General features: G+C 44.9%; 3 protein-coding genes across 4 annotated transcripts; 2 read left to right on the forward strand and 1 right to left on the reverse strand.

The window, feature by feature from the left end:
• Positions 1-14,334: 14,334 nt before the first annotated feature.
• Positions 14,335-17,681, forward strand: LOC123452186 (cadmium/zinc-transporting ATPase HMA3-like). 2 transcript variants are annotated; one of them, XM_045128790.1, is made up of 6 exons: positions 14,335-14,753; positions 14,876-15,231; positions 15,336-15,591; positions 15,667-16,132; positions 16,211-16,416; positions 16,519-17,681. In XM_045128790.1, exons 1-6 carry the CDS (start codon positions 14,504-14,506, stop codon positions 17,499-17,501), a joined length of 2,517 nt encoding a protein of 838 aa, XP_044984725.1. In that variant the 5' UTR covers positions 14,335-14,503; the 3' UTR covers positions 17,502-17,681. The 2 variants fall into 2 exon arrangements, with proteins under 2 accessions (XP_044984725.1, XP_044984726.1); XM_045128791.1 differs by having other exon boundaries at positions 14,336-14,753; positions 16,522-17,681.
• A 13,637-nt stretch (positions 17,682-31,318) lies between these two features.
• Positions 31,319-33,835, forward strand: LOC123452187. The gene is made up of 7 exons (XM_045128792.1): positions 31,319-31,465; positions 31,964-32,293; positions 32,385-32,504; positions 32,598-32,756; positions 33,118-33,290; positions 33,366-33,471; positions 33,545-33,835. Exons 2-7 carry the CDS (start codon positions 32,051-32,053, stop codon positions 33,572-33,574), a joined length of 831 nt encoding a protein of 276 aa, XP_044984727.1. The 5' UTR covers positions 31,319-31,465; positions 31,964-32,050; the 3' UTR covers positions 33,575-33,835.
• Positions 33,836-34,530: 695 nt separating this feature from the next.
• Positions 34,531-40,265, reverse strand: LOC123452188 (transmembrane emp24 domain-containing protein p24beta3-like). Its single transcript, XM_045128793.1, has 4 exons — positions 39,861-40,265; positions 37,714-37,900; positions 37,336-37,443; positions 34,531-34,908 (listed from the first exon to the last, which is right to left on the reverse strand). Exons 1-4 carry the CDS (start codon positions 40,071-40,073, stop codon positions 34,775-34,777), a joined length of 642 nt encoding a protein of 213 aa, XP_044984728.1. The 5' UTR covers positions 40,074-40,265; the 3' UTR covers positions 34,531-34,774.
• Between the last annotated feature and the right edge of the window lie 31,824 nt (positions 40,266-72,089).

Consider the following 72,089-nt stretch of genomic DNA (forward strand, 5'->3'; position numbering starts at 1 on the left):
GAATGCTTTGTGTGTATCAAACGTCGCAACGTAACTGGGTGACTATAAAGATGCTCTACAGGTATTTCCGAAGGTGTTCGTTGAGTTAGTATGGATCGAGACTAGGGATTTGTCACTCCGTGTGACGGAGAGGTATCTCGGGGCCCACTCGGTAATACAACATCACACACAAGCCTTGCAAGCAATGTAACTTAATGTAAGTTCCGGGATCTTGTATTACGGAACGAGTAAAGAGACTTGCCGGTAAACGAGATTGAAATAGGTATGCGGATACTGACGATCGAATCTCGGGCAAGTAACATACCGAAGGACAAAGGGAATGACATACGGGATTATATGAATCCTTGGCACTGAGGTTCAAACGATAAGATCTTCGTAGAATATGTAGGATCCAATATGGGCATCCAGGTCCCGCTATTGGATATTGACCGAGGAGTCTCTCGGGTCATGTCTACATAGTTCTCGAACCCGCAGGGTCTGCACACTTAAGGTTCGACGTTGTTTTATGCGTATTTGAGTTATATGGTTGGTTACCGAATGTTGTTCGGAGTCCCGGATGAGATCACGGACGTCACGAGGGTTTCCGGAATGGTCCGGAAACAAAGATTGATATATAGGATGACCTCATTTGGTTACCGGAAGGTTTTCGTGCATTACCGGAAAAGTTTCGGGCTCATCGGTAGTGTACCGGGAGTGCCGGGAGGGGTGCCGGGGACCATCGGGAGGGGTTTCACGCCCCAAGGGGTCTCATGGGCTATGGGAAGAGATAAACCAGCCCCTAGTGGGCTGGAATAAGTCCCACTAAGGCCCATAAGGTTTGAGAAAGAAAAAACACAAGGTGGAAAGAGTTTCCAAGTGGGAAGGTGGAATCCTACTCCAAGTAGGATTGGAGTAGGACTCCTCCACCTCCAATTTCGGCCAAACCTTTAGGTTTTGAGGCTGCCTCCTCCCCTCCCTCCCACCTATATATACGGAGGTTTTAGGGCTGATTTGAGACGACTTTTCCACGGCAGCCCGACCACATACCTCCACGGTTTTTCCTCTAGATCGCGTTTCTGCGGAGCTCGGGCGGAGCCCTGCTGAGACAAGGTCATCACCAACCTCTGGAGCGCCGTCACGCTGCCGGAGAACTCTTCTACCTCTCTGTCTCTCTTGCTGGATCAAGAAGGCCGAGATCATCGTCGAGCTGTACGTGTGCTGAACGCGGAGGTGCCGTCCGTTCGGTACTAGATCGTGGGACTGATCGCGGGATTGTTCGCGGGGCGGATCGAGGGACGTGAGGACGTTCCACTACATCAACCGCGTTCACTAACGCTTCTGCTGTACGATCTACAAGGGTACGTAGATCACTCATCCCCTCTCGTAGATGGACATCACCATGATAAGTCTTCGTGCGCGTAGGAAATTTTTTGTTTCCCATGCGACGTTCCCCAACAAATGATAGTAATGGTATCTGGGGAAATGGTCATCTTGCCTGAGATCCCGCTTGGAAGAAGAATGCCTCCGTGAAGCAGACGAACCGACGTAGTCGAACGGGTCCTCACAATCCGGCACGCTGCGGAACACTATCGAGACGAAGCAAACCGGAAACACAATCAACACACGGAATTCACCACACGATGCACAACACCAATGATGCATGAGGAGCTGAATACATGCAAGACACGGCAAGGCAATTCACACAATCAAACACTACACGTTAAGTGAAGTTCAATATGCAACGAGTTGCATATTGACGAAACTCCGCGCTTAATTATTTAGTTCTATCCCGATTAGATACACGGCAATATTAAATGTGGTTAAACATGGCAAGAGGTGAAGCGTAATTAATCTACCTATCTAGGCATTTTAAATGAGGTCGGAAATGACATATAGCACCTCCGAAACGACCTCACATGTTAATTTACAATTCTGTCCAGATCTGAACTAACACATTTAATTAGTTGTTAAACAGCAAAACAAATAGGTTCACGTGATTCTACGCGTCATTTCAAGCAATCTACACACAGAGAACCTCTCCAACGGAGTTACGTATCAAAAGTTAAAAGCACCGCAAGATATGATGGCATGAATGCAATATGTGTGCAACGATGGTCACGAGCACCTCAAAACATACAACCAGCAAGATAAAATGAAACTACACGAGATTCTAAACAAGTTTCATGTAGGACACGATCAAATCGGAGCTACGGATCAAAAGATATGAGCAAAACAAGAAATCACTACAATCTGCCAAAATCAGCCACATAGCATTTTCTACGCCCCACAACTACGGGCTACACAACTCCGATAAACTCAAGCAAGGCATGACACGAAAGAGGGCAAGAAACACTACTACAAACAACTAACAACTAGCATGGCATCAAGGATCACTAGGAAAAGAAGTCACAAAATGGCATCCCACACACTATTTCAGACTTAGTGAAAATTACACCTCATGAAAGTGCAGTTTTCGATCCGAAGCTATATTGACAGCAGCAAAACCATAAGCTACAGGACTCCAAATGGCATGAAAATTCACAGCATTCTAGAGAAACACAAGGTTTACAACTAACTCCATTGGACCAACCTCAAAAAAGCTACAGAACAAAAGATAGAAGCAAGACAAGACAGCAACAAAATATAACAGATTCCAGACTTAGAAATATTTCAGCACCTTCAAATCAGCACTATTTCTAGCAACTTGAGAGCAAGAAAACCACACCTAAACATGCATTTCTATTGTAACCAAAAATACCAGGGGCTAGAGAAAACATCCAAGATCAACTCTCTAGTTGACAACTTAATCAAACGAAGCACGGAATAAATCCTACAAAATAAACAAGAGGGCAACACGGCAAAATATCGCACGAACTAACTTACTCGAAAGCTAAAACTAATTGCACAGAAAAATCACATGGATTTTTCTACCCCGAAAACATATAAAATATGTGGGGTTGCACAACAAAATATTACCACACGTAAATGCAGGAAAATAACCTATATACGGGAAAATAAACTAGCGGCAAATCCCTACACGTAAGAATACAAATGACTGCTCTAATATACATGGAAAAATGGTTCCTAAAACATGGGCATTTATACTACGGCATTCGGGCAAACCGGACACGCGCGAAAAATAAACTACGGGCAAAAACATTATAGGCAGCACACGATTCTAGGCATACAGCGCGTTAAACGACGTCAAATAATTATGCAAGTTGTAAATTCGTAATCTACGCGTAATTCTACATGAAATACATGTGCCACACGTCGCGATCCGACTTACGGAATAAAAATTACGGACGTTCTAATATTACGATATTTCCTGAATACACTAATTCGAAAACTAAATAAAATAAAAAAATCTACTGGGCCGAAACTACAGCAGTTGCATGAGCGCAACATAACCAAAAGGCGCTCGGGGCGAGGAATAGGTAGCTCACCTCGCTCTGGGCCGGCCGGGCCGAAGCGGAGCTGGAGGCGCTGGGCCTTGGGAGCCACCCCACGTAGGCTGCAGCAGCTGGGCCGAGGCTCGGCCTGGGGAGGCAGCTAGGGAGGCCGTAATGCTCCTGGGCCAAAGGGGTGGCCCATGCGGCTGGGCGAGGCCAGCGGCTCGGCCTGGGCTGGCGCTTCCCTGCCGCGGGCGGCGCTCGAGCGGGAGGTCGCGGGAGCTGGCGCCTGGCGGAGTCCACGGGGCCTCCCTTCCCGATCCGATCGAGACCGGTTGTAGGCGGCGACGCGGGGCCTGGAGAGGCGGCTGCAGGAGCGGGAATGGGTCACCGGAGGCGGTCCTGACCCCGGGGAGGACCGGATCTGGAGCGGGTCGCACCGGAGACCGGCGACGGAGGCGGCGCTCGCGATGGGAGCTGCTGGAGGAGGCCGCGACGGGAGCAGGGAGACGCTCGAGCGGCTCGGGACGAGGCGGTCTCGCGAGATGGGCTCGGCGGGCCGGTCGCGGGCTCGGCGGGCCCGATGGCGCTGAGGAGGTTGAGGGGAGGAGAGAGAAGAGAGAGAGAGGATTAGGGTTAGGGGGAGGCACGAAAATTGATGCAGGGGATGGGGTGGCTGTCTAAAATATATGCGGGGGTCTATTTATAGACATATGGGGGGCTAGGTTAGCCGGAATTCCGTTCCGGATCCGACCGTGCGGTCGGATTCAGACGATTCCGAATGCGGGAACGGTTACGAGGCCGTGTAGAGTGGATATCTGGAGACGAGAGGAAAAACAGGCGGCGCGTCAACGAGTTTTAAAACACCGACACACGTCCGACGGTAGACCGAATAGTGTGTCGCTACGATCGACCGTTCGGGTACCACACGGACTCCGGTCGCGACGAAATTCGACACGCGGCCTAGCTAAAAGAAATCACGACCGTATGCCAAGTTTCACCCCGATCAGAGAAAGTTTTACGCACACTTTTAAAACAGGGTTTCAACGATGCCGCGGGCGCGTGCGAGTGCGGTCGGGCTCAGAATGGACACCGACGAGAACCGGCAACTACTAATGGATGCATGTTTTGAAAACTGGCGGCAACGGAGATGCCGATGCAATGCAGATGGTGCGAATGATGCGACAAATTAAAATACCCACATGACGGAAACGGAAAGGAAAGGGGAATCTTCTGGAACGTCGGCATTGGGCTGTCACACAACCCAAGCTATTTGAGATTTGAGCAAGTTTTGAGGATTCCCCGTGATCTTGTTACTCTTGGAGGTTGGAGACTCCTAGGAGGTAGGAGTTCTTCGGAGAGGAATCAATCCATGTGATTACCCCCCGGAAAAGTTTGTGAGGGTTTGGAAGCCACCTCAAAGGCTTACCACTAGTGGTTGAGAAACGCCTTCGTGGTGTTATCTCAAAGGGAGAATAGGGTGAGCCTTCGTGGCGTTGGTCTGCCTTTGTGGTAACATCCACCACTCTAACGGTGATTAGCTTCCCTCCAAGGAAGTGAACATCGGAATACATCTTCGTCTCAGTGACCTTGGTTATCCTTAACCCTAACTCCTTACTTGTGGTTTACTTGTGTTACTTGAGCATACATACATTGCATATTGTTTGTGCTCATTATATTGTGTTGGCTATCTCTTTGTACAAGACTAATCGTTCAAGCATACCCTCTATATCCACACATTCACACTTGCAACTTTTGACATATCGTGTGCTATAGTGTGATCTAGTATCTTGTGTCGTTCACCTACTTGTCGTGTGATATAGCTCAAGTAAGTTTGTGTAACTTGCTTGTGCTTGTTAATAACTGTATTGTGTCCATCTTGGTAGATCGTGTTGTTGATACACGTTGCGGTGCCTATTGCATTTAGGATTTGTGCTTGAAAAGTATCCTCTTAGTTTATTTCCGCATTAGGTTTAAGCCAAATCCAAAGAAGTTTTTAAATAGCCTATTCACCCCCCTCTAGGCGTCATCGTGGTCTTTTCAGTGGGTCAACGCGCAACCAAGCACGCGAGCGAAAAATCGTGCCAAAAAGGACCTCGAGTGAACCACTTACTATGGAATTAAGACCTAAACGTGTATTTTTAAAGAAGTAGGACTAAAATGGCACTGCCGAGGAACTTTTAAAACCACCACTGTATTTTTCTCGCCAAACGGTTTGTCCCTCCGTCGACGTGGCATGTGTCATGCGTGTAGGTCAGCGAGTGCTCGTGAAAAAATGACCTTGGGTGAATCACTTACTATAGAATTAAGTCCTAAAGGTGCATTTTGGAAGAATTAGGACTAAAGTGACACCCCGATGAAACTTTGAGGACCTGTAGTGCATTTAAGTCTTTTTGAAATATGTCTAGAAAGGGCAAGATATAGAGAAAATAAAAAGGTAAAAGAAAAACTGAAAACTCTAGGCAGCAGCACGCCACAAGTATACGGATAAGCATCCGATATGGCTCCCGAAAAGCATGCTATATACGAACCCCTGTGTGCCTTGGCTAACTAGGACATCGGCAATACAAGGGAGCTATGCCTCCGAGAAATATGACCATAAGGGTTGCGATGGGTTGGGGAGGGGTGTTAAATTTGTTTACTTAGAAAATGTGTAAATGGAAAATTTTCATTCATTGATAAATTCAGTTTTCTTCTTCTTGCTTCTAACAATCAGTTATGTGTCGTTAGAATTCGCTAACAATCCAAAACATTCAACTCCTTGATAGCCCTAGCCATAAGAAATAACAATATGTGAACCAATAATTAGGAAGCACAAGTTATCCAAACTTCTCAAATGTTTATGCACGCGCCATTATTATATTACAGGAAACATGAGAATTGATCATTTTATAACAAACAACAAAGAATATGTACTGCATAAAGGGCTAAACTCAATAAGTTACAACTTATAGAAGCTAGCAGAGAATTATTCACCCATTGAGAAATATGGTCTTGTGTAGGACATACCTCGAATGTGTTTAAGTATGATGATTTGTGCACAATATACATGGTTCCGATATAATGGAATTACATTTAACACCACATCGAGAAGGTTGCAATTCGAATATATCAGATGCTTTTTTTGATCGAATAAACAGAAAAGTGGAACCGACACACTGATCAAGTTATGCAATAAACATTTTTTCGGGTCCCGCAACAACTAGGGGGCGAAATGCAGTCGAGTTTTGGACCTTGGTTATTTGTTTTGAAGTCTCAACAAAATATTTGCCCTCGTACAATTATCTCCTACCATCACTTGCACTAAGAAGTGAGTTTACATCCACGTGGTATTGGAGCGAGCACCATCTTCATTTTCTAGAACCAGGAAGATCAACCCCATTATAAATTTGCATTACAATCAATAAACCATGAACTTATAGTCTTGCACTGGAAACAAGGTTGCACACCATGTTCAAGATATACTGTATTTATGTTCAATATGAGGACCAATTGAAGGATAACTAGTACTAATCAACTCATGACACGTAGGCACCTATCCTAGTGAGACCAAATAAATATATTCCATCACAATTGTCATCATATATAGTTCTCCAAGATTTTCCCTTGCTCTTTCTTGAACCACTCAAGATGCATAAACCATATGCACTATGAGCTTAATTTAATTTCTTGATTCAACATACCAACATGTTTCCAGTTTACTCTACACGAATCATCAGGTTGCTTTTGTTATCAAATCATTTGCAATAAATATTGAATATACAAGTTGATACCTTCTTCAACAGTTGTAGCCATGAAATTTTAAGGTCACACCAGAAGGTGCCTAACATGTGCAAATATAGATATAACCTCGAAGTAAACAAACAATTGCCCTACCAGTTACAAACACATAGGTGATCTAAACTCTTCCTAACTTCTCCAATGTTTAGACATGTGCCATAATTCAATTTCCTCAATATTACAATAAATACGAGGGTTGATCATTTTACAACAGAGAATAAAGAATGGATAGTACATAAAGGGCTAAACCCATCAAGTTACAACGTATAGAAGCTGCCAAAGCAATACTCACCTATTGTACAATATGGTGTTGCGTAGAACAAACCTCCATTGGGTTTGACTATCATGATTTCTGCACACCCTACGGGGTTGTGATATAATCGAATTATATTTAACACCACATGGAGAAGGGTGTCACTCCAATCTTTTCGAAGCTTTTTTGGCTAAATAAGTAAATAAAAGTGGGACTAGCACACTGAGCAAGTTGTGCGAAAAAATACTACTTTTCCCGTTCTGCAACTACTTGGGGCGAAATGGGGTTTACCGGGAAGCCATGGTCAAGTGTTGGACCTTGGTATGCAATTTTGACTCGCTCTTAGATAGGGAAGTAAACCTTTTCGATGTTAAATAAGGAAACAAAATTTAAGATAGTGTTAAATAAGGAATTATTTCTAAGAACAAACAATATGTGAACCAACAATTACAAAATGCAAGTGATCAAACTATTCTTAAGTTCTCCAACATATATGGACATGCCATAATCCAGTTGTCCAATATTACAAAAGAACACCAAGGTTGATCAATTTACAAAAAATAAACAAAATAATAGCTAGTACGGAAATGGATAAACTCGCCAAGTTAAAATTAATAGAAGCTGCAAAATTATTACTCACTCATTGTGACATATGGTGTTGTCTAGGACAAACCTGTGAGAAGTTTGAATATTTTGCTTATGCATTATCGACAGATTTATGTTACACTTGAATTACACGTAAGACCACATGGAGAAGGTTTGAACCTCAACTTGTATGATGCATTTACGGCCAAATAAACAAAAAAATTGTGGCGCCAACATAATGAGCAAACATGTCCAAAAAACAATTCTTTTTTCTAGTTCTGCAACAACTTGGGGGTGAAATGGGGTTCTACCAAGTAACCATGGTCGAGTTTTCAACCTTGGTTACTAGTTCTCATGTCCCAACTAAACATTATTATCCTTGTAAGTTTGTCACCTACGGTTAATTTCACTACAAAATGAGTTTACCTACGTGCGGTATTGGTACCGCCACCATGTGCAGTTTTCTAGACATAAGAAAAATTGACCACAATATTAATCTCCATTATAAACAATAGACAATCAATTCGTAGTCTTGTACTGGAAACAAGGTTTCACACGATGTTCATGATATGTTGCACATTATGTTCAACACAAGGACCTATCAAAGGAGAATTAGTACTAATCAAACCATGATAGGCATGGATCTGTCATGACAAGACCAAATAAATAGGCAATCACGTTTTCCATCACTAATCTAATATAGTTATCAAAGCTTTTTTACTCGCTCTTGTGTTGAACCATTCAAGATGCATATCCGATATTGAGGATCAACTTGAATTAATTGTTGGAAATATGCCCTAGAGGCAATAATAAATTAGTTATTATTATATTTCTTTGTTCATGATAATCGTTTATTATCCATGCTATAATTGTATTGATTGGAAACACAATACTTGTGTGGATACATAGACAAAACACTGTCCCTAGTAAGCCTCTAGTTGACTAGCTCGTTGATCAAAGATGGCCAAGGTTTCCTCGCCATAGGCAAGTGTTGTTACTTGATAACGGGATCACATCATTAGGAGAATCATGTGATGGACTAGACCCAAACTAATAGACGTAGCATGTTGATCGTGTCATTTTGTTGCTACTGTTTTCTGCGTGTCAAGTATTTGTTCCTATGACCATGAGATCATATAACTCACTGACACCGGAGGAATGCTTTGTGTGTATCAAACGTCACAACGTAACTGGGTGACTATAAAGATGCTCTACACGTATCTCCGAAGGTGTTAGTTGAGTTAGTATGGATCGAGACTGGGATTTGTCACTCCGTGTGACGGAGAGGTATCTCGGGGCCACTCGGTAATACAACATCACACACAAGCCTTGCAAGCAATGTGACTTAGTGTAAGTTGCGGGATCTTGTATTACGGAACGAGTAAAGAGACTTGCCGGTAAACGAGATTGAAATAGGTATGCGGATACTGACGATCGAATCTCGGGCAAGTAACATACCGAAGGACAAAGGGAATGACATACGGGATTATATGAATCCTTGGCACTGAGGTTCAAACGATAAGATCTTCGTAGAATATGTAGGATCCAATATGGGCATCCAGGTCCCGCTATTGGATATTGACCGAGGAGTCTCTCGGGTCATGTCTACATAGTTCTCGAACCGCAGGGTCTGCACACTTAAGGTTCGACGTTGTTTTATGCGTATTTGAGTTATATGGTTGGTTACCGAATGTTGTTCGGAGTCCCGGATGAGATCACGGACGTCACGAGGGTTTCTGGAATGGTCCGGAAATGAAGATTGATATATAGGATGACCTCATTTGATTATCGGAAGGTTTTCGGAGTTACCGGGAATGTACCGGGAATGACAAATGGGTTCCGGGTGTTCACCGGGGGGCAACCCACCCCGGGGAAGCCCATAGGCCTTGGGGGTGGCGCACCAGCCCTTAGTGGTCTGGTGGGACAGCCCAAGAAGGCCCTATGCGCCATAGGAAGAAAATCAAAGAGAAAAGGGAAAAAAGAGGAGGTGGGAAAGGGGGAAGGACTCCTCCTTCCAAACCTAGTTGGACTCGGTTTGGAAGGGGAGGGTTGCCTCCCTTGGCTCGGCCGACCCCCTTGGGAGTCCTTGGACCACAAGGCAAGGCTCCCCCTCCTCCCCCTATATATACGGAGGTTTTAGGGCTGATTTGAGACAACTTTGCCACGGCAGCCCGACCACATATCTCCACGGTTTCACCTCTAGATCACGTTTCTGCGGAGCTCGGGCGGAGACCTGCTGAGATAAGATCACCACCAACCTCCGGAGCGCCGTCACGCTGCCGGAGAACTCATCTACCTCTCCGTCTCTCTTGCTGGATCAAGAAGGCCGAGATCATCGTCGAGCTGTACGTGTGCTGAACGCGGAGGTGCCGTCTGTTCGGCACTAGATCGTGGGACTGATCGCGGGACGGTTCGCGGGGCGGATCGAGGGACGTGAGGACGTTCCACTACATCAACCGCGTTCACTAACGCTTCTGCTGTACGGTCTACAAGGGTACGTAGATCACACATCCCCTCTCGTAGATGGACATCACCATGATAGGTCTTCGTGCGCGTAGGAAATTTTTTGTTTCCCATGCGACGTTCCCCAACATTAATCCCTTGATTTAAGACAACGACATGTTTCCAAGAGCTTCTCGACATGCATCATTGGTTTCTTTTGTCATCATACTTCATGTCATAAATATTACAGATCCAAGACGATACCTCCACCAATAGTTCCAACCATAAAAATTTTGAGGGCCCACCCCAAGGTGCCCCACATGCCCATATATGTAGATACCTACAACAACCTCACACATCACTTAGCTATAGTCACCATAGGAACATTCAATAGTCCTACCTATAGACCTATCTAGAAGAACACAAATATGTAAACCAATAAGTAAAAAACACGAGCGATCCAAAATGTTCTTAAGTTCTCCAACATTTATGCACGTGCCACAATTAAAGTTGTTCAATGTTACAAGAAACATGTGGGATGATCGTTGTACAACAAATAACAACGAATAGGTAGTACGAAAAGGGATAAACTCATAAAGTAATGAGTTATAGAAGTTGCCAAAGCATTACTCTCTCATTGTGAAATATGGTGTTGTGAAGGACAAATCTTAGATGGGTCTCACTATCATGATTTATGCATAATATACAGAGTTGGATTATATGGAAATTACACTTAACACCACATGGTGAAGCTTAAGGTTGGAACTCAAACTTGTTCTATGATTTTCCAACCAAATGAATAGAAAAGTGGGACTGGCACACTCATAACCTTTCCTATCACCACTCAAGATGCATGTCTCATATTCAGGATAAACTGAATTTCATCCTTCCATTTATGATCAATATGTTTCCAAGAGTTTCTCCCCATGCATCATCACAATGCTTTTGTTATCACGCCACTAGCATTAAATATTGCAGATCCAAGACGATACCTTCTCTAACAGTTCTGACCATGATGTTTTCTAGGGAACCCTAGAAGGTGCCCAGCAGACCCACATATAGATACCCACAACAATTTCATAGTTTATGTAGTTATAACCTCCAAAGGAACATTCAACAATTCTACCGGTCGCCTTGCCACAAGAAAAAACCACATAACACAAGTGATCCAAACTACTCTTAAGTCCTCCAACATTGATGCAAGTACCATAACTCAAGTTGTCGTTTTGAAGCACTCAAGATGCATAATCCATATTCAGGATAAGCTTAATTTCATCCCTTCCTTTAAGAGATCGAAATTTTTTCAAGAGTTTCTCCACATGCATCATCATGCCGCTTTTGTTATCACACAACTTACACTAAATATGACAACTCCAAGCCGATACCTCTATTTTACTTCCATGATGGAAAAATAGATGATGAATTCTTCGGATAAATCTATGCATCCTCTTCGGTCGTTGCACCAAGCATCATCGATGTTCAGAGGTATGATCTTGGACCAAGGAATGATTTCATTAAACAAGCAAAAAGGGAATGTCCAAGTTGTGTGTTGGCAAAAATTTCCCGTTACCACGGGAGGCATCGTTAAAAGATCAATTATATACACTTATATTATTATCTGGCATGTGTTTTTAGTGAAGAAAAATATCAGAACTAGTTAAAATTTCTTAGAATCACGAAAACATGGGCTCTCATTAGGTTAATATTATTTCTTGATGGGAAATTCACATGCCAGATTGTAGTTTCAAAAATGATTCTTTACCTTGTGACTATAAAATCTACAACATATTTTTTTATTATGGCTAGCATACGCAACACGCAAGGAACGATGGTGGGGCACATCTGATCTAGTCCCGTCATTATCTCCAAACTGAATAAGAGCAAACATAATTACCTTTTAATAAGATAGTCTAGAATATCATAACAAAACAAAAGAAGTAATGTGAATTAAAATGCTCGTGCGGTTAGTGTTAAATAAAACATAACATTTTTTAGTAGCCAGAGAGAGAGAAATACCCTAACGAATTATGTGGAAATACGGGATCTCCCACAACAAGCAATCTTGACCCCCTCACTTTGAATTAGCAGATACCCCCCTCCCCCCCCCCCCCCCCCCGGTTCACAAATTCTTTGAAAGCTTCATTTTGTGGGAGCTTATGGTAACTCAATGCGGATCATCAAACCAACATCAGATGGATGATTCAAACACTTTTGGCCATCAAACAAGGGTCACCTAACTTGTCTGAACCTGTTTGGACGTCCGAAACCTCCCAAACCGGCAACAAAAAGGGTGGAGCTTTGGAGGATTCCAAATGCCTACCACACCAAACTCCGACAACATGTTTCATCCAAAAAAACTCTCCTGCCGCATCAGCTCTAGCTTGACAACATTTAATCCGGCAGACCGGTCTCCAACACGGCAACCATGAAGCCTATTAGGGATTTAAAGCCATTTGATCTCCTCCTCTACAACCTCTAGCCGCAGAGTCGTCATCTTCTTCCACACATACATCGGTCCCCGCACACCTCCATACCTCTAACCACCATGATGAGCAAGAAGTCCGACACTGAAACATGGTCGCCAACATGTGACCTCTTATCTAGGGGCAGCTCCGTGAACCGGGTGTCGCTCTGGGTATCGGTTGCCGAGGCAGACTAGGTACCACTCTCGAAGCAGGGGGTTACAGATGTTTGAGGAGGAGGAAGCACATGAGGAGGGCTTCCCTCATCGCTAAGGTGGAGGAGGAGGATCGTCGTTATGCACTAGAGACCATTAGAAGGATCACGTCCTGATGAGTACCCGGATTGGAATCCAAAACACACTTTATAAGTGGCGAATCCAAGGGGGGTGCTTCAATAGGCTTGAGCCTCTCCCCAAATTGAAAAACAAAATTTACAAGTATTCATCATAAAAAACTTAACATTATCTGAACTAAAAAAACTGAAAGTAAGTGTTTTTTTCTTCACATCGTTAACATTGAGCCTTCTCTTTATTTCTTTCAAGATTCATCCCTGCACTCTATTATGTGGGATATCCACTGTGGCTACATATTAGATCCAGCATAAGAGGTAGAAGAGACCTTGTGGACGCAACTCATATCGGCAGCCACATGTTTCAAATCGAACGACGACAGGTTAGCGTGGTGCCGATGGTCTTGGAGGCCACGCCTATGTATCCATCATTTTAGTTAAGACTAGTTTGAACTTAGGATGAACTGGTTTACAGTCATCGGTTTGTAATGTACCATATCATGTTTAAATTTCATCTGTTTCGCTTCATTGTTTCATATTTGTGCGTGGTCCATTTCAAATGAACCGGGCATTGGTGACATCCCAGGTGGGACCCCTGTGTTGGCCGGTTCACTTCGTATTGTCCAGGTTGTCATGTCACCCTGAACTCGTTTTGAGACAAAATCACTATTTTGACCTTAATCGGAAACCATAACATAAAATGAACTCTACATGAAACTATTTCACGATCTGATCCTTTTGACAATGACAGAAACCGTGGCGTTTCTTCTTCACATAGAAATGCCAAAGTGGTCCTCGTTGCTGCTCACGTAAAAACGCCGAGATAGCTCGTGTTGCGGACCATACGGAAACGCCATGGGCCTTGGCGTTACTGCCGAGGCTGCAAACACCATGAAGCTTGGCGTTGCTGCTCAAAGCAGTGGCGTTTCCATGTGGTTTGCAACGTGAGCTATCACGGTGTTTCTACGTGAGCAACGCGAACCATTTCGACGTTTTTATGTGAAGATGAAACGTCACGATTTCTGACGTTGCCAAAAGAATCACATCATGAAGTAGTTATGTAGAATTTATTTTGTGCTCCGAAAATTTGTTGCTTTGCCGGCCGGATTTAAGTTCTCCGAGGATGTGGATCACCAAATTCCAGACTTGTCGCTGCCAGTGGCCGCCGTCGCTTTCACTGACGGCAGGATTGCGTGCATCTTGTAAGTTGTAACCCAACCTCTGCTCTTCTTCCAAATCATCCCTGGTTCTGTCGTTGACTTATTGCTATCTCTCCTTTGCCTTTGTTTTTTGCTGTTCGTCCGCCGGCGTCTCCGGATCGATGACGGGCAGCGGCGAGTCGTACCCGGCGCTCGAGGCGAGCCTTCTGTCCGACGAAGCGGCGGCGTCGGCGAGGAGGAAGTGGGAGAAGACGTACCTGGACGTGCTGGGCGTGTGCTGCTCGGCGGAGGTCGCGCTCGTCGAGCGTCTGCTGGCGCCGCTCGACGGCGTGAGGGCGGTGTCCGTCGTCGTCCCCTCCCGCACCGTCGTGGTCGAGCACGACCCCTCCGCCGTCTCGCAGTCCCGTATTGGTAACCAATCAATCCGTCCCCTCTCCTGACCTTACTTACCCTGATCTGAACCCAGAATCGCCATGAAAGAAAGCTTACAAGTCGATCTCAACGTGTTTGTTGCCTTGTCCGGAACGCATCAGTGAAGGTCCTGAACGGGGCGGGCCTGGAAGCCTCGGTGCGAGCCTACGGCAGCAGCGGGGTCATCGGCCGATGGCCCAGCCCGTACATCGTCGCCTGCGGCGCCCTCCTCCTCGCATCCTCCTTCAGGTGGCTCCTGCCTCCCCTGCAGTGGCTGGCCCTGGGGGCGGCCTGCGCCGGCGCTCCCCCGATGGTTCTCCGAGGGTTCGCCGCCGCCAGCAGGCTCGCGCTGGACATCAACATTCTCATGCTTATCGCTGTTGTCGGTGCCGTCGCGCTCAAGGACTACACGGAGGCAGGCGTCATCGTCTTCCTCTTCACCACTGCAGAGTGGCTCGAGACCCTGGCCTGCACCAAGGTACTACAGTTACAGTATGAATGAATGAATGAATCCTAGGTTACTTTCCATGATCGATGGAATCAATGTGATTTTTCCTAACAGAAAGTGTGATGTGCTATCAGGCCAGCGCCGGGATGTCGTCGTTGATGAGCATGATCCCGCCGAAGGCAGTCCTCGCCGAGACGGGCGAGGTTGTCAATGTACGCGACATCGATGTCGGCGCCGTCATCGCGGTCAGAGCAGGGGAGATGGTGCCGGTGGACGGCGTGGTTGTCGACGGGCAGAGTGAGGTCGACGAAAGGAGCCTCACCGGCGAGTCGTACCCGGTGCCCAAGCAACCGCTGTCCGAGGTCTGGGCCGGCACGCTCAACTTGGACGGTAAAACTAGCCTGTTCCTTCTCTTTCTTGAAGGCGACGACGTTATTGCGGTGATCTGAGCATGTCCTCCTGCAGGTTACATCGCCGTGAGGACAAGTGCCCTCGCCGAGAACTCCACGGTGGCCAAGATGGAGAGGCTGGTGGAAGAGGCGCAGCAGAGCAAGTCCAAGACGCAGCGGCTGATCGATTCCTGCGCCAAGTACTACACGCCCGCCGTGGTGTTTCTCGGAGCAGGGGTGGCACTGCTGCCGCCGCTGGTGGGGGCGCGCGACGCGGAGCGGTGGTTCAGGCTGGCGCTGGTGCTGCTGGTGAGCGCGTGCCCGTGCGCGCTGGTGCTGTCGACGCCGGTCGCGACGTTCTGCGCGCTCCTGACGGCGGCGAGGATGGGGCTCCTCGTGAAGGGAGGGGACGTCCTCGAGTCGCTGGGCGAGATCAAGGCCGTGGCGTTCGACAAGACCGGCACCATCACCAGAGGGGAGTTCACCGTCGACATTTTCGACGTGGTCGGACACAAGGTTCAGATGAGCCAGCTTCTTTACTGGTATGTCCACCATTCCCACACCTCTGGGCATTGAAATTTTCACTGATGAAAACTTGAGACGAGAGCTTCTTCTCGCAGGATCTCAAGCATCGAGAGCAAATCCAGCCACCCAATGGCGGCTGCGCTGGTGGAGTACGCGCAGTCGAAATCCATCGAGCCGAAACCCGAATGCGTCGCTGAGTTCCGCATCCTTCCCGGCGAGGGCATCTATGGCGAGATCGACGGGAAGCGCATCTACGTCGGGAACAAGAGGGTCTTGGCAAGGGCATCCTCCTGTCAGACAGGTGAGCTGAGCAGAGCAGAGCAAACATTTTGTACCACGTGCTTGATCAATGAAGTTTGAGAAGCAAACTGATTTGACTCAACTTTGTTGCGTACTCGATCAGCAGTTCCAGAAAGAATGAATGGTCTGAAAGGCGTCTCGATCGGCTACGTGATCTGCGACGGGGACCTCGTCGGGGTGTTCTCGCTCTCCGACGACTGCCGGACCGGCGCGGCCGAAGCGATTCGAGAGCTGGCGTCCATGGGCATCAGCTCAGTGCTGCTCACGGGGGACAGCGCGGAGGCGGCCGTGCACGCGCAGGAGCGGCTGGGAGGAGCCTTGGAGGAGCTCCACTCCGAGCTCTTCCCGGAGGACAAGGTCCGGCTGGTGAGTGCGGTGAAGGCGAGGGTTGGCCCGACAATGATGGTCGGCGACGGCATGAACGACGCCCCGGCGCTGGCGATGGCGGACGTGGGCGTCTCCATGGGCATCTCCGGCTCGGCCGCGGCCATGGAGACCAGCCATGCGACGCTCATGTCTAGCGACATCCTCAGGGTCCCCGAGGCCGTCAGGCTCGGCAGGCGCGCCTGCCGGACTATCGCCGTAAACATGGTGTCCTCGGTGGCCGCCAAGGTCGCCGTCCTCGCGCTCGCGCTCGCCTGGCGCCCGGTGCTGTGGGCAGCGGTGCTCGCCGACGTGGGGACGTGCCTGCTCGTCGTGCTCAACAGCATGCTGCTGCTGGGGGAGGGGGGCGGACGCCGCGGAAAGGAGGAGGCGTGCCGCGCCACGGCTAGGTCGCTGGAGATGAGAAGGTCTCAACTCGCCGCCGTTTCACCGGACGCTGCCACTAAAAGCGTTGGAAAGACGGGCGGCGACGCATCGAAAGGCTGCCATTGTTGCCACAAGCCTATCAAGTCCCCTGAGCACTCGGTTGTCATCAACGTACGGGTAGACGAGCAACGTGAAGGGCCGACGGACGCGACATGTACGCCGGCTAAAAATGTCGAAGTCACCGGACTTGTCGACGCCTCCGTAATGCCTGCTTCATCGAGCTGCGTGTCGGGAGGAGGATGCTGCTCCCGTGAAAAAACAGGTAGGAACATGTAGCAAGGGTAGCGTGCAAGGAAATGGCTCCCGTTGGTGGTGGCGATATACGTGGAAAGTGGCAACGTACATCCACCAAACTGGTTTGAAGTGTTCAAACATTGATGTACAAAATGATGTTGAAAAAACATGTTGTACATACTGTGGTAGCCATGAATTGATTAGTTATCGAGCAGTGTAAAATATGTGTTATTAACATGAATCAATAGCTTGCTAACTATGGTAGAAAAGGCTCGATGAAAATACCGGTAAACAACCATGATTGAATACATAAATTCTACTCCCTCTGTGAACTAATATAAGAGCATTTAGATTACTACTAGCAAAAAAGCCGTGCGTTGCAACGGAAGAGAAAATAACACACGCTTTGAACGTAATATATTAGCACATTTGTGTTGTCGACGATGGCCTCAGTGCTCAGACAACGAAAACGCGTTTGAATGTACAATCACTCGGAATAAGATGAGAAATATGTTGTTTCTCCCCACGAGATTTTCCAAAGGTGTGCATGTGTGGTTAACGATGTTTTCTTTCCTCTCAATTTGGTTTTAATTTAATGAATATTTATTGCAATTCGTATGGTCGTCAGAAAGGGAGAGAAAAAAGATAGTGCATTACAGATTAAGTTTGCATCAAAAATAATATTTAACAAGTATTCGACAGCTACAAATAACATCCTATTTAGATTCTACACATTTTTTCAATCAAATTTCATATATAACATGTTAAAATCGGAGTTACGGTTTAAAAGATATGGATAATTTTGTTTTAGATAAAATATAGATTGATTAACTAAAAAGTCAGGGTTTTTTTTGTTAAAACAAAAAAACGTTTCGGCTGACTTAAATAAGGATGGCGGGTTGATTACCTGAAACATCAAGGAGTTTTCTGTAAAGTGTAAAAAAACGGTTCGGCACTAAAAGATGGACCGCGGGTTGATTATCTAAAACTATGAGGACTTTTCTGCAAAAGGACAGAAAACGGTTCGTTCTGACTTAAAGTTGGACTGCGGGTTAATTAACTGAAACTGCGAGGGCTTTTCTGCAAAATGACCGACGACGGACGACAGACGACAGAAGCGCTGCGCGCTTTATTATTAGGGGAGATAAAGCAGTGTTCTGAATGCTTTTATATTAGTTTACGGAGGAAGTACATTTTTAAAAAGTTGGTCTCGCAAAAGGAGTCCGAGTGTTGATTGTAGCCGCGGACGGGCACCAACCCCATGTTGAAATTTGAGATGTGCTTAGGGCCCATGAGACAATTTCAGAAAATCACTAAGGATCCATGTAGGTGGTGACATGACAAGGGATGATGGAAAGTTTAGTCTCATCCCGTTAGTGGAGAAGGAGTTAGACTCCTTTATAAGGGTCTTTCTTCTACATGCTATTGGAGTATGAGAAGAAAAGAGGCCCTCGCGCATTCCTCCTCCGTCGCCCGTCTCGCCACGCCATGCCATGCCTCGTCACAACGCGTCGCGGGTTGTGGAAATGGTTCGAGCTGAGCTTATACCCACATGTCTCTCCACCTGGCAGCGCCTATCGCGACTGATCGCATCCGTTCGTGTGCTTCATCTACGTCCGCGTCGTCTTCGCCATCGTCATGTCTTCACCAGCCGACAAGAAGGCAACTGAGGACTTTGCCGCCGACACTGTTGCTGCGTTTATCACGCTCCTACTTATTATTGTCGATGATTTGCGTAGATATATTTACTATCTGCCTAGTACGCGATGCTATGATCAATTATCAGTATGTGCTTAGTACACTTCATACCATGTTAGTGATTTACTCGTGGATTAATATAATCGAGAAATTTCCTATTTACTTAACAATCCAAAAACCTAATGTGCGTAGGAATTTACCTTATGGCTCACGGCTATGAACGTGTTCTGGGTAGTCGGTGTGACTCCTACAGGAACGATCACTCCTAAACAGGAGAAGGCGTTCACGCAGGCCACCGTCAGCTTTCTTGGAGCAGTTCTAAGCGTGATCGGAGACAAGCTTGTTGACGCATATTTACATGTGCGAGTTGCCAAGGACTTGTGTGAGGCGCTCGAATCTAAATTCAGGGCCACCGATGCTGGGAGCAAGATGTATGTTATGGAGCAGTTCCATGATTACAAAAATGTTGAGAACCGTCCTGTATTGGAACAAGCTCATGAGATAATATGCATTGCTAAAGAACTTGAGGTTCTTAAGTGCGATTTAGCGGGCAAATTTGTCGCGGGGTGTATAATAGCTAAGCTCCCTAATTCCTGAAGGAAGTTTGCTACCACTGTGAAACATCACAGGCGTGAGTTCTCAGTAGAGGATATCATCGGCCATCTAAGTGTTGAACATCACTCGAGAGCAAAGGAATCACATGGAAAAGCGGTTGAAGGTCCTTCTATTGCCAATATGGTACATCAAAGGAACTTCAATTCCCACAAGCCCAAGGGAAAGAATTATGTCCAACAGAATACCGACTTTAAGATGAAGGGAAAGAAGTCATTCAAGAAGAACAAGAATGGAAATGGCTGCTCCAATTGTGGTTCTGAGGAACATTGGACTAGTAAGTGCCCAAACAAGTACAAGAAGCCAGGACATGACTCAAAGTCTGCCAATATGATTGTGAGAAACAACGAAAGTAAAGTGTGTCGATTCCCACATCTAGGTTATACCTCCCAACCATGCGAATTTTAACCGGAATGATCCGTCGAACTTGGTGTTGAAGTAGACAATACCTCCAAGGTATCTATCTAGCATTATTCCAACACTCCTCAACCGACACAAAGAACTACATGAACAACTAGAGGGACAATCATGCTAGCGACATCCATGATCTTGATGAAGTCTAGAGAGAGAGAGGGAGTGAGGGAGTGAGAGAGATGTGGCACCTTGCGCACCTCGAGTCCTGGTAGACTAGGACTCCATGTCGACTTGCATCCCCCTGTTGGAATTATGCCCTAGAGGCAATAATAAATGTAAAGTTATTATTATAATTCCTGTATCAAGATAATAGTTTATTATCCATGCTATAATTGTATTGAATGAAGACTCATTTACATGTGTGGATACATAGACAAAACACCGTCCCTAGCATGCCTCTAGTTGGCTAGCCAGTTGATCGATGATAGTCAGTGTCTTCTGATTATGAACAAGGTGTTGTTGCTTGATAACTGGATCACGTCATTGGGAGAATCACGTGATGGACTAGACCCAAACTAATAGACGTAGCATGTTGATCGTGTCATTTTGTTGCTACTGTTTTCTGCGTGTCAAGTATTTATTCCTATGACCATGAGATCATATAACTCACTGACACCGGAGGAATGCTTTGTGTGTATCAAACGTCGCAACGTAACTGGGTGACTATAAAGATGCTCTACAGGTATCTCCGAAGGTGTTAGTTGGGTTAGTATGGATCAAGACTGGGATTTGTCACTCCGTATGACGGAGAGGTATCTCGGGGCCCACTCGGTAATACAACATCACACACAAGCCTTGCAAGCAATGTAACTTAGTGCAAGTTGCGGGATCTTGTATTACGGAACGAGTAAAGAGACTTACCGGTTAACGAGATTGAAATAGGTATACGGATACTGACGATCGAATCTCGGGCAAGTAACATACCGAAGGACAAAGGGAATGACATACGGGATTATACGAATCCTTGGCACTGAGGTTCAAACGATAAGATCTTCGTAGAATATGTAGGATCCGATATGGGCATCCAGGTCCCGCTATTGGATATTGGCCGAGGAGTCTCTCGGGTCATGTCTACATAGTTCTCGAACCCGCAGGGTCTGCACACTTAAGGTTCGACGTTGTTTTATGCATATTTGAGTTATATGGTTGGTTACCGAACGTTGTTCGGAGTCCCGTATGAGATCACGGACGTCACGAGGGTTTCCGGAATGGTCCGGAAACGAAGATTGATATATAGGATGACCTCATTTGATTACCGGAAGGTTTTCGGAGTTACCGGGAATGTACCGGGAATGACGAATGGGTTCCGGGAGTTCACCGGGGGGGCAACCCACCCCGGGGAAGCCCATAGGCTTTGGGGAGACACACCAGCCCTTAGTGGGCTGGTGGGACAGCCCCAAAGGGGCCTATGCGCCAAGAGAAAGAAAATCAAAGGAAAAGAAAAAAAAAGGAGGGAAGAAGTGGGAAGGGAGGGGGACTCCTCCCACCAAACCAAGTCCAACTCGGTTTGGGGGGGGAGTCCTCCCCCCCTTGGCTCGGCCGACCCCTTGGGAGTCCCTTGGACCCCAAGGCAAGGTCCCCCTCCCTCCTCCTATATATATGGGGCTTTTAGGGCAGATTTGAGACGACTTTCTCACGGCTGCCCGACCACATACCTCCATAGTTTTTCCTCTAGATCGCGTTTCTGCGGAGCTCGGGCGGAGCCCTGCTGAGACGAGATCATCACCAACCTCCGGAGCGCCGTCACGCTGCCGGAGAACTCTTCTACCTCTCCGTCTCTCTTGCTGGATCAAGAAGGCCGAGATCATCGTCGAGCTGTACGTGTGCTGAACGCGGAGGTGCCGTCCGTTCGGTACTAGATCGTGGGACTGATCGCGGGATTGTTCGCGGGGCGGATCGAGGGACGTGAGGACGTTCCACTACATCAACCGCGTTCTCTAACGCTTCTGCTGTTCGATCTACAAAGGTACGTAGATCACTCATCCCCTCTCGTAGATGGACATCACCATGATAGGTCTTCGTGCGCGTAGGAAATTTTTTGTTTCCCATGCGACGTTCCCCAACAGTGGTATCATGAGCTAGGTTCATGCGTAGATGTCTTCTCGAGTAGAACACAAAAGGTTTTGTGGGCGGTGATGTGCGTTTTGCTGCCCTCCTTAGTCTTTTCTTGATTCTGCGGTATTGTTGGATTGAAGCGGCTTGGACCGACATTACTCGTACGCTTACGAGAGACTGGTTTCATCGTTACGAGTAACCCCCTTTGCTCAAAGATGACTGGCAAGTGACGGTTTCTCCAACTTTAGTTGAATCGGATTTGACCGAGGAGGTCCTTGGATGAGGTTAAATAGCAACTCATATATCTCCGTTGTGGTGTTTACGTAAGTAAGATGCGATCCTACTAGATACCCTTGGTCACCACGTAAAACATGCAACAACAAAATTAGAGGACGTCTAACTTGTTTTTGCAGGGTATGATTGTGATGTGATATGGCCAATGATGTGATGTGATATATTGGATGTATGAGATGATCATGTTGTAATAGAAATATCGACTTGCACGTCGATGGTACGGCAACCGGCAGGAGCCATAGGGTTGTCTTTATACTAACATATGTGCTTGCAGATGCGTTTACTATTTTGCTAGGATGTAGCTTTAGTAGTAATAGCATAAGTAGCACGACAACCACGATGGCAACACATTGATGGATGATCATGGTGTGGCGCCGGTGACAAGAAGATCGTGCCGGTGCATTGGTGATGGAGATCAAGAAGCACGAGATGATGGCCATATCATGTCACTTATGAATTGCATGTGATGTTAATCCTTTTATGCACCTTATTTTGCTTAGAACGACGGTAGCATTATGAGGTGATCTCTCACTAAAATTTCAAGACGAAATTGTGTTCTCCCCGACTATGCACCGTTGCTACAGTTCGTCGTTTCGAGACACCATGTGATGATCGGGTGTGATAGACTCAACGTTCACATACAACGGGTGCAAAACAGTTGCGCACGCGGAACACTCGGGTTAAGCTTGACGAGCCTAGCATGTGCAGACATGGCCTCGGAACACATGAGACCGAAAGGTCGATCATGAATCATATAGTTGATATGATTAGCATAGGGATGCTTACCACTGAAACTATACTCAACTCACGTGATGATCGGACTTGGGATAGTGTAAGTGGATCATGAACCACTCAAATGACTAGAGAGATGTACTCTTGAGTGGGAGTTTAGCATATAATTTGATTAAGTTGAACTCTAATTATCTTGAACATAGTCTAAGTCCACTTTGAATATATTTGTGTTGTAGATCATGGCTCACGCAAGTGTCATCCTGAATTTTAATACGTTCCTAGAGAAAGCTAAGTTGAAAGATGATGGAAGCAACTTTGTAGACTGGGCTCGTAATCTTAAGCTAATCTTACAAGCTGGAAAGAAGGATTATGTCCTTAATGCTGCGCTAGGAGATGAACCACCCGCTACGGCTGATCAGGATGTTAAGAACGCTTGGTTAGCACGTAAGGAGGACTACTCAATAGTTCAATGTGCAGTCTTGTATGGCTTAGAACCGGGACTTCAACGTCGCTTTGAGCGTCATGGAGCATTTGATATGTTCCAGGAGTTGAAGTTTATCTTTCAGAAGAACGCCCGGATCGAGAGGTATGAGACCTCCGATAAATTCTATGCTTGCAAGATGGAGGAAAACTCGTCTGTCAGTGAACATGTGCTCAAAATGTCTGGGTACTCAAACCGTCTAGCTGAACTGGGGATTGAACTCCCACAAGAAGCTATCACTGACAGAATCCTTCAATCACTGCCGCCAAGCTATAAAGGCTTTGTGTTGAACTACAACATGCAAGGGATGAACAAGTCTCCCGGCGAGTTGTTTGCAATGTTGAAAGTCGCAGAGTCTGAACTCCGTAAAGAGCATCAAGTGTTGATGGTGAGCAAGACCACTAGTTTCAAGAGAAACGGCAAAGGCAAGAAGGGCAATTCGAAGAAGAGCGGCAAGCCTGTTGCCAATCCGCCGAAGAAACCCAAGGCTGGACCTAAGCCTGAAACAGAGTGCTTCTATTGCAAGGGTATGGGTCACTGGAAGCGCAATTGCCCCAAGTATCTGGCAGATAAGAAGGCGGGCAAAGAAAAATCAGGTATATTTGATATACATGTTATTGATGTGTACTTAACCGGCTCTCGTAGTAGTGCCTGGGTATTCGATACCGGTTCTGTTGCTCACATTTGCAACTCGAAGCAGGAACTGCGGAATAGACGAAGGCTGGCGAAAGACGAAGTGACGATGCGCGTAGGAAACGGTTCCAAGGTTGATGCAATCGCCGTCGGCAGAGTGTCACTTCAACTACCATCGGGATTAGTGATGAACTTAAATCATTGTTATTTAGTGCCTGCGTTGAGCATGAACATTATATCTGGATCTTGTTTATTGCGAGACGGTTACTCTTTTAAGTCTGAGAATAATGGTTGTTCTATTTCTATGAGTAACATCTTTTATGGTCATGCACCGAATGTGAGAGGATTGTTCATATTGAATCTCGATAGCGATACACATATACATAACATTGAGACCAAAAGAGTTAGAGTAAACAATGATAGCGCCATATTTTTGTGGCACTACCGCTTGGGTCATATTGGTGTAAAACGCATGAAAAAACTCCATGATGATGGACTTTTGGAGTCACTTGACTTTGATTCACTTGACACGTGCGAACCATGCCTCATGGGCAAGATGACTAAGACTCCGTTCTTCGGAACGATGGAGCGTGCAAGTGACTTGTTGGAAATCATACATACCGATGTGTGTGGTCCAATGAGCGTGGAGGCACGCGGCGGATATCGTTATTTTCTCACCTTCACTGACGATTTAAGTAGATATGGTTATGTCTACTTGATGAAGCACAAGTCTGAAACATTTGAAAAGTTCAAGCAATTTCAGAGTGAAGTGGAAAATCATCGTAACAAGAAGATCAAGTTCCTACGGTCTGATCGTGGGGGTGAATATCTGAGTTTCGAGTTTGGTGCTCACTTAAGACAATGTGGAATTGTTTCGCAGTTAACACCGCCTGGAACACCACAGCGTAATGGTGTGTCCGAACGTCGTAATCGTACTTTGTTAGAGATGGTGCGATCTATGATGTCTCTTACTGATTTGCCGTTATCATTTTGGGGTTATGCATTAGAAACAGCTGCATTCACTTTAAATAGGGCACCATCGAAATCCGTTGAGACGACACCATACGAACTGTGGTATGGCAAAAGGCCAAAGTTGTCATTTCTTAAAGTTTGGGGATGTGATACTTATGTCAAAAAGCTTCAGCCTGAAAAGCTGGAACCCAAAGCGGAAAAGTGCGTCTTCATAGGTTACCCAAAAGAGACAGTTGGGTACACCTTCTATCTCAAATCCGAGGGCAAAGTGTTTGTTGCTAAGAACGGAACTTTTCTCGAGAAGGAGTTTCTCTCGAGAGAATTGAGTGGGAGGCAGATAGAACTTGACGAGGTTGTCGAACCTCTCATCCCTCTGGATGGTGGCGCAGGGCAAGGGGAAACCTCTGTGGTTGCGACGCCGGTTGAGGAGGAAGTTAATGATGATGATCATGAAACTCCAGTTCAAGTTTCTGTTGAACCACGCAGGTCGACGAGATCACGCGCTGCTCCAGAGTAGTACGGTAATCCCATCTTATCAATCATGTTGTTAGACAACAATGAACCTGCAGGTTATGAAGAAGCAATGGTGGGCCCAGATTCCAACAAATGGCTAGAAGCCATGAAATCCGAGATAGGATCCATGTATGAGAACAAAGTGTGGACTTTGGAGATACTACCTGAGGGCCGCAAGGCTATTCAGAACAAATGGATCTTTAAGAAGAAGACGGACGCTGACGGTAATGTGACCGTTTATAAAGCTCGACTTGTGGCAAAGCGTTTTTCACAAGTTCCAGGAGTTGACTACGATGAGACTTTCTCACCCGTAGCGATGCTTAAGTCCGTCAGAATCATGTTAGCAATAGCTGCATTTTTCGATTATGAAATCTGGCAGATGGATGTCAAAACGGCGTTCCTTAACGGTTTCCTTAAGGAAGAGTTGTATATGATGCAACCCGAAGGTTTTGTCGATCCTAAAAATGCTGACAAGGTGTGCAAGCTCCAGCGATCCATTTATGGACTGGTGCAAGCATCTCGGAGTTGGAACAAACGCTTTGATGAGGTGATCAAAGCATTTGGGTTTATACAAGTGGTTGGAGAATCTTGTATTTACAAGAAGGTGAGTGGGAGCTCTGTGGCGTTTCTAATATTATATGTGGATGACATATTACTGATTGGAAACAACGTAGAGCTTTTGGAGAGCATAAAAGGTTACTTGAATAAAAGTTTCTCTATGAAGGACCTAGGAGAAGCTGCTTACATACTAGGCATTAAGATCTATAGGGATAGATCAAAACGCCTGATAGGACTTTCACAAAGCACATACCTTGATAAAGTTTTGAAGAGGTTCAAAATGGAACAGTCCAAGAAAGGGTTCTTGCCAGTGTTACAAGGTACGAGATTGAGTAAGACTCAGTGCCCAGCAACTAATGAAGATAGAGAGCATATGCGCTCCGTCCCCTATGCTTCGGCCATAGGTTCTATCATGTATGCAATGCTGTGCACTAGACCGGATGTTAGCCTGGCCATAAGTATGGCAGGTAGGTTCCAGAGTAATCGAGGAGTGGATCACTGGACGGCGGTCAAGAATATCCTAAAGTACCTGAAAAGGACTAAGGAGATGTTTCTCGTGTATGGAGGTGACGAAGAGCTCGCCGTAAAAGGTTACGTCGATGCAAGCTTTGACACAGATCCGGACGACTCTAAGTCGCAAACCGGATACGTATTTATTCTTAATGGGGGTGCAGTAAGCTGGTGCAGTTCCAAGCAAAGCGTCGTAGCAGATTCTACATGTGAAGCTGAGTACATGGCTGCCTCGGAGGCGGCTAAGGAGGGTGTCTGGATGAAGCAGTTCATAACGGATCTTGGAGTGGTGCCAACTGCACTGGATCCAATAACCTTGTTCTGTGACAACACTGGTGCCATTGCCTTAGCAAAGGAACCAAGGTTTCACAAGAAGACCAGACACATCAAACGATGCTTCAATCTCATCCGCGACTACGTCGAGGAGGAGGACGTAAATATATGCAAAGTGCACACGGATCTGAATGTAGCACACCCGCTGACTAAACCTCTTCCACGGCCAAAACATGATCGACACCAGAACTGTATGGGTGTTAGATTTATTACAATGTAATTCACATGGTGATGTGAGGGCTAAATTATTGACTCTAGTGCAAGTGGGAGACTGTTGGAATTATGCCCTAGAGGCAATAATAAATGTAAAGTTATTATTATAATTCCTGTATCAAGATAATAGTTTATTATCCGTGCTATAATTGTATTGAATGAAGACTCATTTACATGTGTGGATACATAGACAAAACACCGTCCCTAGCATGCCTCTAGTTGGCTAGCCAGTTGATCGATGATAGTCAGTGTCTTCTGATTATGAACAAGGTGTTGTTGCTTGATAACTGGATCACGTCATTGGGAGAATCACGTGATGGACTAGACCCAAACTAATAGACGTAGCATGTTGATCGTGTCATTTTGTTGCTACTGTTTTCTGCGTGTCAAGTATTTATTCCTATGACCATGAGATCATATAACTCACTGACACCGGAGGAATGCTTTGTGTGTATCAAACGTCGCAACGTAACTGGGTGACTATAAAGATGCTCTACAGGTATCTCCGAAGGTGTTAGTTGGGTTAGTATGGATCAAGACTGGGATTTGTCACTCCGTATGACGGAGAGGTATCTCGGGGCCCACTCGGTAATACAACATCACACACAAGCCTTGCAAGCAATGTAACTTAGTGCAAGTTGCGGGATCTTGTATTACGGAACGAGTAAAGAGACTTACCGGTTAACGAGATTGAAATAGGTATACGGATACTGACGATCGAATCTCGGGCAAGTAACATACCGAAGGACAAAGGGAATGACATACGGGATTATACGAATCCTTGGCACTGAGGTTCAAACGATAAGATCTTCGTAGAATATGTAGGATCCGATATGGGCATCCAGGTCCCGCTATTGGATATTGGCCGAGGAGTCTCTCGGGTCATGTCTACATAGTTCTCGAACCCGCAGGGTCTGCACACTTAAGGTTCGACGTTGTTTTATGCGTATTTGAGTTATATGGTTGGTTACCGAATGTTGTTCGGAGTCCCGGATGAGATCACGGACGTCACGAGGGTTTCCGGAATGGTCCGGAAACGAAGATTGATATATAGGATGACCTCATTTGATTACCGGAAGGTTTTCGGAGTTACCGGGAATGTACCGGGAATGACGAATGGGTTCCGGGAGTTCACCGGGGGGGGGCAACCCACCCCGGGGAAGCCCATAGGCTTTGGGGAGACACACCAGCCCTTAGTGGGCTGGTGGGACAGCCCCAAAGGGGCCTATGCGCCAAGAGAAAGAAAATCAAAGGAAAAGAAAAAAAAAGGAGGGAAGAAGTGGGAAGGGAGGGGGACTCCTCCCACCAAACCAAGTCCAACTCGGTTTGGGGGGGGGGAGTCCTCCCCCCCTTGGCTCGGCCGACCCCTTGGGAGTCCCTTGGACTCCAAGGCAAGGTCCCCCTCCCTCCTCCTATATATATGGGGCTTTTAGGGCAGATTTGAGACGACTTTCTCACGGCTGCCCGACCACATACCTCCATAGTTTTTCCTCTAGATCGCGTTTCTGCGGAGCTCGGGCGGAGCCCTGCTGAGACGAGATCATCACCAACCTCCGGAGCGCCGTCACGCTGCCGGAGAACTCTTCTACCTCTCCGTCTCTCTTGCTGGATCAAGAAGGCCGAGATTATCGTCGAGCTGTACGTGTGCTGAACGCGGAGGTGCCGTCCGTTCGGTACTAGATCGTGGGACTGATCGCGGGATTGTTCGCGGGGCGGATCGAGGGACGTGAGGACGTTCCACTACATCAACCGCGTTCTCTAACGCTTCTGCTGTTCGATCTACAAAGGTACGTAGATCACTCATCCCCTCTCGTAGATGGACATCACCATGATAGGTCTTCGTGCGCGTAGGAAATTTTTTGTTTCCCATGCGACGTTCCCCAACACCCCCCCCCCCCAAGTCTCCAAGGGGGATCCAACTTCGTCCCTTTGTGGCACCTTGTCCCCTAAGGAAGTGGTGGGCACTAGGCACGTTCTAGAACATTCTAAAAGATTTCAAAGTCTTCTTAGACCATTTCAGAAGATTCCTCCACCTTTCGGGAACCTTTGCAATTCCATTGGGACACTTCGGGACCTCCTCAAGCACTTTCGAGGTCATCTGAAACACTCTCGAAACCCTTCTCTCTCATTCTCTCTCGTAGTGCTTCTACATACCACTAGTCATTAGGCGTGTGACCCTATAGGTTTGAGAGTACGCGAACATGTGTGGAACAACTCCCGGTCGATCAAGATCATTATCGAGTGAATCTTTTGTTATCGCAAACAATTTCCTTTGCCTCATGGTACACTACAAAACACAAGGCGAGACTTTTAATAGTATCCCCCTGATCAACACCTCGATTACTATGCCTAGTTATTCTCGTTATTGGCTTGTACTCTTTTCTCATTTTTTTATTACAATATTCCCATGAATAACATCTTAATCACTGTAACTGGTCACGCAATGCTAGGTGGTGTAATACCGAGTGAGTCCAGAGTATATCTCTCCATCGCTGGAGGGGCAAATCCTAGTCTTGACACATCAAGCACTAGGACATATTCTTCTGGCGTACCCGAAAGTCGCCTTTATAATTACCTACTTATGGAGTAACATTTGGCAACCCCAAAGTAACCATCTCTAGTATCAAGGTCTACGATATTAGCATGGTCTAAGAATGCAAGTAAACGTTAACACTCTATTTGAAAATACCGATGATAGATTGACGACATGATCTTATAGTATTTCGTAAGTTGGGTCTATCCACACTACTGCTAGTCTAACAATGTGTTCTTATTATTGCATGAACCCTTGTTACTTTAGAAATGCCAATAGTTAGGGAAACATAACTATCAACAATACATGATCTAGTCCAGAGGCATGACCAGGGAACTGTTTAGCGTTTCTTTCTACACATGCAACTAATTTTGCATCTGAATCTCATATTAAAGTACCATTGTCATTCTAGCATAGGAATGTGAATTTAATCATGAATACGGAAATAGAATAATAACACTTTTATTATTACCTCTATAACATGTGCTCAACAGGAAAACACCGAACCAAAGTGCAAGCTCTTTGCCTAGCTCCTACTGTTTCTGAAAGCCCTTATTACGGATCTCCTTGCTGCTCGTTGGTGGCCGCAAGAGGAGTCTTGCAACTCACGAAGTTTAAAATTAACAATCACCCTGCAAGATTTGTTTTTTTGTTGGAGGCATTGTTGCGAGCTGCCTTTCAATTGCTATATATTTGGCATTAGTTTTCTCATGTCTTCTTGTCTACGCCAACAATTTCTCAATCGTTACTTTTACAAGCTCCTGAATTTCAACTAGTTTTTTCTTTTCTGTTTGAACTCTCGTGCATTCGACTTGCTTGTGATGGCTTCGTGCATCATATCAAAGGTTTTGGCCAACACTCATTTGCACGCTGCACCAGGAGGCGCCAAGGAGTTTCGCCGGGTTTTTTTTTTTTTGCAGCCTATGGTCCACCGTCCGGCTGCCTTGAATTGTTCCTCTTCCAAAAACAAAACAAAAAATATTTATGCTTGCCTTGGCCTCTGATTTACTATTTCATCACCAAAGCGCTGCATGTTACGTCGACGCTAGTACCGGCAATATGGTCCTGGATTGTCCGTGTCGTGCTCAACTTTAGACGTGTGCTCATCTTTTTTTCTGAAGGGAAAAGATACAGAGGGAGCTTTTTTTTTAATCTCCTGGGCCACCAACGGGCCACGACTGAAAACATATGAAGTTTCAAAACAGATTCATCCGAGAGCGATGGGCTGCTCCCTGCGGGGTCCACGTCGCCGCCGGCCTCGCCAGTCATTTTTTATTGTGGCCCCTGAATTTCCCCTCCCTTCCCCACAACATTTCCGTCGCCGCTTCTTTTAACCAGTAAACCCTCGACGGTGTTTCTATTTTCACCTCCTCACCGCACAATCCCCTTCGCCGTCTTCCTGGCTGCGGATTCTCTCGTTCGGCTTCTTCCGGCAGCTCCCCGCCTCCTCCGGTGGTACTGATTCTTCTTCCCCAACACCTTTGCTTCCCTGTCTTTTGATCTGGTTCCGGTTGAACGGATTGATTTATCTGCATCTGTCCGATCCGGTACGCGCAGTATTTGGCTGTTTGGGGTTTGGATTTCTGGTCTGGAAGAATCTCCAGTTCCGTGTCATTTCCAAGATTTTCACTAGGCTGGGCTGTCTGCGGTCGAGAAATAGCCGAATTTGTGCGTGGGCCATTCACGAGCTACTGATTTGTACAACTTGATGCTTGCTGTCCATCTTGGTTATGCATATCCTCGTATGGCGCACTAAAGTAATCAACAGCATGGGAATCTCAAAATAAAAGGATGTCGTAGTATGTAGAGTGCTCTAGTAGCTTGTAAATTTTAAACTTTAAATTCAGTATGTGTTGCAAGAAGTAGAGAGGATCTTTGTGAGTAGTACAGCACCGGCAGTTTTCTGTTGCAATTTTCCTTATCTGTGGCTGATCAAATCATTCTCTATTGTAGACTTAAGTTGCCGGCGGCTTCTGAAATCCTGTCCAGTTGCCGGAGAAATGTGCGAGCACCTTGCCGCAGCTTGATGAGCGACCAGTCATGCCGGCGCTACACGGACCCGTTCTGTTCGTCAGGCCCGGTGCTTACCAAGAGCTGAAACCGTTCCCCAAAAACGCCGCTGGTTCGTGTAGCAATTTATTGGGTGGCAACGCAGTTTGTAGTTCCGTTGAAGGCCATCATGTACAGAAGCCACACATTGTTTCTAGCTTCAGAGTCAACTTTACCAGAGTCAGCCATTATCTTCAGAGAAGCTTAAATGAGAGAACTGCAAGGCACTGGCTGGTACGGTATGCTTATCCACTGACCTCCCATGTGTGATGTGTTGAATTCTCAATCACCTTTTGTTTATATTGAACCATTGTGTTGTGTGCAGCATCGGTTTCATGTTAATGCTTCATCGGATGAGGACTTCCGCTCATCGCGCAATATAGCGACCAGCCTATTCAAGCAGTATAAGAATGTCATTGATCGAGGAGGAGGAGATAACATAAAAGTACTGGTTCTTGTTGAGATTCTTCATTATTTGATGTGCTTGACATAATTTCTGTCCATAATAATCATAAAGTCTGTCTTTTAATGTTACCAGGGGTTTGTTAGTGCTGGAGTGCAGGCATATGCCCTAGGCTGTACAGAAGAGGGGCTTAGGAAGGAACTTCTGGATATCAAAGATTCTGGCGTCAAAATTGAAGGCCTACGATCCTATGGAGGAGGAACAAGCTTGAGCTTCAAAGTCAGTTCTTTTGAGGTTAGCACATTCTCAAACATGAATTAGACCACTTCAGTTAACAACTTGTACCATTTATGTCCAAATATCTTTGATCTAAACTATGCTCTGCTCTGTAGTATTCAGAGTCTTACACTCAAACCGACGAGTTTTGCTTTGATATATTCCATCACCATATCTTTACTTTCTTCTAAATATGTTAACGATTGTCGGTAGATGCAGTCCAACAAATCATATTTGGGAAAATATGAAGCTTGATATAAGGTATACCATTTAGGCTGTAGCCCAACAGAGGACATGTTCATCATTGTAAGCACCCTTCACAAGATCTTCGGTGTTCTCATTCCATTTGTCTCAACGATGGTTTTTTCATGTACTGTAGGTAAAGGAGTGCATCCTGTGGCTTAGTATAGTGTTCATTACAATCCTGTGCACACCGCAGCCAACGGTCATCAGGTGGTCCACTACCCCACCGGTGTCAGCCGACGTCTTGCATCAGTGGAAAGGATTTTGTGCGCTGATAGCAAACGCTTATTACACCAAGGGCATGGCATGGTAAGAAAGTTTTCTGTAAGCATTTTCTTCCCTTTTTGTCTAATGATCCTGACCGCATTCAAACCGGACATGCAGGCTGCCAGTGAAGACATTGCAGTTGGAACAGATGGCTGTGACAGGCAGTTCAGAGGAGCCATCAGTGGTCGCAAGTCGGATGCAGCTAGTTTTCAGCACATTAGAGGTTCGTAGCAGCGCCTTCGAATCTGCGGAAACTAGTCAAATGAAATTGCATCCTCATTGTTTCAACTCTGCAGGTAGTCAGCCCACAATGGCCAAGGGTGTGATGAAGGAAGTAAAAGCGTTATGATCATGCAAAGGCATGTGGGTTTACAGAAATCACATGTCTGAACCATATCCAGGGACGATGAATCTTCTTTTGTGATACTGAAGATAGTGAAGTAATTGCTCAATTCATGTATATAGAACCCACAGCTGCTGTAAATCTGCCTGATGCACCTTTGTCGTTTCCGCACGTTTTTGCTGTTTAATTTGCGAGAGATGTACGCATATTTCTTCAAGAATTAAGCTTGGTCTATTTGGTGTTATGATTTAGTGGTAGCAGATTTCTTCCTTTTCTTTCACTGCAACTCTGATCTACCATGTACGTATCGGAGTGTGTGTGTGGACTTCCATGGGTCCAACCATTGGTGTATACCCACTACTATCCCGCTAATGACCAATGGAGGCCGGGCTCCAGTGAGCTCGTTTTAAAAAAAACATATTTATACAGCGCAAAAAAAAAATCATTTTTTTTTGTACATATACAAATACATGTTTAACAGTTCCAGACCAATATGAATTCATATGTGGTCTACACAAAAAAGACAAATACGTAAATAAAAATGGGCCAATTTGTTTTTGTTGTTGGGCCTACATTTTGTCTGTTTTACACAGCATGCAAATCAGAGTATTTTTGAACGAAAATTTTCAGATCAGTCAAGAATATGTATAAGTTCTCACGGGATTATTTTTTTTGAATTTTTTCGAAGCTCGGAAATATCATTTTTGAAGATTTTGACAAAAAGAGCTCCATGGAGCCCGGCCTCCAAAAATTTGCACCCCTACTATCCATGATATTTTGAAGCCTTTTGGCATTCTGAACACAAAATTACAACCAGGAGGCTCACATAGATCAACCAATCATCGACATTCTCTTCTACTTGATCAAGCTGGGGTATAGTGGAACAAGAGAGAACAAGAACTTTGTACGAGGATTACAAACTTGGTGACACATCATCAGTACTCTTGACACCTCTTTTTTTCTTCTTTTCGATATGAAGACTCTGAGGATTAATTATGTATCTATGTTCCACAAGTAAGCTTCACATTTCATAATAGTTGATGCTAAAGGTACAAGGTGATAAATTAAAAAGAGGAGTGTTTTTTTAGACTAGCACCAAAGAGAGGGGGTGAAATGCTACAATATGACAGAAAATATTCCCTGTTGGAGCCATCTGCTGCTGCCATGCCAAGTAGACGGTGCCCTAGACCCTGTTGTACCCCACGTTTTTACTGAACAGGCGGCGGATGTAAACGACTTGCAACGCACTGGCAGCCATGAAAGCCGCGTACTCCGCCATTGTGTAGAACATGACACGCCTTCTGGTGCTCTCGTTTGCTGGATTCAGTTGGTCATGAAGATCGTCATCACAAAATCATACAAGAAAAGAAAAAAAAAAGTGAAAATAGCAGGCAATGTCCTTGACAGCTTGGATGAGTTAAATATCAATAACTAATTTGACACTTCAGAGTTTTTCAGACTAAAGAAAGAACTTTTTGAACTGACATAGGCAGGTTAAATAAAATAAGGTTGAATATTGTCCCTTATTCAAGATCATGTGGTTGTCACCACTGAACAACACGCCACTATGGTGTGGGTAAAAGGATGCCAATTCTACAACGGAGCATAACTGCAGAAAAGGAAGCTTAAACTCCAAATGAACTTAGTCACCACATCCACAATCAAGAAACCGTGGACAAATAAGTGTTCCAACTGTCCTAATGCATTTCCTACACTAGTTCTGGTGTTTTCTGACTAGTTGCTAGCTTTAGGAATTGTCTCCATCTTTAGGAGTCTACTGCCTCTATACAAATAAGTCTCCTTCATTAGTTTATCCCTGCCCCTGAGGCATGGTTGCTATCAAGCCGACATCATGCCTCTTGTGGTTGTTAGGAAGTATTAGTATTAGTCTAGGAGTCCTTATTAGTCTATTAGTATTAGTCTAGGAGTCCTTATTAGTCTATTAGTATTAGTCTAGGAGTCCTTATTAGTCTATGTTTACTTTCCTTGCACCTCAAGTCTTGTGTAATATATATATGCCCCTTGGGCCTTCAATAAACATAAGTTGCTTTCCTAACATGGTATTAGAACCTAGGTTTAGGTCTCCGGACGCTGCAACTCGTCCTTACGATCCAACTTTTTTTTTCTTCCTCTCGATCGATCTGTTCTGGGTCGATCTCGTCTTCTCCCGTCGTTCCCAAGCTGTGTGGGCACATACCACGAAGCACCTGCCGTCGTCGCGCTGATATACTCGCTGCAGTCCCAGCCGTCGTCGCGCCGATCTCTTCCCTGGTCGTCACTGCCGTTCACGGCCGTCGTCGCGCCGCCCTCGCCAGTCTGCCGCCGCCGCCGTCCTCCACTCCGGCCGCCGGATCTTCGTTGCTCCACTTCGGATCGGCTCTGCTTCTCCTCCAGATCGGGTGGTGGCGTTGCAGTCCAGGTCGACGAGCTGCTGGCCCTGCATGCCGGTCGACGCGGCAGGGGATGGCGATGGCGCCCTGGTGCCTGAAGCCGTACTCGCGCTCGGCCTCGTCGAGGAGGACCCTGTTGCTGCGTTCCTGCTAGCCTGCTTTGTTCTGCTGCTGCACACGCGCCTGCAGCTGGCTTTCCCACTGCTGCTGCTAGGTTGCTGTTCTACAAGCCACGTACATGACATGATCCCCCGTGCTACTCTTCTCCTGCACGTCCATCTGCGTGCTCCTCTGTCTACTTCCGCTTGCATGATACTGCTTTGCCACTCTTCTTTGCTAGCTTGTGTGCTGCATCTCGTGCTTCCCATGGCCGTTTATCATCGCTTGGCCTGCTGCTACTCTGTTTTGGTCTCTGATTTTTTTTACGCTGCTATTGCATCTAGTCTTGAGTTTAGTCTATGCTACTAGCTTTCTATATTTTTCCGCTGCGTCCACCAAATCCGTCGATGTTTTGTGTTATCACGTCATGCGAGTCCACCATACCTTTGTCCGTCGGCCTTTTCTCTGGTCCTGATCCTTTCTATGCAACTTTTGTGGCCTACTTGCCCTTGTTGTTTTCTATAGGATTGTGTGGACTTCTTCTGCATTGTCGATCTACGTCCATCGTGCCTTATCCGCCGAGCTTCTTTCGCCGACGGTTGTCGTGGACTATGATTTTCTGCACAATGCTTTATTCTCTTGATGTGCCATCTTCTTTTGACAACCCATCTTCTCTTGATACTTTTCTTCTATCTTCAAGTGATGCGGTGTCTACCTCTGATGTGCCATTTCTTCGTTCTCTCCTTCGGCGACTCGACAAGTTTTGAAGACTCTTCATGCTACGACGACACTCTCAAGACGCGGATTTGGATTATCATTGTTTTTTAGTATTACACTTCTTCAAATGCAATGCTATTGCATACGCTTTGCATTTGAGGGGGGGGTGTTAGGAAGTATTAGTATTAGTCTAGGAGTCCTTATTAGTCTATTAGTATTAGTTTAGGAGTCCTTATTAGTCTATGTTTACTTTCCTTGCACCTCAAGTCTTGTGTAATATAATATGCCCCTTGGGCCTTCAATAAACATAAGTTGCTTTCCTAACAGTGGTTAAGTCTAGTATCATACACTTAAAAAGTCTAGTATCATACTTCACTTAAGAAGTCTAGTACCATAACATGCTCCGTAAAACAAGGGGATTGGGTGGATCAGAGTAAAATCACAGGAAATTTATGCACTCTATATGTGGTTAACAGGACCATACAAGAAGGCCAAATTCACTAGATAACATCTACAGAAGAAAGTTCATGAAGCTTACTGTGTCGGTGACGAGCGTCACGTGCTTTTAGGTACTTCTGCTCGGCAGTGACAGATTCCAGTGCTTCCTTCAGCTCTGCAATTTTCACATTGATAGGGTCCAAGTGCTCTGGAACAGAAACAAATAAGTGTTAAACATAAAGGAATGGGAAGTTGAGAACAGATATTTTGATGAACTAGTAAACCTGAGATCACATAAAGCAATCAAATTGATTATTGCTCAATACACGCAAAAGATACTCCCTCCATCCCATAATGTAAGACGTTTTTTGACACTACACTAGTGTTAAAAAACGGCTTGCATTATGAGATGGAGGGAGTAGTAATTTTAAAGAATAGAAAGATGCTGAAAATCTCAAGGGACAGTCAGTACACTGACCATCTTTCGCCAGATTGTGCTCATTGGGTATGTGCCCAACATGAATGTAGAAAGAAACGGTTTCAGGTGCCCCATATGGATTATGGAAGCAAAACTTATACATTCCGCCCCTTGGAGCTTTGAACTCAAATTTGTCACCAGACTTTCCCTTCATTGTATATACAGTGTTGCCACCTGGTGAAGTTACCTACATTGATGGAAAATGCATTATAGACTATCAGAAGTAGTTCTTGACGGATTGTTTTTTTGAGAAGGTTCTTGATGAAAATGCATTATAGACTATCAGAAGTAGTTCTTGACGGATTGTTTTTTTGAGAAGGTTCTTGATGGATTGTTAAGTGAACATAGTAACATACTTAAATGCTCACATAAAATGCAAGCTTACAATTCAATATTTCACAAGTGAACATAACAGGTGCAACCAATGCAAAATTAGCTTTGCTATAGTAAGGATATTAACAAATTAAATGAACAAAAGAGGAGTGGATAAGTCTATGAAATAGGTCAACTTTATTAAGAAATAAATAATTCTTCACATGGAAAACCAAAATGACACATCCCAGCCGAAGTAAGAAAATCACATTAGTAATACACAAAGTAGGATGGACTCCAATATTTACCAGTAGCAAACAGCATTGTTGGTCATAAGGTGAAACAAATAATATATGCACTGGCATAAAATAAACCACCATTTTTCTCAGCACGTGAACTAAACCATCTAATATAGCTGGAGTGAAGTCAATTGTTTACTGATGCTAGTATTGAAGTGAAGCAAAAACAATTTGGTGTTTAATTTACCTCATGACTCATCTACAAAATGGCTACCCAGCTACCCTAACTAGCAATAGTGCAAGACCAATTCATTTAGCATAACCCTCAACCAAGTATATCTTAGATTTTAGACAAAAATGGGTAAGAAGTGATTTGTGCCCTCTACTACAGAACAGGGCATTTAACCATTTAAACTTTGGGAACAGGTTCTCCCACGTTAGCTGTTTATGCAACATCCCAGCGTGACAGGAAGCAACTCCTTTAGAGCCTTCTCCACTGATGTGATTCTTTTCCGAGTTCAACTGTTGTGTTGCTTTGGTAAACTGAATCACCGTAGGAAAATATTTCAGTATTTTGATGACCAGTTGGGCCTGAATTCTCAACTTAAGTCCACATTTGTTGAAAGCAAACTCTAACAAAACAGGTCGACTGAATCAAATTGTCAACTAAATCCAGATGTCAGTCTTATTGTCCCTTATACACCAGATAACAAAGCATCCAAATACAAAGGAACCAGAGAAGACAATCATTTTACACGTAGATAAACAAACACATCAATTATCAAGCATGTATATAATAACTCTAAATATATTTTTATAGAAAGTACGCCTAGGCGTACCATAGCTTTATAGAAGGCAGAATTACAGTACAAGAAATCTATCACTCGATGCGAACAACGAGTATAGCACGGACACCACAACCGACAAACCCAAAGATAAACAACACCGCCCAGCGAGCTACAACCCAAAAGAGCCTATCCTAAGCTGAAACAAAGCACAGCGTCTCGACTGACGCCGAACAGCACCGAAGACCAAACAACTTCCGCAGAGAACTGATCCTTTAACAGTGATTCAAGTAAAGGAAAACCTATCGCTGTTGGGAAGGTACCGTACGTTCATTGACTCCTATACACCAAGGATTATGAATGCAGAAATACAAGTGTGAAAGGATTAATACAATGTTTTATCCAGTGGACAAATAACCAAATCATAAAATAGACTACCCAGACGTAAATTAGCATCTTGTGGGGTAAATGTATCCACACGCAATACATCCAGCCTGAAGGATCGGTAGCTTGCTGTGGCAAATGTATGACAAAAGAGCACGGCAATCCACCAAAGATCCGGACTTTGAGCCAGAGCACAACAGAATTTGATCGACATCGCTTGAAATCACCAAATCGCCAAAGGTATTTCGCACCACAAGCCGCAGATCCCACGAGGAGGCCCAAATTCCACTTGATCCCCAAATCAACCCCCCAGATCCCAACTAAAATAACCCATAAACCCAGCTAAATCCAGACCGTCGTAGCTAGATTACAAGCGCGAGTAGAAGGTAGGCGATAGGAGGTGGGGGGATCGGCCGGGGTACCGTACCGTGAGGTCGATGCCGGGGTGGTCGGAGCTCCAGAAGATGTCGTGGTCGACGACGACGAAATTCCCCGTGACGGAGTCGCCCTCGTAGGGCACGAACTCGTGGATGCACTCGGTGTCCGTCACGGTAACCGACAGCGCCTCCGCCCGCCACCCTGCGGCCGCCGCCAGCGCCAGCGCCGCTACCAGCAGCATCGCCGGCCGCCACCTCGCCATGGCCCGCCGGTGGGTAGCCGATCGAACGCTCGTACCAGAAGCACCAGCGCCGCTGGTCTAGGGCTGGGGTTCAGGTGGGGCGGGCGGTGAGCTCCGGTCGCGCACGGCGGGGTCGGGGAGGGGAGGGGAGGGCACGCGAGACGGAAGTCACGAGGGCGAGATTGGAGACGGGGAAGGGGAAGATGTCGCGTGTTTTTGCAATAAAGGACTCTGCTATTTGCGTAATAGTGCGACATGCCGACGTGGAGTTTGTGCGACGTGGCCGTGTAACTACGAGTAGCTGAGCTGTCGAGTGCGTGGCGTCCTTGAGCTGCCCGTCAAAGGCGCCTCTGTAATTTTACGTAAACATAATAATGGACACGCATTAGGGTTAGCCACAGTGTTGCCAAGTGGCGGACGGAGAGGAGATGGGAAGGTGCTGATTGTATAAGAATGTAAATGACTGAACAATGATCTCTTTCTTTCATTCATCTCAGAATCACATATGTATACAAGGATTCGGGACGCATCAAAGAGGCGTCTGTACGGTCGAATTTGTCCGTACGACGCTTGGACACTAATAACTGACTAATGACAAACTAATGATGGTTTGTTAATGACTGTCCATATTTGTCGGTTCGTAACACTCCCCCTTATACAACGTCATCTTGAATAATCCATTATTGAAAGCTTCTTACATATTCATCATTCATCTCTTGAGATTCTTCCCTAAAACCCCGTGGGAAATAATATGAGAAGAAATGTATAGATATGTTGTTAAAAACTTCTTTAAACCCAGTGGGAAATGATAAGGAGAAAATGATGCAACACATAGTGATTATTCTCTCTTGATAACTCATATGAGAAAAACCTTCAAAGAAGAAGAAAATTATTAGTGAGTTTTAGAGAACAATATAATGTTCATGCTTAACGCAGGCACTAAATAACAATTATTTAAGTTCATAACTAATCCTGATGGTAACTGAAGGGAAACTGTGCCGACGACGATTGCATCAACCTTGGAACCATTTTCCTTGCACATCGTCACTTCATCCTTCGCCACCCTTCGCTTATTCCGCAGTTCCTGTTTCGAGTTGCAAATACGAGCAACAAAACCGGTATCGAATACCCACGCACTACTACGAGAGCTGGTTAAGTACACATCAATAACATGTATGTCGAATATACCTGATTTTTCCTTGACCGCCTTCTTATCAACCAAATATTTGGGGCAGTTGCGCTTTCAGTGACCCAGTGCCTTGCAATAATAACACTCTGTTTCAGGCTTAGGTCCAGCCTTGGGTTTCTTTGTCGGATTGGCAACAGGTTTGTCGCTCTTCTTGGAGTTACCCTTCTTGCCTTTGCCGTTTCTCTTGAAACTAGTGGTCTTATTCACCATCAACACTTGATGCTCTTTACGGAGTTCTGACTGTGCGACTTTCAGCATCATGAATAACACGTCGGGTGACTTGTTCATCCCTTGCATGTTATTGTTCAACACAAAGCTCTTGTAGCTTGGTGGCAGTGATTGAAGAATTCTGTCAGTCATAGCCTCTTGCGGGAGTTCAATCCCCAGCTCAGCTAGACGGGTTGAGTACCCAGACATCTTGAGCATATGTTCACTGACAGACGAATTCTCCTCCATCTTGCAAACATAGAATTATCGGAGGTCTCATACCTCTCGATCCGGGCAGCATTCTTCTGAAATATAAACTTCAACTCCTGGAACATCTCAAATGCTCCATGACGCTCAAAGCGACGTTGAAGTCCCGGCTCTAAGCCATACAAGACTACACATTGAACTACTGAGTAGTCCTCCTTACGTGTTAACCAAGCGTTATTAACATCTTGGTCAGCCGTAGCGGGTGGTTCATCTCCTAGCGCAGCATTAAGGACATAATCCTTCTTTCCACCCTGCAGGAGCAACTTAAGATTACGAGCCCAGTCTACAAAGTTGCTTCCATCATCTTTTAACTTAGCTTTCTCTAGGAACGTATTAAAATTCAGGGTGACTGTCACGTGAGCCATTGATCTATAACACAAATATTTCAAAGTGGACTTAGACTATGTTCAAGATAATTAGAGTTTAACTAATCAAATTACTTGCTAAACTCCCACTCAAAAAGTACATCTCTCTAGTCATTTGAGTGGTACACGATCCAAATTCACTAACTCAAGTCCGATCATCACGTGAGTTGAGAATAGTTTCAGTGGTAAGCATCTCTATGCTAATCATATCAACTATACGATCCATGCTCGACCTTTCGGTCTCATGCGTTCCGAGGCCATGTCTGCACATGCTAGGCTCGTCAAGCTTAACCCGAGTGTTCCGCGTGTGCAACTATTTTGCACCCGTTGTATGTGAACATTGAGTCTATCACACCCGATCATCACGTGGTGTCTCGAAACGACGAACTGTAGCAACGGTGCACAGTCGGGGAGAACACAATTTCCTCTTGAAATTTTAGTGAGAGATCACCTCATAATGCTACCGTCGTTTGATCGCGCAATCTCTGGTGTTAGCTAGACGAATGCTTATGACAACAAATCTTCTCCTGCAACGGTACTAGAAGAATGCTGCTAGCACTCCCCCGCAATGAAACTAGAAGAATGTTGTTGATGGCCCACCAGCGCGTGGGTTCGCAGCAGTTTCCGAGGATAGAGTATTCGACCCAATTTGTAGATCGTCTGAAGGAGGTTAGAGAATACTCTCGAGTATTAGCAGCTGAATTTTCTGGATTCAACCACACCTGAAAGATTAGTATCTGCAAGCAGAGTAGTAACATCAAAGTAGTATGATAACAACGGTGTCAGAAACGATCTGTTGACGGCAGACTATTCCTAACAATTGTATCAATGGCGCTTCCGTTGCCGCGTTGACGGAAGTTGTCAGTTCCCGTCAACGGTCTGGCGAATCAACAGTGTAGCAGGTAGCAGCAGTGTAACGAGCAATAGCAGTGGCAAGGAAAAGCGGTAGTGACAGCAGTAGCAAGTAGCAACAATAGCAAGCGACAGTAATAGCAACAGTAATAGCAACAGTAGTAGCAGCAGAGCAAGACAAGTAACAGCAGTAGCAACAGTAATAGCAGCAGAGCAAGACAAGTAACAGCAGTAGCAACAGTAATAGCAGCAGAGCAAGACAAGTAACAACAGTAGCAACAGTAATAGCACCAGAGCAAGACAAGTAACAGCAGTAGCAACAGTAGAACAAACTCGTAGGCAATGGGTCGGTGATTTGTTTGGATGATATTCATCATGCAACAGCTATAACCCGGAGAGATAAGTGGCTAGCTCCCGTTCGTCAATGTGATGTAGGCATGCATTCCGTGTGTCGTCATACGTGCTTAGGGAAAAGATCTTGCATGACATCTATTGTCCATCCCTCCTGTGGCAGCGGGGTCCAAAAGGAAACTACGGGATATTAAGGTTCTCCTTTTAATAAAGAACCGGACCAACACATTAGCACTTGGTGAACGCATGAACGCCTCAAACTATGGTCATCACCGGGAGTGGTTCCGGTTATTGTCACTCCGGGGTTGCCGGATCATAACACATAGTAGGTAACTACAACTTGCAAGATCGGATCTAAAACACACATATATTGGTGACAACATAATAATTTCAGATCTGAAATAATGGCACTCGGGCCCTAGTGACAAGCATTAAGCATGGGAAAGTAGTAGCAACATCAAATCTGAGAACATAATGGATACTAGGGATCAATCCCCATCAAAACTAACTCGATTACATGATAGATCTCATCCTACTCATCACCGCCCAACGAGCCTACGAATAGATTACTCACGAACGACGAAGAGCTTCATGGAATTGGAGAGGAAAGAAGGTTGATGATGACGATGACGACGATTTCCCCTCTCCGGAGCCCAAGACGGACTCCAGATCTGCCCTCCAGATGAAGAACAGGAGGTGGCGGCGCCTCCGTATCGAAAACGCGACGAAAACTTCTCTTTTTATTTTTTCTGGGACGAAAGACAACTTGTAGAGTTGGTGTTGGGGGCGGCAGGTGCCTGTGGGCCCCACAAGCCTGCACACCGCCACCAGGGGGGTGGTGGCGTAGCAGGGGCTTGAGGCCCACTGGCCCACCCCCTGAGGTGGAACTTGGGGTAGATATTTTTGATATTTTCCAAAACTGCTCCCCGTAAATTTTCAGGTCGTTTGGAGAACTTTGATTTCTGCACAAAAATAACACCAAGGCAATTCTGCTGAAAACAGCGTCAGTCCAGGTTAGTTCCATTCAAATCATGCAAATTATAACCCAAAACAAGGGCAAAAGAGTTTGGAAAAGTAGATACGTTGGAGACGTATCAACTCCCCCAAGCTTAAAGCCTTGCTTGTCCTCAAGCAACTCAGTTGACAAACTGAGAGAGAAAGAAAAACTTTGACAAACTCTGTTTGATCTTGTTGTTGCAACTATGTCTAACTCATAACCAGGATTTCAGCAAGATCACAAGTTAACCACATAAGCAAATGACACAAAGGTCTCATGGTAAACTAATATCAATGGCATAATCAGCTAACGAGCAAATAATAATGAGTTTCAAATACCAACACTTCAATCAAAACAAGCATGAAGCAATATGAATAGGTGGTATCTCGCTAGCTCTTTCTGAGACCGCAAAACATAAATGCAGAGCACTTTCAAAGATCAAGGGCTGACTAAACATTGTAATTCATAGCAACGAAGATCCAGTCATAGTCATACTCAATATCAATCAAAAGCAAAGCATAAAAATGACAGAGGTGCTCCCTAATTGGTGCTCATAAAAGAGGAGGATGACTCGACAGGAAAATAAATAGACAGGCCCTTCGCAGAGGGAAGCATTGATTTGCAGAGGTGCCACAGCTCAAGCTTTTGAAAACAAAGATAATAATTTTGGGTGGCATGCTTTCATTGTCAACGCAATGACCAAGAGTTCTCAATATCTTCCATGCTACTCATGCTATAGGCGGTTCCCAAACAGAAAAGTAAAGTTTTAACTCCCCCACCACCAATCTATCACACTCCACGGCTAGCCGAATCCTCGGGTACCGTCCATACTAACATCAATCCGGGGGGAGTCTTGTTTTACAGTTATGTTTTCGATTTAAGCATGGAACTGGGCATCCCAAATACCGGCCCCTTTCTCGTGAATGACTGTGAATAAACACATGTCGAGGATAACACTCCTAGCATGGAAGGTACCAATAGCCCTCTGTCACCACATGAGCGGTTCGGGCAAGCAAAACAGATTTATTTCTTGAAGGTTTAGAGAATGGCACATGCAAATTTACTTGGAACGGCAAGTAGATACCGCAAATAGGTAGGTATGGTGGACTATCATGGAAAAACTTTTGGGTTCATGGAGGTGGATGCACAAGCAGTATTCTCGCTTAGTACAAGTGAAGGCTTAGCAAAAGACTGGGAAGCGACCAACTAGAGAGCGACAACAGTCATCAAGATGCAATGAGTTTGACTAACATTGAATGCAAGCATGAACATGATATAAATCACCATGAATACGAACATCATAGAGGCTATGTTGATTTTGTTTCAACTACATGCATGAACATGCGCCAAGTCAAGCCACTTGAAACATTCAAAGGAGAATACCATCCTATCATACTACATCACAGTCATCTCAAAATCTATGTTGGCATCCAAGACAAACCATTATAAGCTCTCAGCTAAATAAGCATGGCATCAGAAACTATGATCTCTAAGTTGTCATTGCAAACATGGTTCTCTCACAACAAAGCTAAATCTGGGTCGACAAGCTAGTCATATTTACAAAAACAAAATAGATAGAGTTCATACCAGCTTTTCAGTCTCATTCACTTCTTCATATGCCATCATTGTTGCCTTTCATTTGCACGACCGAACGATGAAAACGATAATAAGCGCATTGGACTAAGCTGAATCTGCAGGCAAACACAAAGGATAAGACAAAATAATATGGCTCTTTGAAAGCTAAACAGGTAAGCATGTAAGAACCACTAAGCATTGTAACCAATATCTTCTACCTTGACACAAAGGAAAGGAAACCTATTTACACGTGAAAGCTCCCAACAAGCAAAAGAAGAAATAAAAATCTTTTTGGGTTTTCTCAAAAGGACACAAAACAAGAAAACAAGAAAATGAAAAGAAACTAGCATGGATAATACAGTGGCAAAGTGTAAACACCGGCTAACAAAGCGAAATCATAAGCATGAATGTAAAGTCGGTGAGAAAACGTACTCCCCCAAGCTTAGGCTTTTGGCCTAGCTTGGTCTACTCCCATGGTGGGAAATAACCAGCTCCAGGATACTCCGGAGCAGACTGTGGATGCCATTGTTGTGTGAGCTCCTCTGGCTCCCACTGATAAAGTGGCGTCTGGTACTCGGCAGGCGGCTCGGGCACGGGCGCCTGTGGTTGGGCCAAGCCCCAATATGCGTATATGTCCGCGGGCATAATAGTGTACCTACCTGCATGAAGATCAAACAAAGAAGGAGCAGGAAAAGTAATAGTCTCTCGAGTACCCTAACTAAATACCAGGTTATAAATCATCCGTCTACTAGCATCTCTATCCAGAAAATCATGGCGAACCATGCTATCATAATCCAGATATCTCTCAGTGAGAAGCATCTCTCCTTCCTCTCCCAATCTAATGGGTATCTCAAAGTGTCTGGCCAAACGGGTTGCATAGATACCTCCATAGACAACACCTTTAGAACGGTTCAGGTTCAATCGTTGAGCTACTATAGCGCTCAAGCTATAAGTCTTATCGTTAAAACGGCCTTCGCGCAAAACCGCAAGGTCTGGAGAACTAAGTAATCCAGCCTCCCCATGGCCAATCAAACATTTTCCCACAAATAGTGAGAAGTACCGAAGCACAGGAAAATGTATGCCAACAATTCTAGCGCTTGACACTCCTCTCTCCTCTCCAACAGCAATAGAACTAATGAAATCCTCCAAGTCCCGTGGACGAGGGTCACGGATATCCCCAACATAAGGTAATTTGCATACATTGCAAAAGTCCTGCAGCGTCATGCACTGGGGAACATCGTATATCATGAACTCAACCATGGGAGGATTCTTCCTCGGATAAAAGTTGAAGCTTTGAACGAAAATATTGGTGAGGAGGAGATATTGTGGGCACTTATCTTCAACGAACGCAGTAAGACCTGCGTTCTCCACCAAGTAATAAAAGTCTGCATAAAGTCCGGCGGCGCGAACAAATTCATCACTTGGCCACTCGCACGCTCGAACTTCTGTGACTCGAGGGACTACGTACTTGGGGTGGTTCTTCTCATCCTCCTTGTGGTTACGGCTTGAAGAGATTCTCAAGAACCTCCTCATCTTTTCCCTTTCCTAGCTCTGAAAAATTCTGAAATTTTTAGAGACTTCAAAAGAAAAGTGAATAAGGATTAACCCAACTTGTAGCAACTACTCCTACTAGTGCCTAGAGACCGTATCGTGCGCTAAAACTACTTGGGACCAGCTAAAATCAACATTTCAAGCTTAAGAACAGGGTCACCAAGGTAGCAAGAATTCGCGAAGGATAAAGCACTAGAGCAAAAACTAATTGGACCAATGGAGGAGTCACTTACCAAGGAGTAATTTCCCCAAAACAGTTCGAGAATGGTGCTTTGAGCAAGGAGATCGAAAATCATAGCCAAATGAGCAAGAACACGGGTTTGAGCCGCGAAACAATTTTTTCTGGAGGTGGAAGAAGAGGCTGGGAGCTGGAATGAGTGGAGGGGGTGCCTGTGGGCCCACAAGCTTGCACCCCGCCACCAGGGGGGTAGGTGGCGGTGGGGGGGCTTGTGGCCCACTGGTCCGGCCCCCAGGCCAGCTCTGAGGCCCAGAAATTTTCAAAAATTCCACACAAAATCATACTAAATTTTCAGGACCATCGGAGAACTTTTATTTTCGAGGTATTTTTCTCCGGGACGCTAAAACAGAAAACAGGAAAAGCTAACTAATTCCATCATTTTTCTTCTAAGCAACAGAAAAGGAAAACTCAAAACAGAGGTATGTGACTCTCTAATTCATCCGTTTCATGGTCATCGAAAGAAATCCGTCAATGGTATTGATCAAGTCCTTATGACAAAACCTTCTTGAATCGCAAGAGAGAACGAAGAATTTTTGAATAGCCACTAAGTCACCTCAATGGGGATATGGATCTCCCCAACAAGAAAATCATACTTCATCTTGACACGAGGAATAGGGCATTCAAAGCTCCCAATGAGAATCGATGAAGTCTTTTCGATAGCATTGATGCAATGTACTGGATATCATTTCTTCGAAAAGTGCACGGTGTGCTCATTACCGTTGACATGGAAAGTGACGTTGCCTTTGTTGCAATCTATAACAGCCCCTGCAGTGTTTAAAAAGGGTCTTCCGAGGATGATAGCCATGGCATCGTCCTCGGGAATATCCAAGATAACAAAGTCTGCTAAGATAGTGGTATTAGCAATCACAACAGGCACATCCTCGCAAATGCCGATAGGGAAAGCAGTTGATTTGTCGGCCATTTGCAGAGAAATTTCAGTGGGTGTCAACTTATCCAACTCAAGTCTATGATAAAGAGAGAGCGACATAACACTAACACCGGCTCCAAGGTCACATAAGGCAGTTCTTGCGTAGTTTCCTTTAATGGAGCAAGGTATAGTGGGCACTCCAGGATCACCAAGTTTCTTAGGACTTCCATCTTTGAAAGTGTAGTTGGCAAGCATGGTGGAGATCTCAAGATTTGGTATCTTCCGTTTATTAGTCACGATATCTTTCATGTACTTGGCATACGGAGACATCTTGAGCATATCAGTTAACCGCATCTGCAGAAAGACGGGTCTTATCATCTCAACGAAGTGCTCAAAATCGTCATCATCCTTTTTCTTGGATGGCTTAGGAGGAAAGGGCATAGGTCTCTGAACCCATGGCTCTCTTTCTTTACCATGCTTCCTAGCAGAGAAGTCATTCTTGTCGTATCTCTTAGGTTGTGGATTATTAGGATTAACCGTAGGTTCAAGCTCCACATCCTCATCATGGCTAGGTTGAGCATTATTATGAACATCACTGTCCACATTGTCACCAGGTTCATGTTCATCACCTGATTGTGTTTCTGCATCAGACGCAGAAAAATCATTAGGTTCTTCAGGTGTGATAGTATTTGGTGAACTGGCGTGCAGGTTTCTATCATCCTTCTTCTTCTCCTTAGGATGACTAGGTGTATTAGCATTGATTCCTTGAGAATCTTGATCAATTCTCTTAGGATGACCTTCAGGATACAAAGGTTCCTGAGTCATTTTGCCTCCTCTAGTAATGACTCTGACAGAGTTGTCATTTAATTCATTGAGCAAGTCATTCTGAGCTTTAAGTACTTGTTCTACCTAAGTAGTAATCATAGAGGCATGTTTACTCAGAAGTTTCAGAGCATTGACATTTGTGTCTACACAAGCACTTAAATGGCTAAGCATACGAGCACTTTGTCCCAAATGTCTGCTAACATACTCATTGAAACTCTGTTGTTTGGCAACAAAGTTGTCAAGTTCTTAAAAGCATAGGCTAGCAGGTTTATCAAAAGGAATATCACTCTCGTCAAACCTACGCAGAGAATTCACTTCCACTACCTGTATCGGGTTATCGAGACCGTGTATCTCTTCGATAGGTGGTAGATTTTTGACATCTTCAGATCTAATGCCTTTCTCTTGCATAGATTTCTTGGCTTCTTGCATATCTTCGGGACTGAGGAATAGAATACCTCTCTTCTTAGGAGTTGGCTTAGGAGGTGGTTCGGGAATAGTCCAAGCATTATCGTTGATCAAGAGGTGATTTAGTAGGGTCTCAGCTTGTTCTACAGTTCGTTCCCTAAAAACACAACCGACACAACTATCTAGGTGGTCTCTAGAGGCATCGTTAAGTCCGTTATAGAGGATATCAAGTATCTTGTTCTTCTTAAGAGGGTGATCAGGCAAAGCATTCTGTAGCTGGACGAGCCTCCCCCAAGCTTGTGGAAGACTCTCTTCTTGGAGTTGAGCAAAGTTGTATATTTCCTGCAAGGCAGCTTGCTTCTTATGGGAAGGGAAATATTTCTCACAGAAGTAATAGACCATCTCCTAGGGACTACGCACACATCCAGGAGCAAGAGAGGTGAACCAGGCTTTAGCATCATCCTTTAGAGAGAAAGGAAACAACTTAAGGATATAGTAGTGGCGGATCTTCTTCTCATTAGTGAAAAAGGTTGGCTATTTCGGATAGTTTGGCAAGATGGGCTATGACCGTCTCAGACTCACAACCGTGAAAAGGATCAAATTCGACTAGAGAGATTATCTCAGGGTCGACAGAGAATTCATAATCCTTATCGGTGACGAAGATAGGTGAAGTGGCAAACTTCGGATCATTTTTCATCCTAACTTCCCGAGATTTTTCCTTCCACTTGAGAATTAATTTCTCAGCGTCATAGGCATCCTTACACGCAAGAAAATCCTTAGCTATCTCTCCCTCCATAACATAACCCTCAGGTATATCAGGCAATTCATATCTAGGAGAGCTAGATCTAGCAGGAGCAAAAGCAGGTTCTATCTCAGTAGTATCGGTAGTTTTAGAAGCATCACGAGCATTGGCAGTAACTCTAGCAATATGAGCATCAAGGAGCACTCCTAGTGGAACATGAGGCAAAGTAGTATCTCTAGCAGTATCAAGCATAGCATCATCAGGCAAAATAGCATCTCTAGCATCATCAGGCAAAGCAGTATCAAGCATAGCATCTCTAGCAGTATCAGGCATAGCATCTCTAGCAGTATCAGGCATAGTATCAAGCATAGCATCATCAGGCATAGTATCAAACATAGCATCTCTAGCAGTAGTATCACAAGCATCATCAAGCACAGGCGACATATCAAGATTTCTAGCAGGAGGTGATGTCGCAAACTTACTCATAACTGAAGGTGAATCAAGTGCAGAGCTAGATGGCAATTCCTTACCTTCCCTCATAGTTGAGGGCAAGACTTTGGTTTTCGGATCCTTCAGATTCTTCATAGTGATCAGCAGATATAAATCCCAAGTTACTCAGAGAATATAGCAATACCTCCCCGGCAACGGCGCCAGAAAAATGCTGACGTCAGTTGTGCTTCCCTGGCAATGGCTCCAGAAAAGGGCTGATCCTGCAATCTCTGGCGATAGCTAGACGAATGCTTATAACAACAAACCTTCTCCTGCAACGGCGCCAGAAGAATGCTGATAGAACTCCCCGGCAATGAGACTGGAAGAATGTTGTTGATGGCCCACCAGCGCGTGGGTTCGCAACAGTTTTCGAGGGTAGAGTATTCGACCCAATTTGTAGATCGCCGGTCAGGAGGTTAGAGTATACTCCCAAGTATTAGCAGGTGAATTTGTCAAATTCAATCACACTTGAAAGATTAGTATCTGCAAGCACAATAGTAACAGCAAAGTAATATGATAAGAACGGTGTCAGAAACGATCTGTTGACAGCACACTATTCCTAACAATTGTATCAATGGCGCCTCCGTTGCCGCGTTGACAGAAGTTGTCAATTCCCGTCAACGGCCAGCGAACCAACAGTGTAGCAGGTAGTAGCAGTGTAATGAGCAATAGCAGTGGCAAGGAACAGCAGTACTGACAGCAGTAGCAAGTAGCAATAGTAGCAACCGACAGTAGTAGCAACAGTAGCTGCAGAGCAAAACAAGTAACAACAGTAGCAACAGTAGTAGCAGCAGCAGAGCAAGACAAGTAACTGTAGTAGCAACAGTAGTAGCAACAACAGAGCAAGACAAGTAACATCAGTAGCAACAGTAGGACAAACTCGTAGGCAATGGGTCGGTGATTTGTTTGGTTGATATGCATCATGCAACAGCTATAACACAGAGAGATAAGTAGCTAGCTCCCGTTCGTCAATGTGATGTAGGCATGCATTCCGTGTGTCGTCATACGTGCTTAGGGAAAAGAACTTGCATGACATCTATTGTCCATCCCTCCCCTGGCAGCGGGATCCAAAAGGAAACTACGGGATATTAAGGTTCTCCTTTTAATAAAGAACCGGACCAACGCATTAGCACTTGGTGAACACATGAACTCCTCAAACTACGATCATCCCGGGAATGGTTCCGATTATTGTCACTCCGGGGTTGCCGGATCATAACACATAGTAGGTAACTACAACTTGCAAGATCGGATCTAAAACACACATATATTGGTGGCAACATAATAATTTCAGATCTGAAATCATGGCACTCGGGCCCTAGCGACAAGCATTAAGCATGGCAAAGTAGTAGCAACATCAAATCTCACAACATAGTGGATACTAGAAATCAATCCCCATCAAAACTAACTCGATTACATGATAGATCTCATCCTACTCATCACCGCCCAGCGAGCCTACGAATAGATTACTCACGAACAACGAAGAGCTTCATGGAATTGGAGAGGGAAGAAGGTTGATAATGACGATGGCGACGATTTCCCCTCGCCGGAGCCCAAGACGGACTCCAGATCTGCCCTCCAGATGAAGAACAGGTGGTGGCGGCGCCTTCGTATCGAAAACGCGACGAAAACTTCTCTTTTTATTTTTTTCTGGGACGAAAGACAACTTATAGAGCTGGAGTTGGGGGCCGCAGGTGCCTGTGGGCCCCACAAGCCTGCCCACCGCCACTAGGGGTGGTGGCGGAGTAGGGGCTTGTGGCCCACTGGCCCACCCCCTGAGGTGGAACTTGGCACATATATTTTTGATATTATCCAAAACTGCTCCCTGTAAAGTTTCAGGATGTTTGGAGAACTTTGATTTCTGCACAAAAATAACACCAAGGCAATTCTGCTGAAAACAGCGTCAGTCCAGGTTAGTTCCATTCAAATCATGTAAATTATAGTCCAAAACAAGGGCAAAATAGTTTGGAAAAGTAGATATGTTGGAGACGTATCAAGCCCCTGCAGTGTTTAAAAAGGGTCTTCCGAGGATAATAGCCATGGCATCGTCCTCGGGAATATCCAAGATAACAAAGTCTGTTAAGATAGTGGTATTAGCAACCGCAACAGGCACATCCTCGCAAATGCCGATAGGGAAAGCAGTTGATTTGTCGGCCATTTGGAGAGAAATTTTAGTGGGTGTCAATTTATCCAATTCAAGTCTACGATAAAGAGAGAGCGGCATAACACTAACACCGGCTCCAAGGTCACATAAGGCAGTTCTTACGTAGTTTCCTTTAATGGAGCAAGGTATAGTGGGCACTCCGGGATAACCAAGTTTCTTAGGAGTTCCACCTTTGAAAGTGTAATTGGCAAGCATGGTGGAGATCTCAAGATCTGGTATCTTCCGTTTATTAGTCACGATATCTTTCATGTACTTGGCATACACAGACATCTTGAGCATACCAGTTAACCGCATCTGCAGAAAGACAGGTCTTATCATCTCAACGAAGCGCTCAAAATCCTCATCATCCTTTTTCTTGTATGGCTTAGGAGGGAAGGGCATAGGTCTCTGAACCCATGGCTCTCTTTCTTTACCATGCTTCCTAGCAGTGAAGTCATTCTTATCACATCTCTTAGGTTGTGGATTATCAGGATTAACCGTAGGTTCAATCTCCACATCCTTATCATGGCTAGGTTGAGAATTATTATGAACATCACTGTCCATATTGTCACCAGGTTCATGTTCATCACCATGTTGTGTTTCTGCATCAGACGCAGAAATATCATTAGATTCTTCAGGTGTGACAGTATTTGGTGAACTGGCGTGCAGGTTTCTATCATCCTTCTTCTTCTCCTTAGGATGACTAGGTGTATGATTCCTTGAGAATCTTGATCAATTCTCTTAGGATGACCTTCAGGATACAAAGGTTCCTGAGTCATTTTGCCTCCTCTAGTAATTACTCTGACAGAGTTGTCATTTAATTCATTGAGGAGGTCATTCTGAGCTTTAAGTACTTGTTCTACCTGAGTAGTAATCATAGAGACATGTTTACTCAGAAGCTTTAGAGCATTAACATTTCTGTCTACACAAGCACTTAAATGGCTAAGCATACAAGCACTTTGTTCCAAATGTCTGCTAACATAATCATTGAAACTCTGTTGTTTGGCAACAAAGTTGTCAAATTCATCAAAGCATAGGCTAGCAGGTTTATCAAAAGGAATATCACTCTCGTCAAACCTACGCAGAGAATTCACTTCTACTACCTATATCGGGTTATCGAGACCGTGGATCTCTTCGATAGGTGGTAGATTTTTGACATCTTCAGATCTAATGCCTTTCTCTTGCATAGATTTCTTGGCTTCTTGCATATCTTCGGGACTGAGGAATAGAATACCTCTTTTCTTAGGAGTTGGCTTAGCAGGTGGTTCGGGAATAGTCCAAGCATTATCGTTGATCAAGAGGTTATTCAGTAGGGTCTCAGCTTGTTCTACAGTTCGTTCCCTAAAAACACAACCGACAAAACTATCTAGGTGGTCTCTAGAGGCATCGGTAAGTCCGTTATAGAGGATATCAGGTATCTCGTTCTTCTTAAGAGGGTGATCAGGCAAAGCATTCTGTAGCTGGACAAGCCTCCCCCAAGCTTGTGGAAGACTCTCTTCTTGGAGTTGAGCAAAGTTGTATATTTCCTGCAAGGCAGCTTGCTTCTTATGGGCAGGGAAATATTTCTCACAGAAGTAATAGACCATCTCCGGGGGACTACGCCCACATCCAGGAGCAAGAGAGGTGAACCAGGCTTTAGCGTCATCCTTTAGAGACAAAGGAAACAACTTAAGGATATAGTAGTGGCGAATCTTCTCCTCATTAGTGAAAAGGTTGGCTATTTTGGATAGTTTGGCAAGATGGGCTATGACCGTCTCAGACTCATAACCGTGAAAAGGATCAGATTCGACTAGAGAGATTATCTCAGGGTCGATAGAGAATTCATAATCCTTATCGGTGACAAAGATAGGCGAAGTGGCAAACTTCGGGTCATTTTTCATCCTAGCTTCCCGAGATTTTTCCTTCCACTTGAGAGTTAATTTCTCAGCGTCATAGGCATCCTTACACGCAAGAAAATCCTCAACTATCTCTCCCTCCATAACGTAACCCTCAGGTATATCAGGCAATTCATATCTAGGAGAGCTAGATCTAGTAGGAGCAAAAGCAGGTTCTATCTCAATAGCATCGGTAGTTTCAGAAGCATCACGAGCATTGGCAGTAACTCTAGCAGTATCAAGCATAGCATCATCAAGCAAAATAGCATCTCTAGCATCATCAGGCAAAGCAGTATCTAGCATAACATCTCTAGCAGTATCAGGCATAGCATATCTAGCAGTATCAGGCATAGTATCAAGCATAGCATCATCAGGCATAGTATCAAGCATAGCATCATCACGCATAGTATCAAGCATAGCATCTCTAGCAGTAGTATCACAAGCATCATCAAGAACAGGCGACATATCAAGATTTCTAGCAGGAGGTGAAGTCGCAAACTTACTCATAACTGAAGGTGAATCAAGTGCAGAGCTAGATGGCAATTCCTTACCTCCCCTCGTAGTTGAGGGCAAGACTTTGGTTTTCGGATCCTTCAGATTCTTCATAGTGATCTGCAGATATAAATCCCAAGTGACTCAGAGAATATAGCAATACCTCCCCGGCAACGGCGCCAGAAAAATGCTGATCCCGCAATCTCTGGCGTTAGCTAGACGAATGCTTATGAGAACAAACCTTCTCCTGCAACGACAGCAGAAGAATGTTGCTAGCACTCCCCGGCAATGAAACTAGAAGAATGTTGTTGATGGCCACCAGCACGTGGGTTCGCAACAATTTTCGAGGGTAGAATATTCAACCCAATTTGTAGATCGCCTGAAGGAGGTGAGAGAATACTATCAAGTATTAGCAGCTGAATTTTTCGGATTCAGCCACACCTGAAAGATTAGTATCTGCAAGCACAGTAGTAACAACAAAGTAGTATGATAACAACGGTGTCAGAAACGATCTGTTGACGGCAGACTATTCCTAACAATTGTATCAATGGCGCTTGTATTGCCGCGTTGACGGAAGTTATCAGTTCCCGTCAACGGTCTGGCGAATCAACAGTGTAGCAGGTAGCACCAGTGTAACGAGCAATAGCAGTGGCAAGGAACAACAGTAGTGACATCAGTAGCAAGTAGCAACAGTAGCAAGTGACAGTAATAGCAACAGTAGTAGCAGCAGAGCAAGACAAGTAACAGCATTAGCAACAGTAATAGCACCAGAGCAAGACAAGTAACAGCAGTAGCAACAGTAGAACAAACTCGTAGGCAATGGGTCGGTGATTTGTTTGGATGATATTCATCATGCAACAGCTATAACCCGGAGAGATAAGTGGCTAGCTCCCGTTCGTCAATGTGATGTAGGCATGCATTCCGTGTGTCATCATACGTGCTTAGGGAAAAGAACTTGCATGACATCTATTGTCCATCCCTCCTGTGGCAGCGGGGTCCAAAAGGAAACTACGGGATATTAAGGTTCTCCTTTTAATAAAGAACCAGACCAACGGACCAACACATTAGCACTTGGTGAACACATGAACTCCTCAAACTATGGTCATCACCGGGAGTGGTTCCGGTTATTGTCACTCCGGGGTTGCCGGATCATAACACATAGTAGGTAACTACAACTTGCAAGATCGGATCTAAAACACACATATATTGGTGACAACATAATAATTTCAGATCTGAAATCATGGCACTCGGGCCCTAGTGACAAGCATTAAGCATGGGAAAGTAGTAGCAACATCAAATTTCAGAACATAGTGGATGCTAGGGATCAATCCCCATCAAAACTATCTCGATTACATGATAGATCTTATCCTACTCATCACCGCCCAACGAGCCTACGAATAGATTACTCACGAACGACGAAGAGCTTCATGGAATTGGAGAGGGAAGAAGGTTGATGATGACGATGGCGACGATTTCCCCTCTCCGGAGCCCAAGACGGACTCCAGATCTGCCCTCCAGATGAAGAACAAGAGGTGGCGGCGCCTCCGTATCGAAAATGCGACGAAAACTTCTCTTTTTATTTTTTTTGGGACGAAAGACAACTTATAGAGCTGTAGTTGGGGGCGGCAGGTGCCTATGGGCCCCACAAGCCTGCCCACCGCCACCAGGGGTGTGGTGGCGGAGCAGGGGCTTGTGGCCCACTGGCCCAGCCCCTGAGGTGGAACTTGGCGCATATATTTTTGATATTTTCCAAAACTGCTCCCCGTAAATTTTCAGGACGTTTGGAGAACTTTGATTTCTGCATAAAAATAACACCAAGGCAATTCTGCTGAAAACAGCGTCATTCCAGGTTAGTTCCATTCAAATCATGCAAATTATAGTCCAAAACAAGGGCAAAAGAGTTTGGAAAAGTAGATACGTTGGTGCATAAAAGGATTAACATCACATGCAATTCATAAGTGACATGATATGGCCATCATCTTGTGCTTCTTGATCTCCATCACCAAAGCACCGGCACGATATTCTTATCACCGGCGCCACACCATGATCTCCATCAACGTGTCGCCATCGAGGTTGTCGTTCTACTTATGCTATTACTACTAAAGCTACGTCCTAGCAATATAGTAAACGCATCTGCAAACACAATCGTTAGTTTTAAGACAACCCTATGGCTCCTGCCGGTTGCCGTAGCATCGACGTGCAAGGCGATATTAACTATTACAACATGATCATCTCATACATCCAATATATCACATCACGTCATTGGCCATATCATATCACAAGCATACCCTGCAAAAACAAGTTAGACGTCCTCTAATTTGTTGTTGCATGTTTTACGTGGATGTTATGGGTATCTAGTATGATCACATCTTACTTACGCAAAAACCACAACGGAGATGTGCAAATTTCTATTTAACCTCTCCAAGGAGCGCCTTGGTCAAAACCAATTCAACTAAAGTTGAAGAAACCAACACCCGCGAGTCATATTTATGCAACGAGGTTGCATGTCAATCGATGAAACCAGTCTCTCGTAAGCATACGAGTTATGTCGGTCCGGGCCGCTTCAATCCAACAATACCACCGAATCGAGAAAAGACTAAGGAGGGCAGCAAATAGAACATCACCATCCACAAAACCTTTTGTGTTCTACTCGAGATAACATCTACGCATGAACCTAGCTCATGATGCCACTGTTGGGGAACGTTGCATGGGAAACACAAATTTTCCTACGCACACGAAGACCTATCATGGTGATGTCCATCTACGAGAGGAGATTTGGATCTACGTACCCTTGTAGATCGCATAGCATGAAGCGTTAAGAAACGTGGTTGATGTAGTGGAACGTCTTCACGTCCCTCGAACCGTCCCGCGATCCATCCAACGATCCGTTCCGATCTAGTGCCGAACCGACGGCACCTCCGCGTTCAACACACGTACAACTCGACAATGATCTCGACCTTCTTGATCCAGCAAGCAAGACGGAGAAGTAGATGAGTTCCCGGTAGCGTGACGGTACTCCGGTGGTGGCGATGATCTACTCCTGCAGGGCTCCGCCCGAGCTCCGTAGAAATCCGATATAGAGGTAGAACTATGTGGTCTAGGGTTGAGTTGCACGTGGCAAAAGTTGTCTCAAGTCAGCCCTAAAACACCACTATATATAGGAGGGAGGGGGAGGGGCTTGCCTTGAGGGCCAAGCCCTCAAGGGGTGCGCCGGCGCTAGGGAGGAGGAGGACTCCTCCTCCAATTCGGTTTGAGGAAAGAGGAGTCCTCCTCTTCCTTCCCACCTCCCCTTTCGCCCTTTTCTTTCTTTTGGAATTTCTTTATGTGGCACCATGGGCCCCTTGGGCTGACTCCACCAGCCCACTAGGGACTTGTGGCGCCACCCTAGTGCATTGGGCTCACTCCCGGGTGGGTGGACCCCTCCCGGTGAAGTCCCGGAACCCATTCGTCACTCCCGGTACACTGCCGGAATTGCCCAAAACTTTCCGGAGACCAAAGAAACCATCCTATATATCAATCTTCATTTCCGGACCATTCTAGAAACCCTCATGACGTCTGTGATCTCATACAAGACTCCGAACAACATTCATAACCACACATATAACTCAACTATACTAAAACATCGTTGAACCTTAAGTGTGCAGACCCTGCGGGTTCGAGAACTATGTAGACATGCCCCGAGGCACTCCTCAGTCAATATCCAATAGCGGGACCTGGATGCCCATATTAGATCCTACATATTCTCCGAAGATCTTATTGGTTGAACCTCAGTGTCAAGGATTCATATAATCCTGTATGTCATTCCCTTTGTCCTTCGGTATATTACTTGCCCGAGATTCGATCGTCGGTATCCGCATAGCTATTTCAATCTTGTTACTGGCAAGTCTCTTTACTCGTTCCGCAATACAAGATGCCAGCCGACGTGCTACCGGGCGCACGGAATCTGTTCGACAAAATGCCGCCTGCCGGCGATGAGGACTATATGCAGAACTTGATCTTCGAGGGTGGTGCGCCGGCCGCTGGCTATGATCACAACGAGACACAAAGTCAGGACGGCCGAGGGGCGTTCATGCCGTCTGATACGTCTCCAACGTATCTATAATTTTTTATGGTTTCATGTATTATGTTGTTAAACTTTGGATGTTTTGTATGCCTTTTTTATCTTTTTTGGGACTAACTTATTAACTCATTGCCAAGTGCCAGTTCTTGTTTTTTCCGTGTTTTGACCCTTTTCAGAGGAGAATTTTGAACGGATACCAAACGGAATAAAACTTCCGAAAAGATTTTTTCCGAAACAGAAGATGATCGAGAGACTTGAGAACCAAGGCAGAGGGTCACCACTGACCCCACAAGCCCTCATGGCGCAGCCAGGGGGCCCGCGCCTCCCAAGCTTGTGGGCTCCCTAGGCCTCCCCTGCCCTAGGTCTTTCACCTATATATTCCCTAAAATCCCAGAAAAAAAGGAGATCAACGAAAATACTTTTCCGCCGCCGCAAGCTTCTGTCTCCGCAAGATCCCATCTGGGGCACGTTCTGGTGCCCTTCCGGAGGGGGATTCGGATACGGAGGGCTTCTTCATCAACACCATGACCTCTCCGATGATGCGTGAGTAGTTCACCATAGACCTACGGGTCCATAGCTAGTAGCTAGATAGCTTCTTCTCTCTCTTGGATCTTCAATACAAGTTCTCCATGATCTTCATGGAGATCTATCCGATGTAATCTTATTTTGCGGTGTATTTGTCGAGATCCGATGAATTGTGGATTTATGATCAGATTATCTATGAATCTTATTTGAGTTTCTGCTGATCTCTTATATGCATGATTTCATATCCTTGTAATTCTCTTTGAGTTGTGGGTTTTGTTTGGCCAACTTGATCTATGATTCTTGCAATGGGAGAAGTGCTTGGTTTTGGGTTCATACCGTGCGGTGACCTCACCTAGTGACAGAAGGGGTAGCGAGGCACACATCGTGTTGTTGCCATGAAGGGTAAAAAGATGGGGTTTTCATCATTGGTTTGAGTTTATCGCTCTACATCATGTCATCTTGCTTAAGGTGTTACTCTGTTCCTCATGAACTCAATACACTAGATGCATGCTGGATAGCGGTCGATGTGTGGAGTAATAGCAGTAGATGCAGAAAGTATCGGTCTACTTGTCTCAGACGTGATGCCTATATGTATGATCATTGCCTTAGATATCGTCATGACTTTGCGCGGTTCTATCAATTGCTCGACAATAATTTGTTCACCCACTGTAATATTTGCTATTTTGAGAGAAGCCTCTAGCGAACACTATGGCCCGGGGGTCTACTTCACACCATATTTTCAGCCTTACTCTTTTACTTCGTTGCACTTTTCGCTTTCAGATCTCACTTTGCAATCAATCTTGAAGGGATTGATAACCCCTTTATAGCGTTGGGTGCAAGCTCTTTTGTGTTTGTGCAGGTACTCTAGACTTGACGCGATTCTCCTACTGGATTGGTACCTTGGTTCTCAAACTAAGGGAAATACGTACTGCTCCTGTGCTGCATCGCCCTTTCCTCTTCAAGGGAAAATCCAACGCAAGCTCAAGAGACGATAGGAGGTTTCTGTCGCCGTAGCAGAAGGATTTCTGGCGCCGTTGCCGGGGAGGATCAAGTCAAGAACTCATCCAAGTAAGTGTCGCAAACTCATCCCTTGCATTTAATTTTTTGCCTCTCGTTTTCCTCTCCCCCACTTCTGAAAAACAAAAAATTACAAAAATATTTGCCCTTTTCTTCGTTTGCCTTTTCTTCATTTGCCCTTTTCTCTCGCTTGCTTTCTGTTCGCTTGTTTGCCTTCTAAGACCGGTATGGCCCAACCAAGGGATTTTGATGCTTACTATGCGAGGTTGGAAGAGATTGAAACTAGTGTTAAAGGCTTCATGTCTACACAGTTTGATTATAACAGTTACTTCTATAGGGAACTGAAGGAGCAAAATTCTTTTTTGGCCTTTAGGAATAAAGAAGTTGATGATATGGCCAAAGAATTTCTTGCGCTAAATTCTCAGTTTGCTCGTCTTGAAAAGTTGGTAGGCCAGATTTCTGATAAACAGGCTACCTTAGTCAATAAAATGGCTGCTAAACCTGAAATTTGTGATGAAAATCACGAAGATCTTAAAGTGCTTGGTGTGACTCCCATTGAATCTTTGTTCTCTTGTGTCAAACCTAATGATGATGGGGCTGGGTATGAATCCACTATGGTTGAAAAACGCCCCAATGATTCAGAGTCCATCTATCTTGATGCTAAAAGCATTGAAAGTGGAGTAGAAGAATGCATTTCCTTGATGCAATCCATGCTAAACTCTCCACACGCTTATATCCAAAACAAGGCCTTTACCGATCATATTGTCGAAGCTATGATAAAATCTCTTGAAGAGAAACTTGAATTGGAAGTTTCTATCCCTAGAGAGCTTCATGATGAGTGGGAACCTACTATCAAAATCAAAATAAAAAACTATGAATGCAATGCTTTGTGTGATTTGGGTGCTAGTGTTTCCGCGATTCCAAAGTCTTTATGTGATGTTCTAGGCTTTAATGAGATTGAGGAGTGCTCTCTTAATTTGCATCTTGCGGATTCTACTGTCAAGAAACCCATGGGAAGGATCAATGATGTTCTTATTATTGCAAATAGGAACTATGTACCCGTGGATTTCATTGTGCTTGACATTGATTTCAATCCTACATGCCCTATCATTCTTGGTAGACCTTTCCTAAGGACTATCAGTGCTATCATCGATATGAAGGAAGGGAATATTAGATTTAAATTTCCTTTAAAGAAGGGCATGGAGCATTTTCCTAGAAAGAAAATAAGATTGCCTTATGAATCTATGATGAGGGTTACTTATGGTTTGAGCACCAAAGACGACGATACGTGATTCTATCACTTTATGCCTAGCTAAGGGCGTTAAACAATAGCGCTTGTTGGGAGGCAACCCAATGAATTTATCTTTTTCATTCTGTTTTGTTGCGTACACACCATCATAATTCTGTTATGATTGTGTCTTTGGTGTTTCTTTTTGTGTTTGAGCCAAGCAAAACCTTTATGACTAGTCTTGGTGATGGTTGTTTGATCCTGCTGGAAAAGACACAAACTTTTCGCTCACGAGATTATTTTTCATTTTTATTCAGAAATATCTTTTGAGTTTATTCTTTTTGCTGCTGGTTGATATGCCTTTTGCCCAGGCAATCGTAATTTGTCAGAATTGTTGAGGTACCAGAAGTATACGAAGTATACAGATTGCTACAGACTGGTCTGTTTTTGACAGGTTCTGTTTTTGTTGAGTTGGTTGCTTGTTTTGATGAAACAATGGATAGTATCGGGGGTACTAGCCATGTAAAAGTGAGAATACAGTAATATAACACCAATATAAATAGAAATCAAGATTTCTACAGTACCTAAAGAGGTGGTAGTTTGTTTTCTTGTGCTAATGATATCACGAGTTTCTGTTTAAGTTTTGTGTTGTGAAGTTTTCAAGTTTTGGGTGATGTTCTCATGGACAAAGAGATAAGGAGTGGAAAGAGCTCAAGCTTGGGGATACTCAAGGCATCCCAAGCCAAATTCAAGGACACCAAAAAGCCTAAGCTTGGGGATGCCCCGGGAAGGCATCCCCTCTTTCGTCTTCAATCCATTGGTAACATTACTTGGAGCTATATTTTTATTCACCACATGATATGTGTTTTGCTTGGAGCGTCTTGTATCATAGGAGTCTTTTCTTTTTGTTGTGTCACAATCATCCTTGCTGCACACCTTTTTGAGAGAGAGAGACATGCACTCATCGTGATTTTGCTAGAATGCTCATAGTGCTTCACTTATATCTTTTGAGCTAGATAATTTTGCTCTATGTGCTTCACTTATATCTTTTAGAGCACGGCGGTGTGTGACTTGGTAGTTGTCTTATGCTATGAAAGTAGTCCCAAAGGTTATAGGTACCCAAAGAGGATACAAAAACCTCCATCTTCGTGTGCATTGAGTAGAAAGAGAAGTTTTCATTCCTCTCAATTAGTTTTGAGACGTGGATTCGGTAATATTAATAGTTATGTTAGTAGGGTGTTGTGAATCTAGAAATACTTGTGTTGAAGTTAGTGATTTCCGTAGCATGCACGTATGGTGAACCGCTATGTTAGGAAGTCGGAGCATAATTGATCTATTGATTGTCATCCTTTGTGTTGAGGTCGGTATCACGCGATGGTTAACACCTTTTGAGAGAGACATGTACTCATCGTGATTTTGTTAGAACGCTCATCGTGCTTCACTTATATCTTTTGAGCTAGATAATTTTGTGTAATGACCAAGATGCGGTCCTTTCCAATCTGGGGGTCGAGGCCCCCAAATAGGAAAGAAGCGCATCTAAGCGTTTTGCAAGCAAGTAACATAGCACAAATAATAATAAAAGTGGACAATTCGGGATTCAACTGTCTTCTCATTAATAACTCAGAGTACATCACAGATACAATCAAGGTAGTTCCGCTACGGACTACATAAACATAGAAATGCTATGCTACCCTGCCTGTAGGCCCACGACCACGACCACGCCTCAGTCCTCTGGATAGTTCACGTAGAGGCGGTTTGTCTCCTCGTCGTACTGCCACGCCAGCTGGGTGCCGTCGGGATCATCTGTCTCTGGGGTACCTGTACCTGTTGGGAGTTTCGGAGGAATCCGTGAGCCACGGGGACTCAGCAATCTAAGACCTTGGTGCCAGAAATAGCCATGTTATTAGGTATGGTAAGGGTGAAGTGTATAAGGCTGCAGCATCCTAAGCTTGGTTTAGTGGCTAACTTACGTAAAGCAATTATGAGGGTGGTCTACACTAGCGATCGTGAATACTTGATCACTAAGTGATCCCGATCACCTACCTACGGCATTCATAACTCCACCGTGTTCCCGATCAAAGAGAGATCTTCGAGGGGGACAGTCACGGTTACGCACATAGTTGGCAATTTTATTATCTTATGTTAAAGTTCTCTAATACCGGATGTTAACAAAATATTCCAAGTTGCCACATAACCGCGGGCACGGCTTTCCAAAAGATTAAACCCTGCAGGGGTGCTCCAACTAGTCCATCACAAACGAACACAGGCCGCAAAGGCATTCTCTATCACGAATCTCGTGATCTCATCGGATTCCTTAGAGGAAAACCTCAACTCTGGGGGAAACCAAAGCTTCATTGGGATTCCTATACGCAAGATATACCGCTAAGGTAAGGCAAGGCTAGCAGGACCTCCCGACGTGTCGACGAACCCGATAAGAGCCGCGTATCTCAATCTCAGGACACGACGGATGGAAAAGCCTACAGGAGCCAAACCTCAAGTTTCTTGTGGTGGCCCCCGCAGTCTGTCCATGTTGGACCAACACTCATGCGGAGCACTGGCCCAGGTTGTTGATTAAAATCCTCGGGGTAGCAATTCCCTATCCAGTTTACTATTAAGTGATTAGCAAATTAACACCAATGTTGGGTCCTGCCGGACAAGCCTTAGCACTACGCGATTTATCAAGGGGGTCCCCATAACAACCCCGAACGTGTTAGGAGCGATCAATATGGAATCAAACACCGGTAACCGGTAACTAAGGCGGCAATAACGGATCAAAGCACCCGGCAAAAGGCTAGGCCTCCCGTCATTTACCAAGTATATAGGTGCATTAATTAAACAACAGAATTTAAGATAATGATATCAAGCTCATGTTATTACATGAGTCAAAGCACCTACATCTAGCAACGCTATTATTAGTAGCTGAGCAAAGCCTACTTAGCCATACAAGTTTTGCTAGGAAGGGGTACAGTGTTTGGGCTCATGGCATATGAAGAGGCAATTTAATTTCAGTGGTAGGCAGCGAGCAATATGACATGGAAACGAAACTGGCATAACAAGTCTAGAGATGGAATCAAGGTCATATCATCTTGCCTGTGATATCCTCAGCTTGGAATGGTTCTGGTTCGTCCTGCACGTACTCTCCTGACTCCACGTATTCGTTCTCTGATCCTGGTGCTACCCAACATAAGAATAACAACCAATGAACAGCAGCACCACAAGATGCAACAAGCACATGATGCATGAGATGAAAAATGAACATGCATCACTATTTCTATCACTAGCACAAGCAAAAGAAACTACTATAAGTTTCTGGACAGAACTATACACTAAGCTATTTTGACAGGCATTAGGATGACATGATCAGATGCATCTTGTGAAAACAATGCAAAACCATATAAAGAACATTACAATCGGAGCTACGGATCAACGGGAATCAACGAAACAAGATAAGAACCCCTACGTGGAAGAATCAACACCACACACTCAATTGGCACAAATCTGGTACTCCCAGGTTGCCAAGACATATAACAACCCAAAATTAATGGATTGGAGCAAGGAAGAACACCACAACATCAACTAAGCACACACAATCATCAAAATGACTATACTACACAATCTGCCATAATCTCCATCTTAGCTCTTTGTGAGCTACATGCAACATAGCTACAACCATCCAAATATGACAAATAATATATGTGGCTGTAGCCAACCAATAACACTACAAGCACAAGCAAGAATCACTGCAAAAGGAATTAAACTCTAGAAGATACAAGGCCACAAACTTTCCCAAAACCATCATATCTCAGGGACTTTCTGTCTTAGTTCTGAAGCTTTTTGACAACAAGCAAAACATAACCTACAGGACTCCAAATTAGATGAAATTTGACAGGGAGCTTCACAAACATATCAGGTCCAAAATCCTAGCACTGAACTAAGGATAGTTCACAACACAATGACCAGCACAACCTCATCTATAAGAGAAGAAAATGCTTCTAGATTCTCAGACTTAGTAAAATTCCAGATTTCACTAAGCTGGACTTTTTCACCCACATGCCCACTTTGTCTAGGCATAGTTTGCACACAAATAACACCAAGTGATAAATGACACCACTATGGTGTAGATCAAAACTCCTACTACTATCACACAAAAACTCATGCCCTTGGGCTCCACCTATTCCATGGAAACAAAGAGCAAACTTGCAACAAATCTGAATATGTCAACTCCATAAAGTATCCCAATGGCAAAACTATCTTCACCACTGGATTCCTTGGGAGATTCTACCCCAAAATCATATATAAAATGTGGGCACCTACTTGTAACAAGTGACCACAAATTAAGGGAGAGGAAACTACTCCAAATCATGCCTAGTGAATGGGCATCATTTCATGTAGTTCCACTATAACAACAACTACAAAGGTTGTGCTCATGTGCACAATGACAAAGTGACATGGGGGTTCGAACCCCATGTTTGTGTCATGCACATCAACTTCACAACCGCTTCTACTAAGCTTCCCACACAAACAATATACCATGCCCTCTCACATATGGTCATGTGGAGGTACAATACTTGCTTGCAAAGGTGGGATGCTACTCACACACACACCTAGTCCACATCACTCTCAAGCACATCATGCTCAAGATCAACTCCACACACTTACACATGTAATCAAAGCAACCATCACTAGAACAAGATCTACTATACTTATACACACCTAACCTAGTGCAACATCAAATGCTAGTACCTACAACAATGAAGAACCTACACATGCTACCACTACACTTGCTATCATCACCTAGGATCAACTACTAGGAAGCACCACCATAGACACACAACATGTAAAGCTAACCCCATATGTATGCCCTCACACACACATGCACCTCTCCCTAGCACATCCACACACACTACAACATCTAGCACAAATATAACAGCAAGGAAAAATAAAGAAAATGTCATTGCCACCTATGCCTTTGTCACAAGAACAACAACAACAAAGAAGGAAGTAAAATTGCAGCAAAAAGAGAAAAACAAAAGGAGGGCTTCCTGGGATTCGAACCCAGTACCCACTGGTGCAACAAACTTCCCCCTACCACTCTGCTACTGTCATCCTTTCGACAAAACAGAGGGGTCAGGCAAGGTAAGGCTACCCTGCAGTATACTGTGCCGAAAAATCAAAGAAACAAAAGGTGCCGAGGGGGGATCGAACCCAGCACCTCGCATCAGGCACAACGGGACACATACCACTGGGCTACGCTACGAAGTCTGATCTAACACACGCAATGAAACAACTAAAGGAGGTCTCTCTGCTGATCTACTACCGGCGGCAGACCGGAACAGGGAAGGCCCTCGCCGGCGACATGGTTCAAATCGATCAACGGCTCGTGGAGGGGAGGAAGCCCACACACGCACGAGCTCATTTCACTAGCTAACTATGCCCGAGGAACTCTACAACGGCGCGACGACGGCGAGCGGTGGCGCCGGCGACAAAGAGCAAGCGCACTTCGATCCTACTACTACTGCACCTGATCTGGGACAGGGAGGAAGAAGGAGGAGCACTACCTCGCGTACGAGTCGGGGAGGGAGCGGCTCGTAGAGGAAGTAGTGGAATAAGGGCGTCGGGGAAGCTTCTCGTCGGAGGGGAAGCGCCGCTGGGAAGCAGTGGACGCAGCGCGGGGGAGGTCGATCTTGCGCCGGGAACGGGCTCCTGGAGGCGTCCTCGAGCTGCTGGTGCCGTCGTAGAGGAGGTAGGGGAAGTAGATCGACGGCGATGATGAGCTTCTACCCGTCGGCCATGGCGATCCCGTGCCCTCCTTACCTTGCTGCGACGAGAGAGAGAGAGAGAGAGGGGGATCGCGATCTGGACGTTGCGGCGGCGGGGAGGAACCCTAGCGGGGCTGCACGGACGCCAAGGGGTAATAAAGCGCGAGAGGAGGAGGCGAGAGCGTGCCGTCGGCCATGTGCTGCCGTTCCTCTCGGTGGAGCAGAGGGAAGGGAAAGAGAGGATGACAGGTGGGGCCGCCTGCCTCGCTGGAAAGGGAGGAGGACGACGCACCGCGCGCGTGAGCTAGCGAGGAGATGGGCTGGGCCGCGCTGAAGACTTTGCCACTGGCGACAGATAGAGGAGGGCCTGAGAGGGGTTTTGTTTATTTAAAATAAACACCGAAAAGGATTTAAAACCACTGGCAATTCTGTTGGGGTAAAAATCAAAACAAAAATGCCCGTGGCCATAAGGAATTATGACCTATTTGAATAAAATAGAAAATAAATATTTGGAGCAATTTGATTAAATACAAAACAGCAATTTATTTACTGGTTTGGATTTATTGGCACCCTTTATAAATAAGAAACAAAACAGCAAAACACATCTTGGCATCCTCCACAAAATACACTAAATCATGGGCATCTTTAAAAGAGGGAAGGGAGAAGAGAATCTTGACATAGGAGAATTAGAGAGGAGAGGTGGAGATGGTTTTGAATCCCAATCTTATACTAGCACATGCACACCCCACATTAACTATACACCACATGCACATCATCACAAGGCATCACAAGGTGCAACCACAAGTTCACCACCACCACAAGAAATGCTAAGATCATATGGCACAACACAAGACAAGGGCATGCAATGATATGCTATGCATGCATGCATGGGAAGGAAGGAAAAAATAAACAAGGGACACCACATGAGGTCATGGCACAATTGGATACATCAACTCACTGACAAGGTGGACCCACATGCAATAGGTTCCAAATATGGCAAGGTTTACATCTCATGCACTACATTTTGCTCTGTGTGCTTCACTTAGATCTTTTAGAGCACGGCGGTGCGTGACTTGGTAGTTGGCTTGTGCTATGAAAGTAGTTCCAAAAGTGATAGGTACCCAAAGAGGATACAAAAACCTCCATCTTCATGAGCATTGAGTAGAAAGAGAAGTTTTGATTCCTCTCAATTAGTTTTGAGACTTGGATTTGGTAATATTAAGAGTTATGTTAGTAGGATGTTGTGAATCTAGAAATACTTGTGTTGAAGTTAGTGATTCCCGTAACATGCACGTATGGTGAACCGCTATGTTAGGAAGTCGGAGCATAATTAATCTATCGATTGTCATCCCTTGTGTTGTGGTCGGGATCGCGCGATGGTTTACACCTACCAACTCTTCCCCTAGGAGTATGCGTTTAGCACTTTGTTTCGATTACTAAAAAAAACTTTCGCAACAAGTATGTGAGTTCTTCAGGACTAATGTGAGTCCATGGTATAGATGCACTTTCACCTTCCAACATTGCTAGCCTCTCTAGTACCGCGCAATTTTCGCCGGTGTACAAACCCACCATATGCCTTCCTTAAAACATCCACCATACCTACCTACTATGGCATTTTCATAGCCATTCCGAGATATATTGCCATGCAACTCCCACCGTTCCGTCTCATGACTTGTGATGTCACTCTCATATTTCCATTGCATGATCGTAAGATAGCTAGCGAGATGTTTCAACGGCATACGCCAAGCTAGATCGTTGCACATCCCGGTACACTGCCGGAGGCATTTCCTATAGAGTCATCATCGTTCTAAGCTTTGAGCTGTGAGTAAATAAAAGTGTGATGATCATCATTATTAGAGCATTGTCCCATGTGAGGAAATAAAAAAAGAGAGGCCAAAGTTGCCCACAAAAAAAGGAGAGATATGAAAAGAGGCCAAAGAGCCCAAAAAAAGAGAAGAGAGAAAAAGAGAGAAGGGACAATGCTACTATCTTTTTCCACACTTGTGCTTCATAATAGCACCATGTTCTTCATGATTGAGAGCCTCTCGTTTCGTCACCACCATATGCTAGTGGGAATCTTTATTATATAACTTGGCTTGTATATTCCAATGATGGGCTTCCTCAAATTGCCCTAGGTCTTCGTGAGCAAGCAAGTTGGATGCACACCCACTAGTTCTCCTTTTGAGCTTTCACATACTTATAGCTCTAGTGCATCCTTTGTATGGCAATCTCTACTCATTCACATTGATATCTATTAATGGGCATCTCCATAGCCCTTTGATACGCTGATTCAATGTGACCATCTCCTCCTTTTTGTCTCACAACCACCACCACACTCTATTCCACCTATAATGCTATATCCATGGCTCACGCTCATGTATTGCGTGATAGTTGTAAAAGGTTTGAGAAAGTAAGAGTGCAAAAACAATTACTTGGCCAATACCGGGGTTGTGCATGATTTACATTAGTTGTGTGAGGATGATGGAGCATAGCCAGACTATATGATTTTGTAGGGATAACTTTCTTTGGCCTTGTTATTTTGAATTTTCATGATTACCTTGCTAGTTTGCTTGAAGTATTATTGTTTCCATGTCAATAGCAAACTATCGTTTTGAATCTTACGGGTCTGAACATTCATGTCACATGAAAGAAGTTACAAAGGACAACTATGTTAGGTAGCATTCCACATCAAAAATTCAGTCTTTATCACTTCCCTGCTAGAGGACGAGCAGGAGTTAAGCTTGGGGATGCTTGATATGTCTCCAACGTACCTATAATTTTTGATGGTTTCATGCTATTATCTTGTCAAACTTTGAATGTTTTGTATGCCTTTTTTATCTTTTTTGGGACTAACTTATTAACTCAGTGCCAAGTGCCAGTTCCTGTTTTTCCGTGTTTTTGACCCTTTTCAGAGGAGAATTTTGAACGGAGTTAAAACGGAATAAAACTTCCGAAAAGATTTTTTCCGAAACAGAAGACGATCGGGAGACTTGAGAACCAAGGCAGAGGGTCACCAGGGACCCCACAAGCCCTCATGGCGCGGCCAGGGGGGGCCGCGCCTCCCCTGCCCTAGGTCTTTCGCCTATATATTCCCTAAAATCCTAGAAAAAAAATCAAGAGATCAATGAAAATACTTTTCCGCCGCCGCAAGCTTCTGTCTCCGCAAGATCCTGATACGTCTCAAACGTATCTATAATTTTTTATGGTTTCATGTTGTTATCTTGTCAACTTTGGATGTTTTATATACCTTTTATCATTTTTTTGGGACTAACTTATTAATTCAGTGCCAAGTGCCAGTTTCTGTTTTTCTGTGTTTTGACTCTTTTCAGATCTGATTTTGGAACGGAGTCCAAACGGAATAAAATCGCCGAAATATTTTTTTCCAGAACAGAAGAAGATAGGGGAACTTGAGGGCCAAGGCAGGAGGCCCACAGGGAGGCCACAAGCCTTGTAGCCGCGGCCAGGGGCCGCCGCTACCAGGCTTGTGGCCTCCCTGGAGCTCCCCTGCCCTAGCTCTTTGGCCTATATATTCCCTAAAATCCTAGAAAAAATCAGGGCGTCCACGAAACCACTTTTCCGCTGCCGCAAGCTTCCGTTTCCGCGAGATCTCATCCGGAGACCCTTCCCGGTGCCCTGCCGGAGGGGACTTTCGAGCTGGAGGGCTTCTACATCAACATCATTGCCTCTCCAATGACTCATGAGTAGTCTACTTTAGACCTACGGGTCCGTAGTTAGTAGCTAGATGGCTTGTTCTCTCTCTTGGATCGTCAATACAAAGTTCTCCATGATCTTCATGGAGATCTATCCGATGTAATCCTCTTTGGCGGTGTGTTTGTTGAGATCCGATGAATTGTGGATTTGTGATTGCTGACGTGCAACTATTCCTGACTTGATGCCTCCACAGCAACGGAGCCAGAAAAGAGCTTGTCCCAGTTGCTCAACAATTAGCAATTGTCTTGCAATGGCCCACCAGCGCGTGGGATCACGGCAGTTTTCGAGGGTAGAGTATTCAACCCAAATT

This window comes from Hordeum vulgare, chromosome 5H (assembly GCF_904849725.1).
Source record: "Hordeum vulgare subsp. vulgare chromosome 5H, MorexV3_pseudomolecules_assembly, whole genome shotgun sequence".
Classification (NCBI taxonomy): Eukaryota; Viridiplantae; Streptophyta; class Magnoliopsida; order Poales; family Poaceae; genus Hordeum; species Hordeum vulgare.

Excerpts from the sequence above, each read along its gene's own strand:
- LOC123452186 (XM_045128790.1), top strand. The coding sequence starts at position 14,504 with ATGACGGGCAGCGGCGAGTCGTACCCGGCGCTCGAGGCGAGCCTTCTG. Across the intron at positions 14,754-14,875 it reads CGTCTCGCAGTCCCGTATTG|TGAAGGTCCTGAACGGGGCG; the intron begins GTAACCAATCAA and ends GGAACGCATCAG. Across the intron at positions 16,417-16,518 it reads GGCATCCTCCTGTCAGACAG|CAGTTCCAGAAAGAATGAAT; the intron begins GTGAGCTGAGCA and ends GTACTCGATCAG.
- LOC123452187 (XM_045128792.1), top strand. The coding sequence starts at position 32,051 with ATGCCGGCGCTACACGGACCCGTTCTGTTCGTCAGGCCCGGTGCTTAC. Across the intron at positions 32,294-32,384 it reads GAACTGCAAGGCACTGGCTG|CATCGGTTTCATGTTAATGC; the intron begins GTACGGTATGCT and ends TGTTGTGTGCAG. Across the intron at positions 33,472-33,544 it reads TAGTTTTCAGCACATTAGAG|GTAGTCAGCCCACAATGGCC; the intron begins GTTCGTAGCAGC and ends TCAACTCTGCAG.
- LOC123452188 (XM_045128793.1), bottom strand. The coding sequence starts at position 40,073 with ATGGCGAGGTGGCGGCCGGCGATGCTGCTGGTAGCGGCGCTGGCGCTG. Across the intron at positions 37,901-39,860 it reads ACCCCGGCATCGACCTCACG|GTAACTTCACCAGGTGGCAA; the intron begins GTACGGTACCCC and ends CCATCAATGTAG. Across the intron at positions 37,444-37,713 it reads GCACAATCTGGCGAAAGATG|AGCACTTGGACCCTATCAAT; the intron begins GTCAGTGTACTG and ends TTTCTGTTCCAG.